This window comes from Triticum urartu, chromosome 1A, assembly GCF_056163025.1.
Source record: "Triticum urartu cultivar PI428250 chromosome 1A, HENAU_Tu73, whole genome shotgun sequence".
NCBI classification, from domain to species: domain Eukaryota; kingdom Viridiplantae; phylum Streptophyta; class Magnoliopsida; order Poales; family Poaceae; genus Triticum; species Triticum urartu.
The window spans coordinates 255,954,936-256,027,024 of record NC_141873.1 but is presented as its reverse complement, the minus strand read 5'-3'; positions in this window follow the sequence as shown (position 1 = coordinate 256,027,024).

The window sequence follows — 72,089 nt, the reverse complement described above, 5'->3', positions numbered from 1 at the left end:
GGAGTGTTGTAACACCCCGGATGTAACTTACCCAATTTGTACTCCAACTCTTGCCGTTTCCGGCGTTAAGTTATTTTATTTTCTCGGGTTCGGGTTTTTGCCTTCGTGTGTTGTTGCCGTTGTCATGCATCTCATGTCATGTCATCATGTGCATTGCATTTGCATATGTGTTCATCTCATGCATTCGAGCATTTTCCCCGTTGTCCGTTTTGCATTCCGGCGCTTCGTTCTCCTCCGGTGGTCTTTTCTACCTTTCTTTCCTGTGTGGGGATTAAACATTTCTGGATTGGACCGAGACTTGCCAAGCGGCCTTGGTTTACTACCGGTAGACCGCCTGTCAAGTTTCGTATCATTTGGACTTCGTTTGATACTCCAACGGTTAACCGAGGGACAGAAAAGGCCTCGTGTGTGTTGCAGCCCAACACCCCTCCAATTTGGCCCAGAACCCACCTAAACCCTCTCCATCATCTAGAGCGTTCGATCACGATCGCGTGGCCGAAAACCGCACCTCATTTGGACTCTCCTAGCTCCCTCTACCTATAAAATAGCATCTCCCCCGTAATTTTCGGGTCATTCCACCCCTAACCCTAGCCCCGCTCCTCTCCGCGCGGCCGGACACGTCCGCCGGCCGCCGGACACATCGTCGCCACCACTCAGGAGCTGCCACGTGGCCCCCTGCGCCGCCTCCCACTGCTCCGGCCCGGGAGGCCCAAGTCGGGCCCCTGCGAGCCCATCGTCCGCCGCCGTCCGGGTCTTCCTCCTCCTCCCGCGCGGTCGTGCGCCGCCCGAGCCGCCCTGCTACTCCGCCGCTCCGGCCGCCGCAGACACCGACGCTGGCGACCTCCGTCGCGGCCGCCCCTCGCCGGCGACCGCCGTCCTCCGCCGTTCCTTGCTCGCCGGCCACCGCGGCCTCTATCACCGGCGCCCGCCGCCCCGGCCACCGGCGCCCGCGTCCCTCCGCCGGCCTCCGCAGCTCCGGCAATCGCCGGCTGTCAAGTCCATCTCCGGTGGTGCCTCGAAGTCCGTGCTCCGGTGAACAGTATACGCGCCAGATCCAGATCCAGATTCGAGACGGTTGAGTTTTTCATCCCCGAACCCTAAATATTTGCAAACTTTGGCATGTCATAACTCTCTCATCGTAGATCCGATTTATGCGTGTAGCATATCAAAATGTTCGTCTTAGAGAGCACATCATTTCATTCCATTGCATCATTTTCATTTGAGTTCATCTTGATGCCCGAAATGCTGTTAGAAGAGGGCTACTTGAGATATTTGTCAGATCTGCTACTCCATTTAGATATTTGTCATTTTTGCCATGATTATTGTGTGCATGATATGCCCATGATCTCTACATATGTTTTGCTAAGGGTTTTGCCATCTTTCCAGAGGTGCAACCCATGTATTTTTGTGATGTGTGTGGTGACTAGCACAAGCTTGCAAAGTGAGGCACTTGGTAATGCTGATTTCAGGGACTTACCATTTCCACTAAGTCCTTGAGCTGTTTATCTCATATGGCCATATGTTCATGTTGTTTCCTAGTGATCCGTGCCTCTTTTGAGGATGATCAGTAAGGATGTTTTGTTAATCTTGTAGTGCTCTATCCATCCATGTCTTTGTTTGCAATTATGGAGCAACCTAGCTTGAGTCAATCGAGCTCTACTTTTGTCATTTTGTGAATCTGGGCAGATTGTCTACTTGTTAGCGATTTTGCCGATGATGTTGTAGTTGATCCGTGCATGCTATGCTATTGTTCTTGCCATGTCTAGCTTGCATTTTGTGTATTCTTGATGGGTGTATGCTTATATTGTCATGACTTGCTCTGTAGTGAGTGCATCGAGCTCGTAAACATGCCTACTTGATATCTGTTTTCAGCATGCTCCAGTTTTCACCAAGTCTGAGAACTGATTATGTTTTTGCCATGTTCACATGCTTGCAAATGTATTTTCTGATCCCTTTCGGCTCAAGGTCACTAAGGGACTTTTGTTAAGCTCTTTGATTAGCTCCATGGCATGCTTTACTTTGCCATGTTCAGGTCCTGTAGCATGTAGTTTTGTTGCTCCGAAGAGTGCTATCTGATCTGAGATTCCAGACAAGTGTTAATTTCACTGTCTGAAATCTGTTTGCCATATGCATTTTTGCCATGCTTGTTTGAACCTGTTAATGGATGAATTGGCCGTAGCTCAGTGCTAGACTTTTGTTAAGAATCTTGAATACATCCCTGACATGTATTTTGTTGCCATGTTTGAGTGCTGTAGCATGTTCATCTTGTTGCATTTAGTTGGCTACTTGCTGTAAATCGCAGACCGATGTCATATTTGAATTGCTTGCCATTTCCAAACCGTAACTCTGATTCCGGCGTTCTTTATATCGTTTTCAAGTGATTTCATCTCATATTTCCAGTGGCACACTTGGTTTTCCAAGTTGAGGCCAGGTTCATGCATCCCTTGTCAAATCTTGCGTATGCATCCCGCATCGCATCCCACATAGCATACCATCCTTGCATCCTATTGATTGATCTTTGCACGTGGTTGATTGTGTTCCGTTTGCTTGTTTGTCTTGTTTGGGTAGAGACGGGAGATGAGTTCGCTAACGAGGAGACTGTTGAGTTTGCTTTCGAGGATCTAGTCAACTCTGACAACTTTGCAGGCAAGATGATCATACCCTCGAAATCATTACTATCTTTGCTTTGCTAGATGCTCGCTCTTTTGCTATGCCTATGCTACGATGCCTAACACTTGCTTTCAAGCCTCCCAAATTGCCATGTCAAACCTCTAACCCACCATGTCCTAGCAAACCGTTGATTGGCTATGTTACCGCTTTGCTCAGCCCCTCTTATAGCGTTGCTAGTTGCAGGTGAAGATTGGAGACCGTTCCTTGTTGGAATATTATTTACTTGTTGGGATATCATTATATTATCTTGTTATCTTAATGCATCTATACACTTGGTAAAGGGTGGAAGGCTCGGCCTCTCGCCTAGTGTTTTGTTCCACTCTTGCCGCCCTAGTTTCCGTCATATCGGTGTTATGTTCCCGGATTTTGCATTCCTTACGCGGTTGGGTTATAATGGGAACCCCTTGATAGTTCGCCTTGATTAAAGCTTTTCCTAGCAATGCCCAACCTTGGTTTTACCATTTGCCACCTAGCCTATTTTTCCCTTGGGTTTCCGGAGCCCGAGGGTCATCTTATTTTAGCCCCCCCTGGGCCAGTGCTCCTCTGAGTGTTGGTCCGACCGAGTAGACTGTGGGGCCACCTCGGGGCAACTTGAGGGTTGGTTTTACTCGTAGGATGTCTCATCTGAGTGTGCCCTGAGAACGAGATATGTGCAGCTCCTATCAGGATTTGTCGGCACATTCGGGCGGTGTTGTTGGTCTTGTTTTAAACTGTCGAAGTGTCTTGAAGAACCGAGGTACCGAGTCTGATCGGAACGTCTCGGGAGGAGGTCTATTCCTTCGTTGACCGTGAGAGCTTGTCATGGGCTAAGTTGGGACTCCCCTGCAGGGATTTGAACTTTCGAAAGCCGTGCCCGCGGTTATGGGCAGATGGGAATTTGTTAATGTCCGGTTGTAGATAACTTGAACCTTAACTAAATTAAAATGAATCAACTGAGTGTGTTACCGTGATGGCCTCTTCTCGGCGGAGTCCGGGAAGTGGACACGGCATTGGAGTAATGTTTGCCGCAGGATTTGCCCTCTAGTTATGCGTTCGCGCTTTGCCTCCTCTTCTCGCTCTCTTTTGCGAACAGGATAGCCACCATATTTGCTAGTCACTTGCTGCAGCTCCACATATTTACCTTGCCTTACCTATAAGCTTAAATAGTCTTGATCGCGAGGGTGCGAGATTGCAGAGTCCCTGTGGCTCACAGATTACTATTACACCAGATGCAGGGCCTGATGATTCCGCTCCAGGTGACGCGCTTGAGCTCAAGTGGGAGTTCGACGAAGACTCTCAACGATACTATGTTTCCTTTCCTGATGATCAGTAGTGGTGCCCAGTTGGGGGTGATCGGGACCGTGTCGCATGTTGGGTTATCTTTTATGTTGGCGCCGTAGTCGGGCCATGAGTGTTTGAATGATGCAATGTTATTTATGTACTTGATTGGCGTGGCGAGTGTAAGCCAACTATGTTATCTCCCCTTTTATTATCTATATTACATGGGATGTTGTGAAGATTTCCTAACTTGCGATATATGCCTTCAATGCGATTATGCCTCTAAGTCGTGCCTCGACACGTGGGAGATATAGTCGCATCGAGGGTGTTACACCATCGGTCCCCACTCGCGCGATCGCGCCCTCGCGTCGCCCCGCTGCCGCCCTTGCTCCCCGTGCCGAGCCCCCGTCGCCGCGTGCCGCGTCCACTACTGCATCCGCATCGTGCACGCCGCCTGCTATGCGCGCCCGCAAGCTCCCCTGGTGTCGCGCTTGGCCACTGCCCCCTCACCTCGCAGAACCGTTCCGGCCGGCTGCGGCTGCCCTGCCGTGGCCGTCGGCCAGCCCGCGCATGCTCGGGTCCAGGCGAGCCGGCGCCCGGCGCCCAACGCCCGCCCTGCTAAGGCCTTTGGCCCAATGACGAACGGGGCCCGTGCCCAAAACGTAAAAATGAATTAAAAAGAATTAACAATAATAATAAAATTAATTAATTAATTAATTAACTTAATTAATTTTGTTTAATTAAACTAAACAACTAATTAAGCCTAACTAATTAACCTAAACCCTAATTAACCTAAACAGAGAATGACAGGTGGGTCCCAGTGGACCCACACGTCAGATTGACCACGTCAATGGTCAACATTGACTGTTGACGTCATGCTGACATCATGCTAATGTCAGCATGCACTATTCTGGATAATGTTGATTTAAATAATTAAATAAATCCTAAAAATGATTTAAATCTTCTAAAATTAATATAAAATAAACCGTAGCTCGGATGGGAAAACTTTGTACATGAAAGTTGCTCAGAAGGACGAGACGAACCCGGATACGCAACCCGTTCGTCCACCACACGTCCCTAGCATAGCAAACCTGCAATCGCCCCCCTCCGTTTCATCTGCTCGAAAATGCTAAACTTCGGGAAAACTTTCCCAGATGTTTTCTCCTTCGTCAGTATCGTATAACACTGTGTTAGAACACCCCTAGCACCGCTTATTGTCTTGTCATGCTATGTTTGCTTTATATTTATTGTTTCTTCCTCCTCTCCTCTCCGGTAGACCCCGAGACCGCTGTTGATGCCTCTGTGATCGACTACGTCGACGACTACACTTCTTCTTTTTTCAGCAGAGCTTCCAGGAAAGCAAACCCTCCTTGAGCATTCCGATATCGCCCATTTCTACCCCTCTCATGCTTGCATAAGAACTGCTACTGCTTTCTGTATGATCCTAGTCTGATGCATAGCCTGTTGTTGTTACCTGCTTTCATACGTTACCTGCTTATCCTAAACTGCTTAATATAGGTTGGTTAGTGATCCACCAGTGACCCCCACCTTGTCCCAGATGCATTGATTTATGTTCGATGACTCGATCAACGTTATCGACGTCGAGGCCCCGGCACCGCACATCACTTTCCCCCTTTTGTTGCTCGACTCTACAGAGTTACCATCGAGTGCCGTGGGTGGAACCTCTTACATCACTCGTGATGAGATCTCTGTAGTGTAGCTATACGGTCGAGGTCATCGAGGGTGATTTCCTCCTTAATCTCTTTCTGTTACGGCTCTGTCGTGCAACCCCTCAAGTGTGAACCTCGAGGGTGGATCCTCTTACGTTCACCTTGATGATAACATCGAGTGGAATTCACCGGGGGTGTTTCCTCGGGTTTTCCCCCTTGGTGTTAGACACATAGTTACTATGGTTACTATGACTTTACCCTGAGTCATGTTATTAAAGACGGGTCGGCCCTGAGGGGTACCCACGCGAGCTTAATAGTGAGTGATGTGGAGTCAGGTTGACCTGGAAGGTGTTGACACCAGATTTTGGCACGGTCAAGAACTTCATTAATATGGCCTCAAATGGAGAAGTGATCTATATAAAAAAGTTTCGTATTGTCGATATGAACATCTTTAAAGTTTGGGCCATCGCCATCCGATCTCATCTCGCAGACCGAAGTTGTGTTCGAAATACTGAGATTTTGTATTCAGAACACTATTCGGCTCATTACGCCCTCAGCACCGACTCGTATGGAAAAATGATCTACACGGATTGTCTTCGTCTCGTCGAAACGATCGATTTTGATATAAAAATCGTTCCAATCCGAGTTCGTATGCAAAAGTTAGAGCTATCGGAGTGCAGCCCTGTCATGAGGCGTGATGTGGCGCGCCCCACCAGACCTATGTGTGATGGGTAGCGCGAGGGAACAGGTGTTTTGCGTAACAGTCCGTTTTGTGCGAGCGATTTGACCTTCAAGATGACCTTTGATCAAAATATGTTCAACACAAAAGTTTTTCATCTCGTCGAAACGGTCAAGATTGCTTTTGGACTCGTTTCCATCCGAGATTGTTTACTGCCTCAAACATAACCCGCAAGGTGCAGCCAGGTTGTAAACCGAACCGTTTTGGAAAGTTTGACTCCGAGTTGGACCCAAACTAGGGTTTTGGACGTGAATCCAAGCCTTTTCCTTGCACTGGAAGTCCAGCCGCCTTTTATATACCTAAGGGGTGACGGCCGATTGAACAACAACACACAATCGCAAAACCCATCTACAAACTTTCATCTCCTACCCTAGTTTTCTGCTTCTCATTCATCGGTGTTCTTCGCTTCGGAGAGCTTCGATCTACGAAGCCCTAGGGGCGGGCGAACCGACCTAGGGCAGCCCATCACCGCCGTGCGTCCAGACGGGGTCTCTCCCGGCCGCGTGGGGTTTCGGGTTTTCAAAAGAGCTCACCGGATTGTCTTGCGTATCGTGCTTCCGGTGAGCCTCCTTCGGCGACGTGTCCTGTGTATCGCGCTCGACGCCGAGGGTACACGGTGATGTGTTCGTGTGCGAACACACTTTTTGGCGACTCCGCTGGGGACAAAGAGCAATCATCACCATCCATCATGGTTGATCTTCCCAAGCCATCTGAAGTGGATGCCGATAACATCGTCAAGCCCAATTTTGAGGAATTATCGGCAGAACATCGCCAAGCTTTTGAGGAGTACAAGAAGGCGTGTGAAGAGAAGGAGATGCAGGAGTTCCTTGCTAAGTTCAAAAAGGATCGCCAAGGCAACATCACTTCAATTGAAGAAATCAAGTTTCCTCCTCTTCACAATGAGCAGGTAGAACCGGCTGTAAGCAAAATCTTCTCTCCTGAATAGTCGGCTGAAATTACTACTCTTATTGCTCAGAATAATGATCTTATTTACCAAGCTATCATAGACAATAATACTGCTCGAAATAATACTCATCAGTCATATCATGGTAGTGGTAGTATGTCTGCTCGTGTGGAAAACTTTAGTCCAACTTTACCTATTTCATCGGCGCCGCCCGTGCCGTTGAATTCTTATCCCAGTCAGACAAACCAACTTGTTGCTCCACCCTTTAATCCTGCCATGAACGTACCAAGTTCAGTGAATCCAACTGCATTGCTAGGTTACGGTTCGGCAAGTGGATTGTTGCCGAACTATGGTACAACATACACACCACCATCTCTTCCGAGTAGCACTGTACCAACTACTAGAAATCATATTCACCATGCGCCACAACCACAACCACACGCAACGTCACTCAATACGAGTGATATTTTGGCTAATGTCAGAGAGGAAATGTCTAGTGTGTTCCGAGAGCATTGTGGAATTGAACTACCTAAACCACGAATTTCCAGGAAACCATATCTAGGAATTTTTGATGCCGTGCCATGTCCTCCCAGATATAAAGTTCCATATTTTGTTAAGTTTAGCGGAGAGGGAAAAAAGACTACATGGGAGCATGTTAGTCAATACTTGGCACAATTAGGTGAGGCAAGTTCATGAGACGAGTGGAAAGTACGTTATTTTCCTTTATCTTTAACCGGTGCTGCTTTCTCGTGGTTTTCTGCATTACCACACGGTTCTATTACTACATGGTTTCAATTGGAGCAAAAGTTTCATGATCACTTCTACAGTGGCGACAATGAGCTTAAACTATCCCATCTTACATCGGTTAAGCAAAAGCATGATGAATCGGTCTCCGATTATGTCAAAAGATTTAGAGATACAAAAAACTGGTGCTATAGTTTGGTGATAACTGAGAGAGATTTGGGTGATCTTGTGCTTAGTGGTTTGAGAACTCACATTAGAGAAAGGCTATAAGGACATGATTTTTTAAATATCAACCAAGTCTTGCAAAGGGCTTTGGCTCAGGAAAGCCGAAGCAAAGATCTTAAAGAGGTGCATAGATATAAAACTGATCATCCTAAGATGAATATGGTTGAGTATGATAGTGATCACTCGGACGATGAGGGTGATATTTATGTTGCTGAATTTGTTTGGCCATCTAAGGCCAAACCGTTTACTTGCAATGATTTAAAGCCGATTCGTAGGACTCGTGATGAAGAGATGAAATTTACTTTCAACATTGCTAAGTGTGATAAAATATTTGATGCTTTGTTGCAAGCCAAGATTATTAGAATATCTCATACTTTACCGCCGTTCGAAGAGCTGAAACGGCGTGCTTATTGCAAGTATCATAATTCTTTTTCTCATGCTACTAATGATTGTACTGTTTTTCGACGATAGATACAATCGGCCATTAATGACAGACGATTGAATTTTTCTGAGATGCAAGTTGGTAAGCAACCTTTCCCAATGAACAACATGGATTTGGAGGGGAAGAAGATGTTAATTCGGCCCAACATAGCCGAATCAGCTAATAAAAATAATATTGTCATTGGTGAGCCCAGGAAAAATAAGGAGAGCGACAAGATCTTGGGGAGACAAGTTGTGCTTGACAAGCGACCCAGTGGAAAGGAGGTAATCAAGATCACCATCAAGAATCCTACACTCGGGGGGCAACCACAAGTGCAAGAGAACACTCATGTCAAATTTGTTTAGCCCAAGAGTCCAGAGGTTGGCAAGTGGAAGACGAATGAAGCTAAAGTGCAGTGCAAGAGAATGAAGCCAACTTTTGATATGCTGTTATCCAAGTATGCCAATCAAGCGGCCGGTTCTAGCTCTGACCGGGCATTAAATTTGAAGCGCTCAAGGTCACCTCCTCGGGAAGAATTTCAGCATCACACAAGGCCATATGGATCATGGGCACCGGGACCATGGATGGCGCCACCCCCCTATGCGCCATACTACATGGGAGGCTAAAATGGAGGATGGGGCAGCCCCCAATAGCCCCTTATGCTTTTCATCCGGGTTGGGCTGAACCAAGGAGGCCCGTTCATGAGAGGCTTTTTTATCCCACACGAGGCCGTTTGAACAACTGTGTCAATCGGCCAATGCAAGATAATCATGGAAGGGTTGGCAAGCAAGTGTGGCGTGCTAAATCACCAAGTTCTGAAATTTCAGAGCCTGGCAAGCAAAAGGAGAAGAATACTAGTGCTGAAACTATTATGATAGGCACTAAAGAATTAACAATCAAAGAGCCGATTATTGGTGATAATCCGGCTGATTCTAATAAAGATGTGGCTGCTGTCCAGCAGGGTCCCATGGCTAATGATCATAAAGCTAGCACAAGCAAGGCCAAGTCGAGGGATCCAAAATATACTCAACCTAAGTGGTGTCCTTCTGGTCTGACCAAGGCGCAAAAAAGGAGATTGCAGCGCATGAGGAGTCATGAGAAGGAGGAACAAGAAGCAGAAAAGCTAAGGGATAAATTTTTCAATGAAAGTCGTCCCATGGTACCCCCAAAACAAGTGTGGGGGCCAAAGCAAAAGGAAAACATAGCAGCTTCTGCATTGATCATAGCAACACCTACACCACCAATGGAGGACGATGCGGCTACTATTACATCTTCCACTTTGCCTACTACTTCCTCTCCCCTTGAAGATATTTCGGAGTCAGTGGACATGCTTGCGGTAGAAGATGAAATTCTTGATTATGAGTCTACACCGGTTCATGAAGGTATGGATATTAATATGGTGTATTACTTACCCGCTGAATTTCGTGCTATACATGAAGAAGGGGAAGTAGCTCAGCTAGATTTGGTCCTAAAAATGCTATATTCGAGAAGCTAAAAGAACCGACGACGCACTTGAAGCCATTGTTCCTTAAAGGTCATGTTAATGGATCGCTGGTTGCTAGAATGCTTGTCGATGGTGGTGCTGTGGTTAATCTTATGCCATATTCGGTTTTCAAAAAATTGGGGCTGCGTGATGAAGAGTTAATAAAGACCAACATGGTGCTTAATGGATTTGAAGGCAAAGAGAAAACTGAAGCCAAAGGTGTAATGTATGTGGAGCTTACGGTGGGAAGCAAAACTTTGGCTACCGCCTTCTTTGTCGCCGAGGTGCAAGGTAACTACAATGTGATATTAGGCCGCGATTGGGTTCATGCAAACCAATGCGTGCCATCTACTATGCACCAGTTTTTAATTCAATGGGTTGATGATGAAGTAGAAGTCATTCATGCGGATAATTCGGCTTCTGTTGCTTTGGCCGATGCATCGGTGGATTGGCAACATCCAATGCTACTTGCCTGACGGGGCACGACTTATCAGAATATGATTTTCTTAGCGCCATGAAAAGTGATTTTGTGCTCGTTTCTTTAAAGCCGGTTGGCGGTAATCAGCTCCAAGGTATGATGTATTTAAATGGATCCTAACTCAGAGTGGTTACAGAAACGTCTTGTAGAATATCAGTCCGATGAGAATGATATGTATGAGTCCATAGAAGAGTTAGATGATATGGATAAATTAGGACAAGGTTTTACATCGGCCGATCCATTAGAAGAGATAGATATAGGAGATGGTTCAATTCCTAGGCCGACATTTGTAAACGAAAATTTAAGAGCCGATCATAAGGCTAAGTTGATCAAGCTATTAAAAGAATATGTTTGTTGCTTTGCATGGGAATATCATGAGATGCCAGGTTTAAGCCGAGAGCTAGTGGAGCATCGGTTACCTATAAAGGCCAGTTTTAGGCCATATAAGCAATCATCCAGAAAGTTTAATCCAAAAAGTATGGCCGGATCAAGGAAGAGATCGGTCGTTTGCTTAAAGCTAATGTTATTAGACCTTGCAGGTATGCCGAGTGGATTTCTAACATTGTGCCAGTAGAGAAGAAAGGCTCCGACAAGCTGAGGGTGTGCATTGATTTCAGAGATTTGAATAGAGCTACACCTAAAGATGAATATCCTATGCCAATCGCCGATATGCTTATTAATGATGCTTTTGGACATAAGGTCATTAGCTTTCTTGATGGTAATGCGGGGTATAATCAGATTTTTATGGCCGAAGAGGACATTGTCGGCGTTCTGGGAACGAGGGTCCCCAGACTTGCCTGCCTGCGGCCTGCGGCGTGGCTCAAAGGGGGCCCAGCACGGCCCATCTTCACCAACACAGACCCAAGACCCTCGCGAGGGGCCAAGCCTCGCGGGGCGGACGACGCGGAGCTTCCTCATGCACGGCCTCACCAGGCTGGCTCGCGAGGAGGCGGAGAGATCAAGGCGGGGTACCTCATGAGGTGCCTGTGACGCAAGCCATGATGACCAAGGGCGCCAGCCCGCGCAGTGTCCTCCTTTCCTCTTTGGAGCAAAGGGAGCAAGCGCAGCCGCGGAGAACTGAGGCGTCAGGCAAAGGTTGCCATTTTGGTGCAACAAGACCAAGACCAGGATGTCAGCGTTCTAGGAACGGGGGTCCCTAGACTTGCCTGCCTGCGGCCTGCGGCGTGGCTCAAAGGGGGGCCCAGCGCGGCCCATCTTCACCAACACAAACCCAAGACCCTCGCGAGGGGCCAAGCCTCGGAGAGCGGATGACGCGGAGCTTCCTCAGGCGCGACCTCGTCAGGCTGGCTCACGAGGAGGCGGAGAGATCAAGGCGGGGTACCTCACGAGGTGCCCGTGACACAAGCCATGACGACCGGGGGTTCCAGGCGGGTGCCAGCCCGTGCAGCGTCCTCCCTTCCCCTTTGGTGCAAAGGGGGCAAGCGCAGCCGCGGAGTACCGAGGCATCAGGCAAAGGTTGCCATTTCGGTGCAACGAGACCAAGACCAGGAGGACTATGAGACGGAGGTCACCGTGGAGCCCAAGACGGCATCATCACCAGAGCTTTGCGCAGGCGAAGACTACTTTTGTCAGGATAGTTGATACTAGCTGCCCCCCTTCAAATTAGCCCGCCATTGTTGGCTCCCTTCCCGCCCGATATTTGGGAAGAGGACCAGGGCCTCTATAAATAGGACCAGCCACCCACAGAGCAAGGGGGACGGACAGGACGGAGAGAGAGAGAAGATCAGAAAGAGAGAGAGAGAAAGGTGACTGAGCTCCTCCCAGTAGTTCATCACCCCAGCCAAGAATAGACCCTCGCGAGGCTGTTCTTCCTTGTATTGTTCATCAAAATCAGCCCAAGAGGCAATCCACCACACCACACACTGGAGTAGGGTATTACACCACAACGGTGGCCCGAACCAGTATAAACCTTGTGTCTCTTGCGTTGTTCTTTCCTTAGTTCAGATCCTAGCAAGGCGGGGGGGGGGGGTGCAGGTAGGTAGGAGGCGAAATCTCCGCGCGCACCCCAGTGTTCGAACCTCAAGGGTCTGCCGGAACCCGAAATCCGACATTTGGCGCGCCAGGTAGGGGTGCGCCGGGATTCGTCTTCCACCACCCGGTTCTCCTCCGACCATCACACCCATGTCTGACGCGTCGGGCCCGTGCCGAGCGCCGGGCCGCACTCGCTTCCCGCGTCGCCCAGACGGCCCCTGTCGGCGGGCGTCCTCGCCGTTCCCCGTCACCTGCCGTCAACGCTGCCACCGGCCCGGCGGGGGACGAGCAGCAAGCATCGTCCCAGCATCCGTCCGTGCGGCAAGACGGCCGCACCGCAACTCCCTCGCTCACCCCAACCGGTTCTTCGTCCCGCGCGCTCCGCGCACCCACGGAGCCCCGCAACCTCTCCCCCGCCTATCACACTGCACCAACACCCCCGGTCGTCGCGGCCCTCCTGGGCGGCTCGCAGGCACTGCCTACAAGTCACCACGTCAAGCCGTTCATCCACCGGGTCAGCGCCACTTCCATGCGGCAGGGGGCTCCCCTGGACCGGGCGGCGCCCGAGACCGGCCTGACCTTCAGCTCGGAGGACCACCCCTCCAACTCGGCCTGCTCGGGTGCGCTCCCCATGCTATGCACCCCCACCATCTGCCAGGTGGCCGTCACCAGAACCCTCATTGATGGCGGCGCGGGCCTCAGCATGCTCTCGGTCGAGGCCTTCAACCTCCTCTGCATACCCCTGGAACGGCTGCAACCCAGCCGGCCCTTCTTAGGCGTTGGGGGCAAGTTGTCCAGCTCCTTGGGACAGATCCGGCTCCCCATAACCTTCGGCACCTACGACAACTTCCGCACTGAGCTGGTCGACTTCGACATCGCCCCCATCGGCCTCCCCTACAACGCCATCCTCGGCTACCCAGCGCTGGCCCAGTTCATGGCCGCGACGCACCCGGCGTACAACCTCATGAAGATGCCCGGGAGTAGCGGTGTCCTCACTGTGCACGGGGACACCGGGGACGCGCTGCGGGTGCTCAAGCTCGCCTTCAAGACGGCGGCGTCGGCACAGCCCGCCAACTTGGAGACCCCCGGGCCCAAGGGGGCTGCACCCGCCAAGAAGAAACTGTTGTTCACCCAAGACAAGGCAGAAACCAAGCAGATACCCATCGATGAGGACGGATCCACCAACGCCACTTTCACCATAGGCGCCCACCTCAAACCCGAGCAAGAGAAGGCCTTGGTCGGGTTCCTGCGCGCAAACAAGAAGGTATTCACTTGGGAGCCTGACCAGTTGGAAGGGATCCCTAGGAGTGTAATCGAGCATCACCTCAACGTGCGCCCTGTGAAGCAGAAGGCCAGGCGGCAGTCCACAGAAAAGCAGGCCTTCATCGTCCAAGAGACCCGCAAATTAGAAGCCGCTGGGGTCATTCGCGAGGTCCGATACCCGGATTGGTTGGCCAACCCTGTCGTTGTGCCAAAGAAGGGAGGGAAGGAGCGCATGTGTGTCGACTTCACCAACCTCAACAAAGCATGCCCGCAAGATCCGTTCCCGCTCCCCCGCATCGACCAGATCGTCGATTCCACTGCGGAATGCGACCTGCTATGCTTCTTGGATGCCTTCTCTGGGTATCACCAGATCAAGATGGCGGTAGAAGATGTCGAGAAGACAGCCTTCCTAACCCCGTGTGGGGTGTACTGCTACACATGCATGTCATTCGGGCTGCATAACGCAGGGGCGACCTTCCAGCGGCTGATGCACATCACCTTGGGCCCGCAGCTCGGGAAGAATGTTGAAGCTTACGTCGATGACATAGTGGTAAAGTCTCAGGAGGCCAGGACCTTGATTCAAGACTTGGAGGAAACCTTCGCGAGCCTCAACGCAGTGAACCTACGGCTCAACCCAGAGAAGTGTGTGTTCGGAGTCCCCTCGGGCAAGCTCTTGGGTTTCCTCGTGTCCCACCGAGGCATCGAGGCTAACCCGGAGAAGGTCAAGGCAGTGGAAGACATGAGCCCGCCAAAGACCCTCAGAGAAATGCAGAAGCTCACGGGGCGCGTGACCGCGCTAGGGCGCTTCATCTCCAAGTTGGGGGAATGAGCACTGCCCTTCTTCCAGCTAATGAAGAAAAAGGGGCCCTTCGAGTGGACTGAAGAGGCCGACAAGGCGTTCCAGGATCTCAAGAGATACCTGACCAGCCCACCGGTCATGGTGGCTCCGCGCCCTCAAGAGCCCCTGGTGCTTTACCTCGCCGCCACTCCCTACTCCGGCAGCGCAGCCTTAGTGGCAGTCAGAGAGGAGCGCCGAATCAAAACCGTGGCAGCAGCCCGGGACACGGAAGGTCTACAGAAACCGCCACCGCAGCTGAGGAGGATCAGCCGCCACAGAGGGGCGCACCAGAGGCGGAAGAGGCCCCTCTTCCAGATGGCCAGCCTCAGGAGGCCTCATTGCCTCAAGAGGCGCCACGGTCTCCGAAGGGAGCCACGAGCACTGACGCACTCCACCTCGTTGAGCACCCAGTATACTTCGTCAGCACGGTGCTGCGGGATGCAAGGGCACGGTATCCCATGCCTCAGGAACTCCTCCTCGCGCAAGCTGTGGCACTATTTTCAGGGTCACCCCATCAAGGTCGTCTCGTCGTACCCCCTTGAGAGAGTACTCAGGAGCCCTAATTCAGCTGGAAGGGTCGCTGAGTGGAACATAGAACTGCAAGCGTTATAACTCGAATTCAGCACGACCAGAGTCATCAAGGGAGCAGCGTTGGCGGATTTTGTGGCAGAATGGACGAAGGCGCCAGGCCTCAAGGCTGACGAGGATCGGTCCCTGTCCCCGGGAAGCGAGGCGCCAGAAGGCTGGGTCATGTACTTCGATGGGGCGTTCTCCAGGCATGGCGCTGGGGCTGGGGCGGTGCTTATATCGCCCGCTCAGGACAAGCTCTATTACGCCGTGCAGCTCTGCTTCCAGCAAGGTGAAAAGGTCTCCAACAACTTAGCAGAGTATGAAGGTTTAATAGCAGGCTTGAAGGCCGTGGCTGCCCTGGGGGTGAAACGCCTCACCATCAAGGGCGATTCGCAGCTCCTTGTCAATTTCTCCAACAAAGTGTACGAGTCGAAGGATGAGCACATGGAAGCCTACCTAGCGGAGGTCCGCAAGATGGAGAAGCAGTTCTGGGGGTTGGAGTTGCAGCATGTGCCCCGTGGCACCAATCAGGAGGCCGACGACATCGCCAAATGGGCGTCCAGGCGGTTACCTCAGGAGCCTGGCGTTTTCGAAGAGCGGCTCTTCAAGCCATCAGCCCTGCCGTCATTATCAAACACGGCTCAGCCCCGAGAGGAGCTCCCCCAGCCACCTGCCTCAGGGGCTCCGGCCTGTGGCCCAGCCTCAGGAGCACGTCTGCTCCTGACGATGGAACCTCAGGAGGGATGCTGGATCACGGAGCTCCGGAGTTACCTAACGCAAGGGACCCTGCCGGAGAAGGAGGAGGAAGTGGAGCGAGTGGCACGCCAGGCCACGGCATACTGCATGAAGGATGGAGAGCTCTACCGGAAGCGGCCAAACGATGTATCCCTGTGCTGCATCTCCAGGGAGCAAGGGAAGGAACTGCTGGAAGATATACACGGCGGAGATTGTGGACATCATTCATCATCACGGACCCTCGTCGGCAAGGCGTTCCGCAGTGGGTTTTATTGGCCCACCGCGCTCAATGACGCCATCGAACTAGTGAAAGCTTGTGAGGCCTGCCAGTTCCATGCCAAGCAGATCCATCAGCCAGCAGGAGGCTTGCATACTATACCCCTTTCGTGACCATTCGCGGTCTGGGGGCTGGATATCTTGGGCCCGTTTCCTCGGGCACCTGGGGGCTACCGCTACCTCTACGTCGCCGTGGACAAGTTCACCAAGTGGGCTGAAGTAGAGGCTGTCCGCACCATTCCCGCGGTTCCGCGGTCAAGTTCATCAAGGGCATCATGAGCCGGTTCGGGGTGCCGAATCGCATCATCACGGACAACGGTTCGTAGTTTACCAGTAACCTCTTCAAAACATACTGTGCTAACCTTGGAATGCAGATATGCTACGCTTCGGTGGCGCACCCCCGAAGCAACGGCCAGGCTGAGCGAGCCAACGCGGAGGTCCTGAGGGGCCTCAAGACCAGGATGTTCAAGAAGAAGCTGGAGGCCTGCGGTAGAGGTTGGTACGACGAGCTTTAGTCTGTGTTGTGGTCCATCCGCACAACCGCGACCAAACCGATTGGAGAGACCCCGTTCTTCCTGGTCTACGGAGCTGAAGCGGTCCTCCCTCATGAGGTCAGACGTCGCTCCGTGCGGGTCTTGGCGTTTGACGAGGCGCAATAGGACGCCACGCGGGGGATGGACCTCGTGCTAGGGGAGGAACGTCGCCGAGAAGCCGCGCTACGAGCGGCGAGGTACCAACAAGCACTGCGGCGATATCACTGCCGCAACATCCGCCCCAGAACTCTCGAGGTAGGAGACCTCTTGCTCAGGCGGGTTCTCTCCAGGGAGGGGCTGCACAAGCTCTCTCCCATGTGGGAGGGGCCGTTCAAAGTTGTTCATGTTTCCAGGCCCGGCTCCGCGCGCTTGGAGACTGAGGAGGGGGTGCCAGTCCAGAATGCATGGAACATCCAGCACCTCCGGAGGTTCTACCCGTAAAAAGGCCTGGAGCCTGTGAAGAAGGCGAATGCCTGTGAAGCTATCGCGTTTTGGAAAAGGCCCGGAGCCTGTGAAGAAGGCGAATGCCTGTGAAGCTACCGCGTTTTGGAAAAGGCCCGGAGCCTGTGAAGAAGGCGAATGCCTGTGAAGCTATCGCGTTTTGGAAAAGGCCCGGAGCCTGTGAAGAAGGCGAATGCCTGTGAAGCTATCGCATTTTGGAAAAGGCCCGGAGCCTGTGAAGAAGGCGTATGCCTATGAAGCTATCGCGTTTTGGAAAAGTCCTGGAGCCTGTGAAGAAGGCGAATGCCTGTGAAGCTATCGCATTTTGGAAAAGGCCCAGAGCCTGTGAAGAAGGCCAACGCCTGTGAAGTTCGCCGCTCGTGACACTCTCACGTAATAATGAATTGGGGCTGTACACGCCCCGGAGTCTCAGGAGCGCCGGCCTCAGGCCCTGGGGCTCCCTCCCACGCCCAGTGGCAACACTTAGCTCCGCGCTGGTGAGAAGACATCGAAGACTAGATTAGGTGCCGGACGCGGCTTTTCATTTGCTTTCCGCAGTTGGCTTGTTCCTCCTCATTCGAAGTTTTATTGAAGTTGTTGCCGTCTTTGGCTTGTGGTTCTTCGACTTTTCACTCTCTTGCCTTGATTTCTCTTGTGCAAGGCCTCGCGAGGGGGGCAGCTGAGCGCCCTCGCGAGTGTTCCTATCCTAGTCATTCAAAGAGCTCGCGACCTGGGCCCCTTACAGGAGCACCCCTCCAGTCCGTGCCCCACGGGCACCGCGACACAAACAAAGGGCCTGGGTCGGTCGCCCCCCACGGCCGGGGCCGGGAACTATCCACGCTCGGGCACGTAGCCGGAAGGTACGGTAAGGAAAGAAAAACGATGATTAACAGCAATAACCCAAACATGCCCCCGCGGGACTCCACACTATTGTCTTTGTTACGCAGGGAAAAAGAAAGAACAAATCTGGTGCAGCTCGCCTCACACCAGCCCGCAGGGAAGGTCCGAGCTGCCTCCGGAGCTCGGGCGGACTCCCTCTCGCGCTTCACCAGGGCGCGACGGCAGGCAGACACGTTGCCACCTCCCAAGCAGATACGGCGGTGCGGAGGCTGACCGCGGCCACCGCTAGAAGAGTCGCCGCCTGAAGAAGAACCGGAGAAGCTTGAGGAACCCTGAGCGCCGCCGGCCGCGCGAGCGCTGCCCTCTCCATCATCGCTGGAGCTGGGTTCCCAGCCGCGGTCATCACCCTCGGGGCAACACCCTGCGCGGCGACCATCTTCCCCAAACACCCTCACGTAGAGGGTGGCATCGCCATCGAACTTGAAGTGTAGGGTGCACAGACGGCTCAGGCCACGCGCGCGGGCAAACGTCTGCCAACCGCGGGCCAGGAACAGGCTCCCGGCCACGGAGACCTCCAGTGAGACCCATGAGGCCCGGCTGCAGCAGCCGTCGGCCTGAAGCCAGAGGCCGCCCGGGGCGCCGGCCGGGAGCTCGCCAAGGAGGAAGCGAGGAAGCGGAAGCCGAGTGCTAGTCGGCCCCGCCGACCACACGACGAACTCCGACAGCACTTCAGCAGCCCGAAAGCGCGGCCTAGGGGGACGCGCAGCCGGAGTGCGCCCCCCGGCCGCAGCAATCCGCCCGTCGCAGCGTAGAAGATCGCCTCCACGGCCGTGGGGAGCCACCGTGGTGGCCACAGGATGTTTACGAGGGCGCCCTCGGCCGCGCTTGGGTGGTGTAGAGGCGGGCTCAACCTGGTGATCCTTCCCCTTCTCTGCGGCCGAGAACCTCCTTGACAGGGCCATGAAGAAAGGGAGAAGCAAGGAGGGATGAACTGGAGGGGCGCGCGCCGGTCCATACTTATAACTGGCGATAGCCAACCAACGGCCCCCACGATCGCAGGTAATTATGACCCGCTTTGCATGCAGGGACTTGTCCAATCCGTGCAGTTGCCGAGGCGCCATGGGGAAGTGGAGACGCCCACGTCCAATCAACCGCCACGCGGTGCCCAAGGCCGCAGGCTGTTAGGGCCCGCGGCGCTTCGCCCTTGCCCTTCCGCCTTCCTGCACGGCCAAGTCCGGGCGCGCCTTGGGCCCGGGGGCTACTGTCGGTGTTCTGGGAACGAGGGTCCCCAGACTTGCCTGCCTGCGGCCTGCGGCGTGGCTCAAAGGGGGGCCCAACGCGGCCCATCTTCACCAACACAAACCCAAGACCCTCGCGAGGGGCCAAGCCACGCGGGGCGGACGACGTGGAGCTTCCTCAGGCGCGGCCTCGTCAGGCTGGCTCACGAGGAGGCGGAGAGATCAAGGCAGGGTACCTCACGAGGTGCCCGTGACGCAAGCCATGATGACCGGGGGTTCCAGGCGGGTGCCAGCCCGCGCAGCGTCCTCCCTTCCCCTTTGGTGCAAAGGGGGCAAGCGCAGCCACGGAGTACCGAGGCATCAGGCAAAGGTTGCCATTTCGGTGCAATGAGACCAAGACCAGGAGGACTACGAGACGGAGGTCACCGTGGAGCCCAAGACAGCATCATCACCAGAGCTTTGCGCAGGCGAAGACTACTTTTGTCAGGATAGTTGATACTAGCTGTCCCCCTTCAAATTAGCCCGCCATTGTTGGCTCCCTTCCCGCTCGATATTTGGGAAGAGGACCAGGGCCTCTATAAATAGGACCAGCCACCCACAGAGCAAGGGGGACGGACAGGATGGAGAGAGAGAGAAGATCAGAAAGAGAGAGAGAGAAAGGTGACTGAGCTCCTCCCAGTAGTTCATCACCCCAGCCAAGAACAGACCCTCGCGAGGCTGTTCTTCCTTGTATTGTTCATCATCATTAGCCCAAGAGGCAATCCACCACACCACACACTGGAGTAGGGTATTACACCACAACGGTGGCCCGAACCAGTATAAACCCTGTGTCTCTTGCGTTGTTCTTTCCTTAGTTCAGATCCTAGCAAGGCGGGGGGGGGGGTGCAGGTAGGTAGGAGGCAAAATCTCCGCGCGCACCCCAGTGTTCGAACCTCAAGGGTCTGCCGGAACCCGAAATCCGACATAGGAGGACTACAAGACGGAGGTCATCGTGGAGCCCAAGACGGCGTCACCACCAGAGCTTTGTGCAGGCGAAGACTACTTTTGTCAGGATAGCTAGTACTAGCTGTCCCCCTTCAAATTAGCCCGCCATTGTTGGCTCCCTTCCCGCTCGATATTTGGGAAGAGGACCAGGGCCTCTATAAATAGGACCAGCCCCCCACAGCAGAGGGGAGATCAGAATCAGCATCAACAATCGGAGAGAGAGAGAGAAGGGTGACTGAACTCCTCCCAGCAGTTCATCGTCCCAGCCAAGAACAGACCCTCGCGAGGCTGTTATTCCTTGTATTGTTCATCATCATCAGCCCAAGAGGCAATCCACCACGCCACACACTGGAGTAGGGTATTACACCACAACGGTGGCCTGAACCAGTATAAACCCTGTGTCTCTTGTGTTGTTCTTTCCATAGCTTAGATCTTAGCGAGGCGGAGGGGTGCAGGTAGGTAGGAGGCGAAATCTCCGCGCGCACCCCAGTGTTCGAACCTCAAGGGTCTGCCGGAACCCGAAATCCGACATTTGGCGCGCCAGGTAGGGGTGCGCTGGAATTCGTCTTCCACCACCCTGTTCTCCTCCGACCATCGCACCCATGTCTGATGCTCGTCGGGCCCGCGCCGAGCGCCGGGCCGCTCTCGCTTCCCGCGTCGCCCAGACGGCTCCTGTCGGCGGGCGTCCTCGCCGTTCCCGGTCACTTGCCGTCAACGCCGCCACCGGCCCGACGGGGGACGAGCAGCAAGCATCGTCTCAGCATCCGTCCGTGCGGCAAGACGGCCGCACCGCTACTCCCTCGCTCACCCCAGCTGGTTCTTCGTCCCGCGCGCTCTGCGCACCCATGGAGGCTTGAGCTGCGCTCATCGCGGCAAATGAGCTCCTACGCTACCGTCCCATCGATGACGTCTACGAAGAATGGCTCGACCGCGTCGCCGAGCTCGTCCGTGCCGCAGGGGGCTCTCCTGCGCCGTCCGTTCCGCTGCACCGCACCCCGCCCCACGCGGGCGACGAAGCTCCGGCGATGCCCCGGCCGCCTCCTCCTCAAGAAGGCGCCATGGTCCAAGGCGCGTGGCCCCTGGGAGGAACCCGCTCCGTCAGGTGCCAGCGCGGCAAGAGCAGAGCTGCCAGGAAGTCCCTCGCCCGCAAGAAGCTGCCCGGGCGCTCCCTGCTCCAGCACGTCGCGACCATGCTCCTGCCCCAGCACGTCAAGACCCCGCGCTGCTCCCAGCTGCAGCGCGGTGGGACATGCAAGACCAAGCTCTCCGTCACCCAAGGCCTCCCGTGGCCACAGCAGGCTGCCGTGCCTTCACCACCGAGCTACGGAGCGTCGCGTGGCCCAGCAAGTTCAAGCCAGACCTGCCTCCTCGTTACGATGGCACGGCTGACCCTGCGGAATTCCTCTAGCTCTACGAGCTAGGCATCGAAGCTGCCAACGGAGACGAAAAGGTCATGGCGAACTGGTTTCCCATGGCACTCAAGGATGGGGCCCGCACCTGGCTCCTGAACCTGGCTCCAGGCACGATCTCCTCCTGGGACGAGATGCACACTCGCTTCATCGCCAACTTCCAAGGTACTCGCGACCGGCCGCCCGCCGTGAGCGACATGCGCCACATCAAGCAACAACCCGGGGAGACCCTGCAGAAGTACATCCAGCGCTTCAACAATGCACGCCTCAAGATTCCCAAGGTGACTAAGGAGGCCATCATCTCAGCCTTCTCCGACGACGTGCACAATGTTAAGATGAAGGAGGAGCTGGCGATGCATGAAGACCTGTGCACTTCCTTGGAGCTGTTCAACTTGGCAACCAAGTGCGCCAGGGCTGAGGAAGGGCGTCTCTCCCTCCTCGAGCTGCCTGCCGCAGACCCAGAAGAGAAGAAGCCCAAGGCCAAGGATATGAAGCGCAAGGGGGCTGCCGTGCTCGCGGCAGAACCAGACACCAAGCAGGGCAGAGATCAGCCCGAACCTTCCAAGGGCAGCCGGTACTGTGTGTACCACGACCTCCACACCCACAACACCAACGAATGTCAAGAGCTCCGAGCCGTGCGAGAAGGAAGGATCGGTCGTCGCCCCGACCGCGGTGACCGGGGCTACGGTCGAGGAGGAGGAAGGAACGCAGGACGCTGGGAAGACCGTGGCCCGCGCCAAGGGTGGCGCGATCAACCTCGCGAGGATCGCTGGCGAGGCCCGCCTCGCGAGGAAGACTGGAGGGATCAGCCTCGCGAGGATCGCCCGCAAGGCAACGTAGGCCTCCCTCCGTTGCCACCGCAGCCAAGGAGAAACGAGGACCGCCACCAAGACGAGGGGGCTGGGGGCTTCCAGGAGCCGCGCGCGATCACCTGCATCCTGGGCGGGGCTCAGGCCCCAGCCTCTCAACACATCTTCAAGTAGTTCACCCACGAAGTGAATGCAGTCCTCCCCAGGCTTGAAGCCACGCGCCCTCTCAGGTGGTCGGCATGCGCCATCACGTTCAGCTCAGCAGATCAGCTCAAGTGTGCAGCTACAGCCAGAGTCCTCCTGATGCTTTGTTCCCCAATCATTAGCAACGTGGTGGTCACCAGGACCCTCATCAATGGCAGGGCAGGGCTCAACGTCCTGTCCATGGAAACATTCAACAATCTCCAAGTGCCCTACAGCCAGCTTCAGCCAACCAAGCCCTTCTCCAGAATCACCGACGGCTCCACGGTCCTGATTGGGAGGTCCGCCTCCCTGTCACCTTCGGGGCATGTGACAACTACCGCACCGAGCTCATCGACTTCGACGTCGCTCACATTCGCCTGTCGTACAATGCCATCCTTGGGTACCCAGCGCTGGCCAAGTTCATGGTCGTAACTCACCACGGCTACAACGTCCTCAAGATGCCAGGAAGTGGCGGAGTCATCACGGTGCCCTGTGAAGAGAAGGACGCGGTGTGTTCCCTGGAACGAGCCTTTCAGGCCGCATCACTGGAAGACCCAGATCGCGGAAGCAGGAGGCTTCCCGAGACCGCCCCCAAGAAGAAGAAGACATTGTCCGGCCCGGCCCCTCAGGAGGCAGGCCCCTCTAGGCCCGTGCCTAACCAGGGGGAACCTCCTTCCATCGCATAGGAAAGCGCGCCCGGCGCCCTCCTCATGCAGGGCTCGGGGGCTCTCCCCTGGAGGGCCACCGACCTAGCTAGGGTCATGAGGGAGGCGCTTGGGCACCACATGGAGGCGTGTTTCGAAGCACGTTTCCCTCAAGAAGGAGTAAGGCAAGGAGAGCCAGACCCTCAGGAGTTCGTCAGCAAGGCCATTCAGGAGCTACAGGAGTCAAGGGTCATGAAAGGCGGCCGCTGTCTACCAGCAGTGGCTCCCCATCCAGGCGAGGATGGTGGGCTGCGCGTCTGCATCGACATACCAGGGCTCAACCGAGTCGCCTCTCTGGAGCGCCTCTGGCCCTCGCGAGTGGGGTGCTGCGGAGGTCCACCCCACATCTACGTTTGCATGCCTTACGGCTTGCCGAACGCGGCTGCCACGTACCAGCGCCTCATGAGAGACATCATGGAGGCACAAGAGGCCAGGCGTTCCGCAGCCTCGGCGGAGATGGAGATGGTCCGCGGGGAGCCGCCAGCACCTCCGGAGCCTCCCGAGGCCCCTGGGCCTGGGGGCTCGTGAGGATCGGCTCCCGCAGCCCACCGAGTCTGCTACACCAACACCCCTTCGTCCTCAACGTCATCAGGTGACATCTTTCAAGTTTTCACTTCCAGCTAGGAGCGCCCCCCAGGGCTGCATTATTCCCAGGCCGCGTGGGTCCTTCCCTGCGGCGTGTATCCCTTTTATTTCATGTTGTTAGCTTACCTTGTTGGGGGCGCCCCTCGGGCCGCATGATCCCCAAGTCGCTCGGACCTGACCCAGTTATGTCCGCCTTCCCAGCATCTATTTGAATGAATCCACTCCTTCGCGGCTAATGTGTTTGACCTAGCTGCCCGCTCAACTGACGCCAACTGATGGAACTGCTCTCAAACGGCACGACGCTTGCGCATGGGTCCGTCCCTGCAACGCCGACAAACCTGAATGGCTGAGCTCTGGCCGCGGCAGCCCCGCATGGCGCCACCTCGTCAAGCCTTCAGTGCCTCGTACCCCTCGGAAGCAACCAACGGCTGACTGTCAATTGTCGTGGCAACCCCTCGTTCTTTCTCTGATGGGTCTACAGGATCTCTTAAAGGAGCTGCATCAGGCGAGGCCCTTGCGGTGTCTCCTTCACTCTCATCCGCGTGAACCGCTTGCACGTTAAAGGGGGGGTGCCTGAGCATCGCGACTCAGGGGTCCTGCTGGCTCTCCAGCCCTCACCCTCTGGCCTTGTCCACGGCATCGCGACCTGGCATACCAGCGACGGCTGAGACTCGCTCGAGGGCCGGGACCCGAGGACGTAGAGCAGAAAGGGGAGCAAAGGCGAGAGGGGAGGGACACGCGAGGACCTCGCCGAGCAACCTCGTGCCTGCCGATGCACGGACCCGGAGACACACCAGAGTGCGGCCCCTGATTCTCGAGATAAGTCACGACCCGGAAGCGCCAGCTACCGTGGCACCACCCCCGCACCTAATGCAATCCCGTGTTAGAGACGCCGCTCTCCTTTCTCACCGAACGACGGCTGCTTGAGCGCCAAAGGGGACCTCCTGAGCATCGCGACTCAGGGGCTCTTACCAGACTCCGGGTCACTCACCTCCTGGCCTTGACCACGGTATCGCGACCTGGCATACCAGCGACGGCTGAAGCCGCCTTGGGACTGGGACCTGTCGACGCAGAGCACCAAGCCCTCGTGAGGTTCGAAAGGGAGGACTGAGCTAAGACGGAATGAGAAACTCGCACAATTCTACAACAAGGGTTGTATTAACAAAACAGGATCACAGGCACCTTACAAGCCCCCACGGGACGCGTCTTTGATTCCTCAAAGGGAACAGATCCTAAAGGGACACTAACTACGCGCGCCCCTGCAGAAGACGCCATCATCAACAGTGGGCCGTCAAGCACCGGCGCCAACCCCATCCAGATCAGAGTCGGCGGCGGCCTGACGAGCCCGCCCTGCTCCAGGAGCGGCGCCGGCTCGGGGGCTCGTAGCTGTCGTCGCTCATCTCCGGAGTCGCGAAGAGCTCGCCGGAGTCGCTGGAACCTCCGACGCCTCCACCGCCTGAGGAGCCGCCAAGGGAGCGGTCGGCGGGCCCAATCCTCACCGTAGCAGGGTCCCGGCCACCTCTCCCGGGGCAGCACTCTAGTCGGCGCCCATTCGCATCGAAGACCTTGAAGAACATCACCGAAGCACCGTCGTACTCCAAGTGGATCGCGAAGGCGCCTCTTGTCCTGCACACCCGGGCGATTTCACTCCAGCCTCAAGTCATGAAGACCTCGCCCGGGGCAACGACCGCGACCTCTGCCTCGGTCGCGAGGGTGCTGCAGCCGGCGTGCTGCAGCCAAAGTTCCAGGGGCTCTCCCTGCGGGACGATGGAGGCGAAGAAGGGAGGAAGGCGAATCCAAGACTGAGGAGGCATGGCGACGTGGAGCACGAGCTCTCGGGAGGAGCCCTCGGTGTGGACCCCAGGGGGGACGGCCCACACCTTCGTGACCCGTCGGCGCCGATGGTGGCACCGCCCGTGGCGATCGGCATCGGCTCCTTCAGGGCCCTCGATGTGGGCATACAAGGGAAGCGGGAACCCCGGCGGTGCCCGCTCGCACCAAGGCCTCGACACCACCTGATGAGCCCCCTCGTCCGGGCCGCGGAGGACGAGCCGTTTCTTCGGCGGGAGCGGGTCTGGTTCCTCTCGGGGAGCCTTTCCCTTCTCTGCCGTCGAGAACCGGCGGATCGGGGCCATCGCAGCAAGACGGAGCAAAGATCGGGAAGAAGGAGAAGCAAGAAGGGATGGACTGGAAGGGCGCGCACCGTTCCGTACTTATAGCCAGCGAAGGCCAACCGCCGACCTCCACGATCGCAGGTAATCATGACCCGCTTTGCATGTAGGGACTTGTCCAATCCGTGCAGTTGCCGAGGCGCCATGAGGAAGTGGAGACGCCCACGTCCAATCAACTGCCACGCGGCGCCCAAGGCCGCAGGCTGTTAGGGCCCGCGGCGCTTCGCTCTTGCCCTTCCGCCTCCCTACACGGCCAAGTCCGGGCGCGCCTTGGGCCCGGGGGCTACTGTCGGCATTCTGGGAACGGGGGTCCCCAGACTTGCCTGCCTGCAGCCTGCGGCGTGGCTCAAAGGGGGGTGTAGGATCGAAAGTATGTCTAGAGGGGGGGTGATTAGACTACTTGACCTAATAAAAACTTAACCTTTTCCCAATTTTAGTTCTTGGCAGATTTTAGCTATTTTAGGACAAATCAAGCAATCATCACACAATTCAAGCAAGCATGCAAAGAGTATATTGGCAGCGGAAAGTAAAGCATGCAACTTGCAATAATATAAGGGGAAGGGTTTGGAGAATTCAAACGCTATTGGAGACACAGATGTTTTTCCCATGGTTCGGATAGGTGGTGCTATCCTACATCCACGTTGATGGAGACTTCAACCCACGAAGGGTAATGGTTGCGCGAGTCCACACAGGGCTCCACCCAAGGGCAACGGTTGCGCGAGTCCACGAAGGGCTCCACCCACGAAGGGTCCACGAAGAAGCAACCACCCACAAAGGGTCCACGAAGAAGCAACCTTGTCTATCCCACCATGGCCATCGCCCATGAAGGACTTGCCTCACTAGCGGTAGATCTTCACGAAGTAGGCAATCTCCTTGCCCTTACAAACTCCTTGGTTCAACTCCACAATCTTGTCGGAGGCTCCCAAGTGACACCTAGCCAATCTAGGAGACACCACTCTCCAAGAAGTAACAAATGGTGTGTAGGTAATGAACTCCTTGCTCTTGTGCTTCAAATGATAGTCTCCCCAACACTCAACTCTCTCTCATAGGATTTGGATTTGGTGGAAAGAAGATTTGAGTGGAAAGCAACTTGGGAAGGCTAGAGATCAAGATTCATATGGTAGGAATGGAATGTCTTGGTCTCAACACATGAGTAGGTGGTTCTCTCTCAGAACATATGAGTTGGAATGATGTGTGTGTTCTGATGGCTCTCTCACTGAATGAGAAAGAGGTGGAGGGGTATATATAGCCTCCACACAAAATCCAACCGTTACACAGTTTTCCAATCTCAGTGGGACCGAATCAATAAACTCGATCTGACCGAAATAGTAAACCTAGTGACCGTTAGGAGTTTCGGTGGGACTGACATGCAACTCGGTAGGACCGATTCGGTTAGGGTTTGGGCATAACGTAATCTCGGTGAGACCGATTACACAAACTCGGTGAGACCGAATTTGGTAATTAGCTAACCAGAGAGTTGGTCAGGAAAACTCGGTGGGACCGATTTGCTCTTTCGGTGAGACCGAGTGGAACTCGGTGAGACCGAAAAGTTACAAAGGGGAAACACTGAGTTTACATTGCAATCTCGGTGGGACCGATTCGCTCTTTCGGTGGGACCGAAAAGTTACGAAAGGGAAACAAAGAGTTTGCAACCCCATCTCGGTGGGACCGAGATCCTTATCGGTAGAACCGAATTGCTAGGGTTTGGCAGTGGCTAATGACAAGTGAAACTCGGTGGCGCCGGATAGGAAGAATCGGTAGGACCGAGTTTGGCTTAGGGTTTAGGTCATATGTGGATATGGGAAAGTAGTTGAGGGTTTTGGAGCATATCACTAAGCACATGAAGCAAGAGGCTCATTAAGCAACACCTCATCCCTCCTTAATAGTATTGGCTTTTCCTATGGACTCAATGTGATCTTGGATCACTAAAATATAAAATGAAGAGTCTTGAGCTTTTGAGCTTGAGCCAATCCATTTTCCTTAGCATTTTGAGGGTTCCACTTTCACATCCATGCCATGCCAATCATTGAGCTTTCCCGAAATAATTATCTTGGAATAGTATTAGCTCAATGAGCTATATGTTGTTATGAATTACCAAAACCACCTAGGGATAGTTGCACTTTCAATCTCCCCCTTTTTGGTAATTGATGACAACATATAGATCAAAGCTTCGACAAATGATAATAAGCATGAAATATATCGTCGCTTTGAGAGGTATTTGATAAGTAAGATCTCCCCCTAAATTTGTGCATATTTAAAATTTTCTTTGGACTGCAAATGCACAAAGAGTTAGAATCATGGGTTACTCTTCCATGTCACATACATCTTGGTGGAGCGCTCAAAAAATGATAAGATTGAAATACATGCACTCATCACCAAGAATAGTGAATGATCACAAACGATAGATAGAATGATAATATTTAAGCAAGCATTAAGCAAACATTAAGTGTAGCTTATGATCAAACACATGATCATCGATGTCTCACAGGCATAAGGACGTAGTATCTCACACACAAGCAAACAAAGTTCAAAAAAATACCAAATAAAGCAAGAGAGAAAAGCAACACTCTCTCTCTCTCTCTCTCGAAGCCTATGATCTATACATCTTCTCCCCCTTTGGCAACAAGTTACCAAAAAGTTCCTAGAAAATGCATAGCACTAGATCGACGCTCAGGCTTGATCTTCAGGTGGTGGTGGAGTCCGGATCACTCCAAGGACAAAGCCTTCGGTAGACGTGGTCGGAGTGGAAGCTGAAGTGGATGCTGGAGCTGGTGGAACTGAGGCTGTGGCTGGTGCAGATGTTGTAGCTCTGGTGTCAGCAACTGGCAGTGTAGACGACCTCGGACCTCGTGGCACCCTCGCAAACGCATGAGTCGTGGTCCTGCCTCTCCTCTCATTCATGTCCTCCTGGAGCTGCTCCACTGCAGACTGAACTTCTGTTACCTTGATGTCCAAGTCATAGAACCTCTGTTCCATGATCCTCTCTAAACTCGCCTGGTTCTGAGTCAGGGTGGCTATACTCTGCTCAATCCGCAGGGTGGACGCAATCAAGTAACTGAGCTGCTCTTGTTTGGTCTTCAAGAAATAGTCAGATGCCTCCGCTTGAGTAGGCATCGTGGCAGCTTTCTCCTTCTTCGCCTTCTCCTTCTGAGCTTGTGCATGGGCAGATGATGGTTCATTCTCTGTCATCACAACTTCATTGTTCTCAAAATCTGGACGGATGGGCAGGTGTTCCTTATCCAACAAATATACGCCCGTGCCCATCTTGGAGTTGATGAGCTCCTGAGTCTGAGGGGCATATCCACAGCTCCTCTTCTGATCTGCCGCAGTCCTTTTGAGTGTTTCCACTATAAGGCTCATGACTTTGAACTTTTGAGGCACGTCAAAAACATAAAGAAAATTGATCGCATGACCTCTGATCATCTTGTGATCTCCAGACTTGGGCAGAAGGGTGTGCCTAAGGATCCAATTGATCGTAGGCAATCCTGAGAGCAGATAATGCACTGAGCCAAACTTGAACGTGTCATGTGCTTCATTCGGAATCTCCTTGTACATGTTGGACATGGAGTTGTGGTCCATCTTTTTCTTGGCATAAATGTCCAAGTCATCTGCTTGCTCCTCTGGGGCATTGATCAGCTTCGCCCATTCCTCAACAGTAGAGTGGTACCTCGTACCCTCAGACATCCATGTAATCCTCCCATCTGGATAAAAATGAGCTGTGGAGTAGAACTGCATGATGAGTTCCTCGTTCCACTTTGTGAGCTTTTGCCCAACAAAGTCCTCTACTCCACACGCCTTAAAGCTGTCCTGAACTCCTGGGTAGTACTCTTCATTATCCTTGATATAGGTCCAGTCGACCCATCTCATGTCACATACAATTGGCTTCTTGTCAAGTAGCACTGTCTCATAGAAATCCTGTTGCTCCTTTGTATGAAACCTGTAGTCCACTGCAGTCCTTCTCCTAGAAGCATATGGATATGCTTCTCTCCATTTACTGAGCCCTGAGTCTCTCCTTAGCTTCATATCCTCAGCCACAGGATGAGCATCGTTGTGGTCTGGGATCTTGGGCTTGAGCTTCCGAAGGACACTCTCTTCTTCTTCCTCTGCAACAGTCTCAGGCACTGGGGCCTTGTTCTTCTCAGTGGCTGGGATGCTTCTTGTGTTTCTCTTTGGTGCACTCTTAGGCTTAGATGCAGCCTTAGGTGCTTCCTTGGGCTTGGATGCAGCTCCCCCTGACCTTATGGCATCTCCCATAAGTTTGGCTGCCTTGGGCGCTGGTGCAGCTGCCTCTTCTTCCTCCTCCTCTTCTACCATGATGGAGGCCTTCCCAAGCACTCTAGCCACAGTCTTCTTCACTCTCTCTTTCCTTTTCTTGCCCTCAGCTGCAACAGGCTCAATGGGAGCAGGCTTCTCAGTTGAGGCTCTAGCCTTTGACATGGGTTGCCTGCCTGCTGGCCTCTTGATTTTCAGGCCTGACTTTGAGCCTTGAGCTGGCTCAACTCTCTTGGAGGTGGCCTCTTCCTCTGCCACATAGTCCTCATCTTCAGAATCTGAGGTTTTCTTCTTCCTTTGTCTCATGGCAGCTTTAGGCAGGTTGCTGGGTGTGCTCCTGCTGCCATCATCTGAGGAACTTGAGGGGCTAGTGCCCTCACTCAACTGCACTTGCTGCTCTGACAAGTTTTGGCTGTCACTCTGGTCTGACATGTTGCAAACTGACTGCTGACCCTGTGAATAGATTATAGAGGAGATAGAGTGGATGAGCATCACAAAATGCAGAGATTTTTGCAAAAATAATGATTCAAAAACTTAGTTTTAGTTTCCCACTGAAATCATCTCGGATCTACCGATTTTCAAACTCGGTGATACTGAAGCAGTTTGGGAACCTAAACTAGTGAACTCGGTCAGACCGAGTCACAGTTCGGTGGCACCGAGACTGCTAGGGTTTCACTGGGTTCAAAAATCGGTCACACCGATAGTAATTCTCGGTCAGACCGAGTCTCACTTGTGCAATGGCATAAGCCAAATCGGTGGGACCGAGTTTTTCAACTCGGTGGGTCCGAGATGGTTTCGGCGGAAACCTAAACCTAGAATTTTTGAATCAAACCTAATCTATGAGCATTTTGACTGGATAGAAGTTTATCAAACGTGGCCAGAAACAATGTGATCACAATGTGCTAGGAATCAGATTGAGGAATAGCACAAAGATCAAGTCCATACCCTAGTTCGGCGGGGACTTGCTACGGCGGCAACGGCGGGGCAGAAATCCCGTTGACGGCGACGGAGACCAGCGACTGGAGGCTGCTGGCGGCGAGAAGACGATCCGGAGACCTCGGGGGAAGAGCAGGCTATCGCGCGGGCGAAGGGGTTCGGAGAAATTTCCAAATTTTGCCCGTGACTATATATAGCCCGACCCTGTCGGTGTGACCGAGTTGAACAACTCGGTGGCACCGAGATTCATAACTGCGTGCAGTTACTGAAACTCGGTGAGACCGAAAGGTTCAAATCGGTTGCACCGAGATTGAAAACTTAGATCAACTTAATGATCTCGGTAGGACCGAAAGTGGAGTATAGGTCAGACCGAGAATCATAAAGAGGTTTTGGAAGTTTAAGTCTATGACGAATCGGGGACTCCAAGCGCTCCTCACACAGAGTGGTTCGAATCTGACTTGATCAAATTTTGTGATGCAGCATGAATAGAGTTTGAGACGAGAAAAGCATAGATAGCTAGAGGAGGTTCTTAGGCATTCTTGTCCATCCACTTGGCAAAAAGAAATAAAACCGAACAATCAAAGCAACAAGTGGATGTCCTCGAATGAGTAAAATATGCAATCAGCATGCTCACACAATAAGATGGCAAATGAAATATGTGGCAAGGCATGCACAACCAATTCTAGCATCTATCAAGCAATTTGCGATGACTAGGTCATCTATATATGAGTATATTGACTTAGGAGTCAAGTGAGAACACTTGATCGTAGGTCATACTCATCGTTTAAGCTCAAGTGGGGTTACCACTTTTACATAAAGCATTGTTTTGTTCACATCTTTAGAGTTGCTTTAGCTCAGTCTTAGAGTAAAGCTCCCCCTAGATGTGATATCCCCCCTAAGAGGGATGAACTAACCTTGGGTTTTGTCGATGATGACTTCATGTAGACATTGAAGATGTGGATGCTCAATGTTGATGTAGATCTCTTGGAGCTATCCATTTGAGTGAATTGCACTTTCAATACCTACATGGGTTAGTCCCACAAGGAACAAACAAGGATATCCATAGACATAGAGTGATGCACACAAAAGATGATGTCCATGAAAACTTTTAGGTTACCTTGTCCCTTGTCTTACCAACAAGAGGGTTTGTGACTCCTTGAACTAGTGCAAGATGTGGAAGTTGATTGCACTTGTTCTTGCCAAAATGATAAGAGTGAAGTATGTTGGCGGAGTCACCCTCAAGAACTCTCTAGTTCTTCTTCTTTTGGATCCACATCATCTTGATGGGAATCCTTGGAGTTGTAGTCGTACTTGATGAGGTGGAACTTGAAGAAGTCTTGGGAATCCACTTGACTAAGGTCTTAGGAGCTTCTTCAAATGCATCAATTTCCTCTTGAAGCTTGTCCTTGCCTTTTTGCTCGTAGTCTTGTGGTGGAAGATCATCTTGAGCTTGTGTCCCCTTGAAAGAAGTATAATTCTCTTGTTGAGGGACAAACTTTGTCTTGGGGTATTGATCTTCTTCCCATTCAACTCCATTGGCATTGAACTTTCGTTCAAAACCAACACCTTGATTCTTCCGGTGCATTCCTTGCTTGCGCACAATTTCCTCGAATTGCTTACTCCCGGCAAGGCTTTTGTACACTCCTTTCTCTATAATTCCCTTCAATAAGCTATTTTCTTGCTCAAGTGTAACTTGGCTAAGAGAATCATTAGTGGAATCAAGAGAACTACTAGAAGCAACAATATTGAATTTAGCATGATCATTGTTACAACTAGAGGAAGGATCTTTCTTGTTAGACTTGACTTGAGGCATGTAAGTGGATAAGAGTAAACGCTTGGCAATGTAAGAAGAACTTTTCTTGCGGAGATCATCATTGATTGCCTTTAAGAACTCATGCTCTTGCTCAAGATTGAGCTTTTCAAAGCGTAGTTTCTCATGAGCTCTTAAAAGTTCTCGATGATCTTCGAAGATAGTGTCATGAGCCAACTTAAGAGTTTTTAGTTCTTTAGTTAGAGCCTCAATCTTCTCCTTATCATTGTCACTCGTTTTAACTTGATTAGCATGATTAATTGGTCTTTCATCATAGTATTCACCACTAGAGTTGTCACCAAGCAAATCATCACCTAACAAGTCATCTTCATCACTATTGAAATCAACATACTTGGGGTGTGTTACCTTAGGACCTTTGGCCATGAAGCATCTCCCAATTCCTTCATTTGGTGAGTCAAATATGTCGTAGGAGTTGGTTGACACAAGTGCTAGACCGGCAACACCTTCATCTTGAGTATCTTCGGAGTCGGAGTGATAACTTCTCTCGGAGTGGCTGTCAGAGTCGGAGCCGGATACCCATTCACCAACATGAGCTTGATGTCTTCGTCTTGTGTAGCTCCTTGATGATTTTTCCTTCCTTTCCGAATCATTGCTTCTCCGTGAGTATCTTCGTTCATAACGATCATCTCTACTCCTTCTCTCTCTTGGTGGTGATCCTTTGCTTCTTCTTTTTGGAGAATCTTCTCTTCTCTTGTAGGGAGCCATACCTCGTTGGAATAGTGTCCGGGTCTTCCACAATTGTAACAGTTTCTCTCTCGACTAGAAGATCTTTTGTCATTGTAGGACCTTGACTTGGAGCTTCTATCTTTGCTTCTACTCTTGTAGAACTTGTTGAAGTTCTTCACCATTAAGCTCAATTCTTCATTGAAGTCTTGTTTCTCACTTGATGATGTAGGGGCTTCACATGAGGCTTTATAGGCACCACTTGACTTGTTGTGAAGTTCCTCTTTATCCTTAAGTGACATCTCATGAGCAACAATTCTTCCAATCACTTCCGTTGGCTTGAGATCTTTGTAATTGGGCATCATTTGGATCAATGTGCACACGGTATCATATTTTCCATCCAAGGCTCTTAGGATCTTCTTGATGATGAATCTATCGGTCATCTCTTCACTTCCTAAGCCGGCAATCTCATTTGTGATGAGAGCAAGCCTAGAGTACATTTCAGCGACACCTTCACCATCCTTCATCTTGAACTTGTCAAGTTGGCTTTGAAGCACATCCAACTTGGATTCCTTGACGGAGTCGGTACCTTCGTGCATATCAATCAAAGTGTCCCAAATTTCCTTTGCATTCTCAAGGCGGCTGATTTTGTTGAATTCTTCGGGGCACAATCCGTTGAAGAGAATATCACAAGCTTGAGCATTGTATTGCAACATCTTCAACTCATCAGCGGTAGCTTCACGGTTTGGTTCTCTCCCATCAAAGAAGTCACCTTGCAAACCAACACACACAATAGCCCAAACAGCGGGGTTATGTCCAAGAATATGCATTTTCATTTTATGCTTCCAACTAGCAAAATTAGTACCATCAAAGTAAGGACCTCTACGGTGATAATTTCCCTCGCTAGACGCCATACTTCTCCTAGGTTGTGAAACCAAGGCTATGACCACCAAAAGCTATGGAGATCAAGCAAATGGAGACCAAAGCTCTGATACCACTTGTAGGATCGAAAGTATGTCTAGAGGGGGGATGATTAGACTACTTGACCTAATAAAAACTTAACCTTTTCCCAATTTTAGTTCTTGGCAGATTTTAGCTATTTTAGGACAAGTCAAGCAATCATCACACAATTCAAGCAAGCATGCAAAGAGTATATTGGCAGCAGAAAGAAAAGCATGCAACTTGCAAGAATATAAAGGGAAGGGTTTGGAGAATTCAAACGCTATTGGAGACACGGATGTTTTTCCCGTGGTTCGAATAGGTGGTGCTATCCTACATCCACGTTGATGGAGACTTCAACCCACGAAGGGTAATGGTTGCGCGAGTCCACACAGGGCTCCACCCAAGGGCAACGGTTGCGCGAGTCCACGAAGGGCTCCACCCACGAAGGGTCCACGAAGAAGCAACCACCCACAAAGGGTCCACGAAGAAGCAACCTTGTCTATCCCACCATGGCCATCGCCCACGAAGGACTTGCCTCACTAGCGGTAGATCTTCACGAAGTAGGCAATCTCCTTGCCCTTACAAACTCCTTGGTTCAACTCCACAATCTTGTCGGAGGCTCCCAAGTGACACCTAGCCAATCTAGGAGACACCACTCTCCAAGAAGTAACAAATGGTGTGTAGGTAATGAACTCCTTGCTCTTGTGCTTCAAATGATAGTCTCCCCAACACTCAACTCTCTCTCATAGGATTTGGATTTGGTGGAAAGAAGATTTGAGTGGAAAGCAACTTGGGAAGGCTAGAGATCAAGATTCATATGGTAGGAATGGAATGTCTTGGTCTCAACACATGAGTAGGTGGTTCTCTCTCAGAACATATGAGTTGGAATGATGTGTGTGTTCTGATGGCTCTCTCACTGAATGAGAAAGAGGTGGAGGGGTATATATAGCCTCCACACAAAATCCAACCGTTACACAGTTTTCCAATCTCGGTGGGACCGAATCAATAAACTCGGTCTGACCGAAATAGTAAACCTAGTGACCGTTAGGAGTTTCGGTGGGACTGACATGCAACTCGGTAGGACCGATTCGGTTAGGGTTTGGGCATAACGTAATCTCGGTGAGACCGATTACACAAACTCGGTGAGACCGAATTTGGTAATTAGCTAACCAGAGAATTGGTTAGGCAAACTCGGTGGGACCGATTTGCTCTTTAGGTGAGACCGAGTGGAACTCGGTGAGACCGAAAAGTTACAAAGGGGAAACATTGAGTTTACATTGCAATCTCGGTGGGACCAATTCGCTCTTTCGGTGGGACCAAAAAGTTACGAAAGGGAAACAGAGAGTTTGCAACCCCATCTCGGTGGGACCGAGATCCTTATCGGTAGAACCGAATTGCTAGGGTTTGGCAGTGGCTAATGACAAGTGAAACTCGGTGGCGCCGGATAGGAAGAATTGGTAGGACCGAGTTTGGCTTAGGGTTTAGGTCATATGTGGATATGGGAAAGTAGTTGAGGGTTTTGGAGCATATCACTAAGCACATGAAGCAAGAGGCTCATTTAAGCAACACCTCGTCCCTCCTTAATAGTATTGGCTTTTCCTATGGACTCAATGTGATCTTGGATCACTAAAATATAAAATGAAGAGTCTTGAGCTTTTGAGCTTGAGCCAATCCATTTTCCTTAGCATTTTGAGGGTTCCACTTTCACATCCATGCCATGCCAATCATTGAGCTTTCCTGAAATAATTATCTTGGAATAGTATTAGCTCAATGAGCTATATGTTGTTATGAATTACCAAAACCACCTAGGGATAGTTGCACTTTCAGGGGGCCCAACACGGCCCATCTTCACCAACATAGACCCAAGACCCTCGCGAGGGGCCAAGCCTTGCGGGGTGGATGACGCGGAGCTTCCTCAGGCACGGCCTCACCAGGCTGGCTCGCGAGGAGGCGGAGAGATCAAGGCGGGGTACCTCATGAGGTGCCCGTGACGCAAGCCATGACGACCAAGGGCGCCAGGTGGGCGCCAGCCCGCGCAGTGTCCTCCTTTCCTCTTTGGTGCAAAGGGAGCAAGCGCAGCCGCGGAGTACCGAGGCGTCAGGCACAGGTTGCCATTTCGGTGCAACAAGACCAAGACCAGGAGGACTGCAAGACGGAGGTCATCGTGGAGCCCAAGACGGCGTCACCACCAGAGCTTTGTGCAGGCGAAGACTACTTTTGTCAGGATAGCTAGTACTAGCTGTCCCCCTTCAAATTAGCCCGCCATTGTTGGCTCCCTTCCCGCTCGATATTTGGGAAGAGGACCAGGGCCTCTATAAATAGGACCAGCCCCCCACAGGAGAGGGGAGATCAGAATCAGCATCAACAATCGGAGAGAGAGAGAAGGGTGACTGAACTCCTCCCAGCAGTTCATCGCCCCAGCCAAGAACAGACCCTCGCGAGGCTGTTCTTCCTAGTATTGTTCATCATCATCAGCCCAAGAGGCAATCCACCAAGCCACACACTGGAGTAGGGTATTACACCACAACGGTGGCCCGAACCAGTATAAACCCTGTGTCTCTTGTGTTGTTCTTTCCATAGCTTAGATCTTAGTGAGGCGGAGGGGTGTAGGTAGGTAGGAGGCGAAATCTCCGCGCGCACCCCAGTGTTCGAACCTCAAGGGTCTGCCGGAACCCGAAATTCGACAGACATGTCCAAAACGGCTTTTCGATGTCCTGGTTTCCTTGGTTTATTTGAGTGGACAATAATGACCTTTGGATTAAAAAATGTCGGTGCCACGTATCAAAGGGCTATGAATTTAATTTTTCATGATTTACTTGGTGTTGTACTTGAGGTTTATATTGATGATATTGTTGTCAAATTGGATGCTTTTGAATCTCATCTAGCCGATTTGCGCTTAGCTTTTGAAAGAATGAAGAAATATGGGCTGAAAATGAATCCTTTGAAGTGTGCCTTTAGTGTATCGGCTGGGAAGTTTCTGGGTTTCATTATTCATGAAGATGGCATGGAAATTGATCCCAAAAAGATAGAAGCTATACAAAAAGTAGAGGCTCCAACATGCAAGAGAGATATGAAAAAATTCCTTGGCAAGGTCAATTATTTGAGGAGGTTCATAGCCAATCTATCAGGGAAGGTTGATGCATTTACTCCTATCCTTTGGTTAAAGAATGATGTTGATTTTACTTGGGGGGCAAAACAGCAAGAGGCATTTGATATAATTAAGAAATATTTATGCACTCCTCTGGTTATGAAAGCGCCCAGGCAGAGGGAGCCATTTAGACTTTACATTGCAGTGGAAGAAGGTGTTATTGGTGCTGTTTTAACTCAAGAGACCGAAGGAAAGGAGCATGTTATTACTTATTTAAGCTGGCGCTTATTGGATGCCGAGACAAGGTATACATTTATTGATAAATTATGCTTATGCTTATATTATGCTTGTACAAAATTGAGACATTACCTAGTGCCTAGTACTTGCATTATAGCTTGTCAAACCGATGTCATAAAGTACATGTTGCATAGGCCAATTCTTAGTGGTAGAATTGGCAAGTGGGCTTATGCTTTAATAGAATATGATTTGGCTTATGAATCTCTGAAATCCATGAAAGGCCAAATCGTTGCTAATTTTATTGTTGAGCATCGGATTGATGACAAGCATGATATCGATATAAACCTTGTCTCGTTAGTATCATGGAGATTATATTTTGATGGTTCGGTTTGTAGCAATGGCCAAGGTGTTGGTATTGTTTTTATATCTCCTCATGGTGCTATTTTTGAAGCCTCACGCCACTTAGAATATTTTTGCACAAATAATCAAGCCGAACATGAAGCATTGTTATTCGGCTTAGAGATGTTGCTTGCCATAGGTGCTACACATATTGAGGCTTTTGGTGATTCGTTATTAGCAGTGCAGCAAATATCCAAAGTTTTTCAGTGTTTTGACGAATCACTTAATGTTTATCTTGATAAGTGTCTAGATATAATTTCAACTTTGGATTATTTTAGCATTGCTCATATATCTAGACATGACAACTGGAAAGCAAATGGGTTGGCACAACAAGCATCCGGCTATCATGTGGATCATGGCATGTTTCATATTTCTCAAAGGTTGATGTCTAGTCTTGCCAACAGAGGGGAGGCCGAACCATAGCCCACCGTTTCGGCCACTAGTGAAATATCCAATGCAGGAGAAAATCAAGACTAGAGGAAACCCATTGTTGATTATTTGCATGATCCTAGTAGAAGGGTGGACGGGGCTGTTCGGCGTATGGCTTTTAAATACACAATGAGAGATGATGGTCTCTATCGCCGAACGGTTAATGATGTTCTTCTAAAGTGCTTGGACGAGGACCAAGCGAGAGTTGCTATGGGGGAGGTCCATGAAGGTATTTGTGGCACTCATCAGTCGGCTCCCAAGATGAAATGGTTGCTATGACGTGCTGGATTTTATTGGCCGACTATGATTAATGATTGCTTCAGATATTACAAAGGGTGTGAAGCTTGTCAAAAATTTGGTGATATTCAGTTGGCTCCTGCTGCTATGTCACATCCCATTATCAAGCCGTGGCCTTTCAAAGGATGGGGTTTAGACTTTATTGGACAAATTCATCCGTCTTCCTCGAAGGGGCATCGGTTCATATTGGTGGCAACCGATTGTTTCACTAAATGGTCTGAAGCAGTACCTCAAAAGAACATGACACATGTGGAGCTAATTAAATTCATAACCGAGCACATTATTCATAGATTCGGCATTCCTCAAACGTTGACTACAGATCAAGGCTCATCTTTTATGTCACACCAAGTCAGAGAATTTGCCGAATCTTATAACATAAAGTTGCTCAATTCCTCTCCATATTATGCCCAAGCCAATGGACAAGCTGAGTCTAGCAATAAAATTTTAATCAAACTCATCAAGAAGAAGATTGAGGATAATCCAAGGAGATGGCATGAACTACTGTCCGAAGCTTTGTGGGCGCACAAAATCTCAAGGCATGGTGCTACAAAGGTAACTCCATATGAGCTCGTATATGGTCAAGAGGCCGTTTTACCAGTGGAAGTGAATTTGAATGCTTTGAGAATAGCCAAACAAAATGATTTATCGGCGATGGACTTCTATAACTTGATGATGGACAATATTGATGAAGTCGCCGATATACGTTTGTCTGCTTTGAATGCCATAGAGAGAGATAAGTTGAGGGTGGCAAGAGCTTACAATAAGAAGGTCAAGTTAAAGAATTTTCAAGTTGGCGATCTTGTGTGGAAGGTGATTCTACCAATTAGTTCAAAAGATAGAAAATTCAGGAAGTGGTCTCCAAGTTGGGAAGGAAAATATTTGGTGGAATCTGTATAAGGCACATTATTACCTCGAGCTCTTAATGGCAAATATTTAAAGAAATATCACCCAAGTGTGTGGCAAGAAGCCTAGATAGGCAATGGCCGATATATCACTATCGTCCTAAGCAAAGACATGGCCGGTAAATAGCTATCGCCCTTAGCATAAACATGGCCGATATATAATTATCGCCCTAAGAAACTATAAATGGCCGATGGAGTGTTGACATCTTCCTTAGAACAAACAAGGTACAAGTTATTTTTTGGCACGCTAGCTTTGCCGATAAACAGGGGGGCATGTGTTGACACCAGATTTTGGCACAGTCAAGAACTTAATTAATATGGCCTCAAATGGAGAAGTGATCTATATAAAGAAGTTTCATATTGTCGATATGAACATCTTTGAAGTTTGGGCCATCGCCATCCGATCTCATCTCGCAGGCCGAAGTTGTGTTCGAAATACTGAGATTTTGTATTCAAAACACTATTTGGCTCATTACTCCCTCAAGACCAACTCGTATGAAAAAATGATCTACACGGATTGTCTTCGTCTCGTCGAAAAGATCGATTTTGATATAAAAATCATTCCAATCCGAGTTCGTATGCAAAAGTTAGAGCTATCGGAGTGCAGCCGTGTCATGAGGCGTGATGTGGCGCGCCCCACCAGACCTATGTGTGATGGGTAGCGTGAGGGAACGGGTATTTTGCGTAACAGTCCGTTTTGTGCGAGCGATTTGACCTTCAATATGACCTCTGATCAAAAAATGTTCAAACACAAAAGTTTTTCGTCTCGTCGAAACGGTCAAGATTGCTTTTGGACCCGTTTCCATCCGAGGGCGTTTGCTGCCTCAAACATGACCCGCAAGGTGCAGCCAGGTTGTATACCGAACCGTTTTGGAAAGTTTGACTCTGAGTTGGACCCAAACTAGGGTTTTGAACGTGAATCCAAGCATTTTCCTTGCACGGGAAGTCCAGCCGCCTCTTATGTACCTAAGGGGTGACGGCCGATTGAACAACAACACACAATCGCAAAACCCATCTACAAACTTTCATCTCCTACCCTAGTTTTCTGCTTCTCGTTCATTGGTGTTCTTCGCTTCGGAGAGCTTCGATCTACGAAGCCCTAGGGGCGGGCGAACTGACCAAGGGCAGCCCATCACCGTCGTGCGTCCAGACGGGGTCTCTCCCGGCCGCGTGGGGTTTTGGGTCTTCAAAAGAGCTCGCCGGATTGTCTTGCGTATCGCGCTTCCGGTGAGCCTCCTCCGGCGATGTGTCCTGCATATCGCGCTCGACGCCGAGGGTACACGGTGACGTGTTCGCGTGCGAACAGAAGGTGCCCGTGAGATACTTACGAGGCGTGGCCGGGCATTCTTAGCCCTTGCCGCAAGTACTCGAGACAGGGCGACGGGGTCACATATTTCGTGAGTCTCTGCTTGTTACCGCGTGTTCCTAATCCACTACGATTTGGATATTTGATCCGAGGGGCCTCTGGCCTGATAGCACTAACCATCACGTGAGCATAGTATGGGCGTTCTGCGTCGTATACATCAGTCGAAGCTTAATAGACGTCAGCGACTGAGCGGCGCGCGCCGGGTTGGACTGCGTAAGCGCCTGCCTTTTTGAAGGAGGTAGCTAGGTCTGCCCATCGGCCGCCCACGCAACGTGCAGGAGTTCCCGGGGAGATGGCCCATGACCCCTAGGGGCATAAGTTTAGTCATGCGTGCTGGCCTCTCTATTAAGCCTAGGTCGGGTTGCGGCGTATTGTTTGGCCGAGGCTGGGCATGACCCAGGAAAGTGTGCCCGGCCGGAGTTAATCGAGCGTGGTGGGTAAGTTGGTGCACCCCTGTAGGGAAGAAAACATCTATCGATAGCCTGTCCTACGGTAATGGATACTTGGAGTTGTATCCCGATCGATACAACTAGAACTAGATACTTGTGATGAGAAATGGATATAAGAAATGGATAGTATGGCTCCGGGATTGCTTTCTCGCAGGGAGTCGAGAAAGGATCTCTGGCCGAGGTTGATAACACTACTACTTTACATTATGTTGATCGGTACTCTTCTATATGCTGCAAGATGCTTGAAGATGCTAGTCTTCAATAGGCTAGGCTTTCCCCTTCTTTCTGGCATTCTGCAGTTTAGTCCACAGACACAACCCATTCCTTTGATACAGATGCATACTTAGTTTAGATCTGATGTAAGTCTTGCGAGTACTTTGGATGAGTACTCACGGTTGCTTTGCTACCTCTTTTCCCCCATACCCGATTGTTGCGACTAGATGACAGATCCCAGGAGCCAGACAACACCACTGATGACTACTGCTACCCCGGGGATGCCTACTACTACGTGACGACCGCTGACGACTTGGAGTAGTTAGGAGGCTCCCAGGCAGGAGGCCTTGCCTTTTTGATCGATGTTGTTTTTTGTGCTAGCCTTCTTAAGGCAAACTTGTTTAACTCATGTCTGTACTCAGATAATGTTGCTTCCGCTGACTCTTGTGTATTCGAGCCTATGTATTCGAGCCCTCGAGGCCCCTGGCTTGTAATATAAAGCTTGTATTATTTTAATTTGTGTCTAGAGTTGTGTTGTGATATCTTCCCGCGAGTCCTTGATCTTCATCATACACATTTGCGTGTATGATTAGTGTACGGTCAAATCGGGGGCGTCACAAATTGCCTCCACTCTGAGGATTGAGAAGGGATTGGCCACCCTGACTCAAAACCAGGAGAGCTTGGAGAGGATCATGGAGTAGAAGTTTTATGATTTAGATGTGAAGGTCACTGAGATACAGTCAGTTGTTGAGCAACTTCAGGATGAAGTGCAGGAGAAGAAGGGCAAGTCTACCACTGATGCTTTTGCTAGAGTGCCCAGAGGACATAGATCTGCTGCAGTGCCAGTTACAGAAACCAGAGCAACTTCATCTGCACCAGCTACAGCTTCAGTGCCACCAGCTCCATCTACATCAACTAATGCCTTCGTCCATGGAGTTTTATCTACACCACCACATGAAGACCAAGCCTGCGAGTCGATCTAGCACTATGCATTTTTATGAACTTTTTGGTAACTTGGTGCCAAAGGGGGAGAAAGTGTATAGATCATAGGCTTCGAGAGAGAGAGTGTTGCTCTTTGTTCTCTCTTATTTTTTTTGGTAGTTGAACTTTGTTATTTGCTTCTTTGAGATACTTTATGCTTTTGTGTGATACTTGGATGATCATGTGTTTGATCATATGCTACCTTAATGCTTGTTGGATGATATTATCCTTTTATATCCCCATATGATCATTCACTTTGCTTGGTGATGAGTGCATGTATTTAATTATTATAATTTTGAGTGCTCCACCAAGATGTATGTGACATGGAAGAGTAACCCATGATCCTAACTCATTGTGCATTTGCAGTCCAAAGCAAATCTTAAACTATGCACAAATTTAGGGGGAGCTCTTGCTTTTCACATACTTCTCAAAGCGACAATGTTTTTCACTCTTATTATCATTTGTGGAAGCTTTGATCTATATGTTGTCATCAATTATCAAAAAGGGGGAGATTGAAAGTGCAACTATCCCTAGGTGGTTTTGGTAATTCCTAACAACATATAGCTCATTGAGCTAATGCTATTTCAAGATTAATATTTCAGGAAAGCTCAATGATTGGCATGGCATTGATGAGAAAAGTGGACCCCTAAAAATGCTAAGGACAAAAGGATTGGCTCAAGCTCAAAGCTCAAGACTCTACATTTTCTATTTTAGTGATCCAAGATCACATTGAGTCTATAGGAAAAGCCAATACTATCAAGGAGGGATGATGTGTTGCTTAATGAGGCTCTTGCTCAAAATGCTTAGTGATATGCTCCAAAGCCCTCAACTACTTTCTCACATCCACATATGACCTAAACCAAAAGTCAAACTCGGCCCCACCGATTCTTTCTATCCGGCGCCACTGAGTTCAGATGTCATAGCCACTGCCACAAACCCTAGGCAACTCGGTCTCACCGAGAGGGGATTGTAATCTCTCTGTTTCCCTTCGTAACGTTTCGGTCCCACCGAGATTGCAATGTAAACTCTCTGTTTCCCTTTCATAACATTTCGGTCTCACCGAAACGAGCGAATAGGTCCCACCGAGTTTACCTGACCAAATCTCTGGTTAGCTTATTACCAAAATCGGTCTCACCGAGTTTGTGTAATCGGTCTCACCGAGATTACGTTATGCCCTAACCCTAATCATATCGGTCCTACCGAGTTGCACGTCGGTCCCACCGAAAATCTTAACGGTCACTAGATTTGCTGAATCGGTCCGACTGAGTTTATCAATTCGGTCCCACCGAGATTGGCAAGTTGTGTGTAAAGGTTAGATTTTGTGTGGAGGCTATATATACCCCTCCACCTCCTCTTCATTCGTGGAGAGAGCCATCAGAACGAACCTACACTTCCAACTTACCTTTTCTGAGAGAGAACCACCTACACTTCTGTTGAGGCCAAGGTATTCCATTCTTACCATATGAATCTTGATCTCTAGCCTTCCCAAGTTGCTTTCCACTCAAATCTTCTTTCCACCAAATCCATATCCTGTGAGAGAGAGTTGAGTGTTGGGGAGACTATCATTTGAAGCACAAGAGCAAGGAGTTCATCATCAACACACCATTTGTTACTTCTTGGAGAGTGGTGTCTCCTAGATTGGCTAGGTGTCACTTGGGAGCCTCCGACAAGATTGTGGAGTTGAACCAAGGAGTTTGTAAGGGCAAGGAGATCGCCTACTTTGTGAAGATCTACCACTAGTGAGGCAAGTCCTTCGTGGGCGACGGCCATGGTGGGATAGACAAGGTTGCTTCTTCGTGGACCCTTCGTGGGTGGAGCCCTCCGTGGACTCGTGCAACCGTTACCCTTCGTTGCTTGAAGTCTCTATCAACGTGGATGTATGATAGAACCACCTATCGGAACCACGACAAAAACATCCATGTCTCGTATTGCGTTTGAATCCTCCATACCCTTCCCTTTACATTCTTGCAAGTTGCATGCTTTACTTTCCGCTGCTCATATACTCTTTGCATGCTTGCTTGAATTGTGTTAAGATTGCTTGACTTGTCCAAAGTTGCTAAAATCTTCCAAGAACTAAAATTGAGAAAAGGATAACTTTTATTTGGTCAAGTAGTCTAATCACCCCCCTCTGGACATACTTTCGATCCTACAAGTGTTCCTCTCGTATTCGGGAGTTGCATAATCTCATAGTCAGAGGAACATGTATAAGTCAGGAAGAAAACAGTAGTAACAAACTAAACGATCATCGTGCTAAGCTAACGGAATGGGTCAAGTCAATCACATCAGTCTCTAATGATGTAATCCCGTTATTCAAATGACAACTCATGTCTATGCCTAGGAAACTTAACCATCTTTGATTCAACAAGCTAGTCAAGCTAGTGAAGGAGAGAGAAGGAAGGAAAGGGGGGCCGGCCCCTCACCCAATTCGGATTGGGCTTGGGGGGGGCCTCCACCTGGACGCCTCCTCCTCTATCCCACTAAGGCCCAATAAGGCCCATTGACTCCCCGGGGGTTCCGATAACCTCCCGGTACTCCGGTAAATGCTCGAACTCATCCGGAACCATTCCGATGTCCAAACATAGCCTTCCAATATATCGATCTTTATGTCTCGACCACTTCGAGACTCCTCACCATGTCCGTGATCACATCCGGGACTCCGAACTACCTTCGGTACATCAAAACACATAAACTCATAATACCGACCGTCATCGAATGTTAAGCGTGAGGACCCTATGGGTTCGAGAACTATGTAGACATGACCGAGACTCACTTCCGGTCAATAACCAATAGCGAAACCTGGATGCTCATATTGGTTCCTACATATTCTACGAAGATCTTTATCGGTCAAACCGCATAACAACATATGTTGTTACCTTTGTCATCGGTATGTTATTTTCCCGAGATTCGATCGTCGGTATCTCAATACCTAGTTCAATCTCGTTACCGACAAGTCTCTTTACTCGTACCATAATGCAACATCCCATAACTAACTCATTAGTCACATTGCTTGCAAGTCTTATAGTGATGTGCATTATGGAGAGGTCCCGGAGATACCTCTCCGATACACGGAGTGACAAATCCTAATCTCGATCTATGCCAACTCAACAAACACCATTGGAGACACCTGTAGATCATCTTTGTAGTCACCCAGTTACGTTGTGACCTTTGATCGCACACTAAGTGTTGCTCCGGTATTCGGGAGTTGCATAATCTCATAGTCATAGGAACATGCATAAGTCATGAAGAAAGCAATAGCAATAAACTAAACGATCATAGTGCTAAGCTAACAGATGGGTCAATTCAATCACATCATTCTCTAATGATGTGATCCCGTTCATAAAATGATAACTCATGTCTATGGTTAGGAAACTTAACCATCTTTGATTAACGAGCTATTCAAGTAGAGGCATACTAGTGACACTCTGTTTGTCTATGTATTCACACATGTACTAAGTTTCCGGTTAATACAATTCTAGCATGAATAATAAACATTTATCATGATATAAGGAAATAAATAATAACTTTATTATTTCCTCTAGGGCATATTTCCTTCAGTCTCCCACTTGCACTAGTGTCAATAATCTAGTTCACATCTTTATGTGATTAGTTCACATCTCCATGTGACTAATACCCAAAGGGTTTACTAGAGTCAATAATCTAGTTCACATCGCTATGTGATTAACACCCAAAGAGTGATCATGTTTTGCTTGTGAGAGAAGTTTAGTCTACGGGTCTGCAACATTCAGATCCGTATGTATTTTGCAAATTTCTATGTCAACAATGCTCTACACGGAGCTACTCTAGCTAATTGCTCCCACTTTCAATATGTATCCAGATTGAGACTTAGAGTCATCTGGATCAGTTTCAAAACTTGCATCGACGTAACCCTTTACGATGAACCTTTTGTCACCTCCATAACCGAGAAACATGTCCTTATTCCACTAAGGATAATTTTGACCGCTGTCTAGTGATCCACTCCTGGATCACTATTGAACCCTCTTGCCATACTCATGGCGAGGTACACAATAGGTCTGGTACACAGCATAGCATATTTTATATAACCTATGACTGAGGCATAGGGAATGACTTTTCATTCTCTTTCTATTTTCTGCCGTGTTCGGGTTTTGAGTCTTTACTCAACTTCACACCTTGCAACACAGGAAAGAACTCCTTCGACTGTTCCATTTTGAACTACTTCAAAATCTTGTCAAGGTATGTACTCATTGAAAATATATCAAGCGTCTTGATCTATCTCTATAGATCTTGGTGCTCAATATGTAAGCAGCTTCATCGAGGTCTTTCTTTGAAAAACTCTTTTCAAACACTCCTTTATGCTTTTCAGAAAATTCTACATTATTTCCGATCAAAAATATGTCATTCGCATATACTTATTAGAAAAGCTATAGTGCTCCCACTCACTTTCTTGTAAATACAGGCTTCACCACAAGTATGTATAAAACCATATGCTTTGATCACTTTATCAAAGCATATATTCCAACTATGAGATGCTTGCACCAGTCCATAGATGGATCGCTGGAGCTTGCTCACTTTGTTAGCACCTTTAGGATCGACAAAACCTTCTGGTTGCATCATATACAACTCTTCTTTAAGAAATCCATTAAGGAATGCAGTCTTGACATCCATTTGCCAGATTTTATAAAATGCGGCAACTGCTAACATGATTCAGATAGACTTTTAAACATCAATACGAGTGAGAAAATCTCATCATAGTCAACACCTTGAACTTGTCGAAAACATTTTGCGACAATTCGAGCTTTGTAGATAGTAACACTACTATCAGCGTCCGTCTTCCTCTTGAAGATCCATTTATTCTTAATGACTCCGATCATCGGGCAAGTCAATCAAAGTCCATACTTTGTTCTCATACATGGATTCCATCTTAGATTTCATGGCCTCAAGCCATTTTGCGGAATCTGGGCTCATCATCACTTCCTCATATTTCATACATTCGTCATGGTCTAGTAACATGACTTCCAGAAAGGATTACCGTAAAAATCTGGTGCGGACCATACTCTAGTTGTCCTACGAGGTTCGGTAGTAACTTGATCTGAAGTTTCATGATCACCATCATTAGCTTCCTCACTAATTGGTGTAGAGATCACTAGAACTGATTTATGTGATGAACTACCTTCCAATTCGGGAGAAGGTACAATTACCTCATCAAGTTCTACATTCCTCCCACTCACTTCTTTCGAGAGAAACTTCTTCTCTAGAAAGGATCCACTCTTAGCAAAAAAGATATTGCCTTTTGGATCTGTGATAGAAGGTGTACCCAACAGTTTCTTTTGGGTATCCTATGAATACACACTTTCGATTTAGGTTTGTGCTTATCGGGCTGAAACTTTTTCACATAAGCATCACAACCCCCAAACTTTAAGAAACGACAACTTAGGTTTCTAGCCAAACCATAGTTCATATGGTGTCATCTCAATGGATTAGACGGTGCCCTATTTAATGTGAATGTAGTTTTATCTAATGCATAACCCCAAAACAATAGTGGCAAATTGGTAAGAGACATCATAGATTGCACTATATCCAATAAAGTACGGTTATGACGTTCGGACACACCATTATGCTGTGGTGTTCCAGGTGGCATGAATTTGTGAAACTATTCCACATTGTTTTAGTTGAAGACCAAACTCATAGCTCAAATATTCTCCTCCATGATCAGATCGCAGAAACTTTTTATTTTCTTATTACGATGATTTTCTACTTCTTTGAACTTTTCAAATGTTTCAGACTTATGTTTCATCAAGCAGATATACCCATATCTGCTCAAATCATCTGTGAAGGTCAGAAAATAACGATACACGCCGCGAGCCTCAACACTCATCGGATTGCATACATTAGTATGTATTATTTCCAATAAGTCAGTTGCTTGCTCCATTGTTCTGGAGAATGGAGATTTAGTCATCTTGCCCATGAGGCATGGTTCGCAAGCATCAAGTGATTCATAATCAAGTGATTCCAAAAGTCCATCAGCATGGAGTTTCTTCATGCACTTTACACCAATATGACCTAAACGGCAGTGCCAAAAATAGGTTGCACTATCATTATTAATGTTGCATCTTTTGGCTTCAACATTATGAATATGTGTATCACTACGATCGAGATTCAATAAACCATTCACCTTGGGTGTATGGCCATAGAAGGTTTTATTCATGTAAATAGAATAACAATTATTCTTTGTTTTAAATGAATAACTGTATTGCAAGAAACATGATCCAATCATATTATACTCAACGCAAACACCAAATAACATCTATTTTAGGTTCAACACTAATCCCGAAGGTAAGGGAGTGCCCGATGGTGTTCTTATCAACCTTGGAATCACTTCCAACTCACATCATCACTTCTCCCTTAACCAGTCTCTGTTTATTTTGCAATTCCCGTTTCGAGTTACTACTCTTAGCAACTGAACTAGTATCAAATACTGAGGGGTTGCTATAAACACTAGTAAAGTACACATCAATAACATGTATCAAATATACCTTTGTTCACTTTGCCATCCTTCTTATCCACCAAGTATCTAGGGCAGTTCCACTTTCAGTGACCATTTCCTTTGCAGTAGAAGCACTCAGTTTCAAGCTTGGGTCTAGCTTTGGGCTTCTTCATGGGAGTGGCAACTTACTTGCCATTCTTATTGAAGTTACCTTTCTTTCCCTTGCCCTTTTACTCGAAACTAGTGGTCTTGTCAACCATCAACACTTGATGCTTTTCTTGATTTCTACCTTCGCTGATTTCAGCATCACAAAGAGCTCGGGAATCGTTTTCATCATCCCTTACATATTATAGTTCATCACGAAGTTCCAGTAACTTGGCGATAGTGACTAGAGAACTCTTTCAATCACTATCTTATCTGGAAGATTAACTCCCACTTGATTCAAGCGATTGTAGTACTCAGACATTCTGAGCGCATGCTCACTGGTTGAGCTATTCTCATCCATCTTGTAGGCAAAGTACTTGTCAGAGGTCTCATACCTCTCTACTCGGGCATGAGTCTGAAATACGAATTCAGCTCTTGGAACATCTTATATGCTCCGTGGCGTTCAAAACGTTTTTGAAGTCCCGGTTCTAAGCCGTAAAGCATGGTGCACTAAAATATCAAGTAGTCATCATACCGAGCTTTGCCAAACGTTCATAACGTCTACATCTGCTCCTGCAATAGGTCCGTCACCTAGTGGTGCATCAAGGGCCTAATTCTTCTGTGTAGCAATGAGGATAATCTCCGGATCATGGACCCAGTCCGCATCATTGCTACTATCATCTTTCAACTTCTTTTTCTCTAGGAACATATCAAAATTAAACGGGGAGCTACATCGCGAGCTATTGATTTACAACATAGTTATGCAAATACTATCAGGACTAAGTTCATGATAAATTAAAGTTCAATTAGTCATATTACTTAAGAACTTCCACTTAGATAGACATCCCTCTAGTCATCTAAATGATCACGTGATCCAAATCAACTAAACCATGTCCAATCATCACGTGAGATGGAGTACTTTTCAATGGTGAACATCACTATGTTGATCATATATACTATATGATTCACGCTCGACCTTTCGATCTCCAGTGTTCTGAGGCCATATCTGCATATGCTAGGCTCGTCAAGTTTAACCCGAGTATTCCGCGTGTGCAAAACTGGCTTGCACCCATTGTATGTGAACGTAGAGCTTATCACACCCGATCATCACGTGGTGTCTCGGCACGACGAACTTTCGCAACGGTGCATACTCAGGGAGAACACTTATACCTTGAAATTTAGTGAGAGATCATCTTATAATGCTACCGTCGATCTAAGCAAAATAAGATGCATAAAAGATAAACATCACATGCAATCAATATAAGTGATATGATATGGCCATCATCATCTTGTGCCTGTGATCTCCATCTCCAAAGCACCGTCATGATCACCATCGTCACCGGCTTGACACCTTGATATCCATCGAGCATCGTTGTCATCACGCCAACTATTGGCTCCACGACTATCGCTACCGCTTAGTGATAAAGTAAAGCAATTTACATGGCGATTGCATTTCATAAGATAAAGCGACAACCATATGGCTCCTGCCAGTTGCCGATAACTATGTTACAAAACATGATCATCTCATACAATAAAATTTAGCATCATGTCTTGACCATATCACATCACAACATGCCCTACAAAAACAAGTTAGACGTCCTCTACTTTGTTGTTGCAAGTTTTACGTGGCTGCTACGTGCTGAGCAAGAACCGTTCTTACCTACGCATCAAAAACCACAACACGGTATAGTGATTGCTTTTTGATCTCCAGAAAGAACCCTGTTCATTGAATCTGATTCAACTAAAGCTGGAGAAACAGACACCCACTAGCCACCTGTGTGTGAAGCACGTCGGTAGAACTAGTCTCGCATAAGCGTACGGGTAATGTCGGTCTGGGCCGCTTCATCCAACAATGCCGCTGAATCAAGAATCAACTAGTTACGGCAAGCAATATGTATATACCCACGCCCACAACTCCTTTGTGTTCTACTCGTGCATATAACATCTACACATAAACCTGGCTCGGATTCCACTGTTGGGTTATGTAGTAATTTCAAAATTTTCCTACGCACACACAAGATCATGGTGATGCATAGCAATGAGAGGGGAGAGTGTCGTCCATGTACCCTCGTAGACCGTAAAAGGTAGTGTTATGAGAACGTGGTTGATGTAGTCGTATGTCTTCACGATCCGACCGATCCAAGTACCGAACGTACAGCACCTCTGAGTTCAGCACATGTTCAGCTCGGTGACGTCCTACGAACTCCGATCCAGCAGAGCTTCGAGGGAGAGTTCCATCAGCACGACGGCGTGATGACGGTGATGATGATTCTACCGACGCAGGGCTTCGCCTAAGCACCGCTATGATATGACTGAGGTGGATTATGGTGGAGGGGGGCACCGCACACGGCTAAAAGATCAACTGATCAACTTGTGTGTCCATGGGGTGCCCCCTCCCCCGTATATAAAGGACTGGAGGAGGGGGATGGCCGGCCCTCTACTATGGCGCGCCCTGGGGAGTCCTACTCCCACCGAGAGTAGGATTTCCCCCTTCCAAGTATTAGGACTAGGTGAAAAGGAAGGCGGGGAAGAGAGAAGAGAAGGAAGGAGGGGGCGCCGCCCCTCCCCCTAGTCCAATTCACACTAGGCCTTAGAGGGCGCGCGACCTGACCTAAGCAGCCCCTCTCTCTCCCCCCTAAAGCTCAATAAGGCCCATATACTCCCTGGCGAATTCCCGTAACTCTCTAGTACTCCGATAAATACTCGAACCACTCAGAACCTTTCCGATGTCCGAATATAGCCTTCCAATATATTGATCTTTACGTCTCGAACATTTCGAGACTCCTCGTCATGTCACTTATCTCATCCGGAACTCCGAACAACCTTCGGTACATCAAAACACATAAACTCATAATACCGATCGTTACTGAACGTTAAGCGTGTGGACCCTACGAGTTTAAGAACTATGTAGACATGACCAAGACTCGTTTCCGGTCAATAACCAATAGCGGAACCCGGATGCTCATATTGGCTCCTACATATTCTACGAAGATCTTTATCGGTCAAACTGCATAACAACATACGTTGTTCCCTTTGTCATCGGTATGTTACTTGCCCGAGATTCGATCGTCGGTATCTCAATACCTAGTTCAATCTCGTTACCGGCAAGTCACTTTACTCGTTCCATAATGCATCATCCTGCAACTAACTCATTAGTCACATTGCTTGCAAGGCTTATAGTGATGTGCATTACCGAGAGGCCCAGAGATACCTATCCAACAATCTGAGTGACAAATCCTAATCTCGATCTATGCCAACTCAACAAGTACCATTGGAGACACCTATAGAGCACCTTTATAATCACCCAGTTACGTTGTGATGTTTGGTAGCACACAAAGTGTTACTCCGGTATTTGGGAGTTGCATAATCTCATAGTCAGAGGAACATGTATAAGTCATGAAGAAAGCAGTAGCAACAAACTAAGTGATCATCGTGCTAAGCTAACGGAATGGGTCAAGTTAATCACATCTTTCTCTAATGATGTGATCCCGTTAATCAAATGACAACTCATGTCTATGGCTAGGAAACTTAACCATCTTTGATTCAACGAGCTAGTCAAGTAGAGGCATACTAGTGACACTCTGTTTGTCTATGTATTCACACATGTACTAAGTTTCCAGTTAATACAATTCTAGCATGAATAATAAACATTTATCATGATATAAGGAAATAAATAATAACTTTATTTTTGCCTCTAGGGCATATTTCCTTCCTGATGCATTACGGAACGAGTAAAGAGACTTGCCGGTAATGAGATTGAACTAGGTATGATGATACCAACGATCGAATCTCGGGCAAGTAACATACCGATGACAAAGGGAACAACGTATGTTGTTATGTGGTTTGACCAATAAAGATCTTTGTAGAATATGTAGGAGCCAATATGAGCATCCAGGTTTAGCTATTATTTATTGACTAGAGATGTGTCTTGGTCATGTCTACATAGTTCTCGAACCCGTAGGGTCCGCACGCTTAATGTTCTATGACGATTTGTATTATGAGTTATGTGATTTGATGACCGAAGATTGTTCAGAGTCCCGGATGAGATCACGGACATGACGAGGAGTCTCGAAATGGTTGAGAGGTAAATATTCATATATTGGAAGGTTGCATTCGAACATCGGAATGGTTCTGAGTGATTCGGGCATTTTTCTAGAGTACCGGGAGGTTACCGGAACCCCCGAGGGGAAGATTGGGCATACATGGGCCATAGGGAAGAGGGGAGGCAGCCCACAAGGGGCAGCCGTGCCCCTCCCTATAGGGAGTCCGAATTGGACTAGGGAGGGGGGCGCCCCCCTTTCCTTCTCCTCTTCCTCTCCCTTGCCTCTTTCCCCTTCTCCGGAAAGAGAAAGGGAGTCCAACTAGGATTGGGAGTCCTAGTTGGACTCCCCTCTATGGCGCGCCTCCTAGGCCGGCCGCCTCCTCCTCCCCTCCTTTATATACGGGGGAGGGGGGCACCCCATTTACACACAAGTTGATCTTTTAGCCGTGTGCGGTGCCCCCTCCACAATTTTACACCTCGGTCATATCGTCGTAGTGCTTAAGCGAAGCCCTGCGCTAGTAACTTCATCATCACCATCACGACCCCGTCGTGCTAACGAAACTCTCCCTTGGCCTCAACTGGATCAAGAGTTAGAGGGACGTCACTGAGCTGAACGTGTGAAGATAATGGAGGTGCGGTGCATTCGGTACTTGGATCGGTTGGATGGCGAAGACGTTCGACTACATCAACCACGTTACTAAACGCTTCCTCTTTCGGTCTACGAGGGTACGTGGACACACTCTCCCCGCTCGTTGCTATGCTTCTCCTAGATAGATCTTGCGTGATCATATGATTTTTTTTTGAAATACTACGTTCCCCAACAGAACTACGCGTGCGCGCGGGGGGGGGGGGGAGGGGGTGTGTAGTTTGTGAGGTATTGGCCCTCTCTAAAGCCAATAACCCCAAGCTTGTCTTTCTTTGTGAAACTAGACAAGCTTTAGATAAAGTTGAGAAGTTAAGATTGAGACTAAGTGTGAAAGGTTTCCATGCAGTGAGTAGTGACGAAAGAAGTGGAGGTTTGGCACTTTTCTAGGATGAGTATTTATTAGTGATTGTACTTGATGCATGCAACAGGTACACTGATGTTAATATTTGTGTATGGGGAACCAAGAGTTGAAAACAGATGGCATATGTGCACTACTACAGGATGCTACTAACACGGCACTACAATTAGAGACCCTTCGACGAAACTATGTGTGATGCATTATTAATCACAAAAGGTGGTGTAAAAACCCGTCAAAAATGATACAAACTATTTTTGATGGTGGAGACATAAAAAACGATTCAGATTAGAGTTACGTGTGTGATACATGGCATACAGCTCATCCATATGAACCGTTTGCTATGAGCATAACAATAGAAGCGGTCAGCCAAATGAAGGTGCGTGCAATATACGGCATACAGTTTACTCGGATAAACTATTTGTGATTAGGAAACACAACTGAAACGGTCAGCCAGATTAAGGTGTGTGCGATAGACGGCATACAATTCACTCGGATGAACTGTTTGTGATGAGCCAAGACAACAGAAACAGTTCAACTTAACAAGATGCGTGTGATACTGATAACCCACAAGTATAGGGGATCAATTGTAGCATTTCTCGATAAGTAAGAGTGTCAAACCCAACGAGGAGCTAAAGGTAGGATTTGTATTCTCTCAAGTTCTATCGACCCCCAATACAACTCTATGCACATTTAATGTTCACTTTACCTAGAAAAATAAGAAAACTAAAAGTACTTTGTAGGTGTAGTGGGATAGGTTTGCAAGAATAAAACTAGATGTACTTAGCAAGAATAAAACTACGAGTAAATTGCAAGATAATAAAGTTAGTTGTTTAGTAGAGAGCTTTTTGTCACAAGAAAGTTATTTGTCCCTAGGCAATCGATAACTAGATCGGTAATCATTATTGCAATTTTATATGAGGGAGAGGCATGAGCTAACATACTTTCTCTACTTGGATCATATGCACTTATGATTGGAACTCTAGCAAGCATCCGCAACTACTAAAGATCATTAAGGTAAAACCCAACCATAGCATTAAAGTATCAAGTCCTCTTTACTACCATACACAAGAACCCACTTACTCGAGTGTAAGTTTCACTCTAGCCACCCACCATAAGAGAATCATTAACTATTGCAACACCCTACAGCGGGAATCCCTCACGCTTGTGCAACACGGGGAGCACCATAGGACATCACCAAATAAAACATACAACTCAAACCAATCATGATCATCAATTAACCCATAGGACAAAATGGATCTACTCAAACATCAGAGGATAGCCACATATCATTGGATAATACTATATAGCGTTGAGCACCATGTTTAAGTAGATATTACAGCAAGGAGAAGATGTGTTACACCACTGCATACAGGCGAAGGCTGGCAATTTAAGATTGGGAAGCGGCCAGCTAGAGAGCAACAATGATCATAACCAGGCACTATGCATAAGTAACATTGGACACTAGCATGAGTAGGATATGAACACCATGAACATAAATATTATAGAGGCTATGTTGGGTTTGATTCAACTACATGCATGAACATGTACCAACTCAAGCCACTCGAACATTCAAAGGAGGATACCATATCATCATACTACATCACAATCATTTTAATGCTATGTTGATATCTAAGATAAATCATTATTAACTCCCAGCTACTTATACATGGCATGAGAAGCTATAGTCTCTAATTGTCATTGCAAACATGTTTAATCATAACAGGCTAAATCATGGGCACTAGGTTAAACATATTTACACAAACAAGACAAGTCGAGTTCATACCAGTTTCTCTTTGCCACCACCAGTTCATCGGATGTCGTCATTATTGCCTTTCACTTGCACGACCAAATGATATGAAAATAATAATAGTGCAAGAGTGCCATGGACTAAGATGGAATCTGCAAACATTTTATTCGATGGGAGAAGACAAGGTAAAATGGGCTCTTATTAGTTCAACAGTTATTCATATGAGAGCCACTCAACATTTTCATCGTGGTCTTCTCCTCGGTAAGACTCGAATAAAAGAAAGAAATTCAGAGAAACACACTGAAATATTTTTGGAGTTTTTGGTTTTCTTCAACAAGCAAAATAAGAAACAAAAACGAGAAAAACTATTTACATGAGAAAGCTCCCGACAAGCAAAAGAAGAACAAGGAAATCTTTTTTGGGTTTTCTTTTTAGTGCTACTACTAAGCATGCATAGAAAGTAAATTAACTACAACTATTTTTTTTTGTTTTTTCTAAAGTTTTTCAAACACACAAGAAGAAAGCAAGAAAATAAATCTAAGCATAGATGATACAATGAGAAAGTGTGAACACCAACAGATAGAATGACATGTGAACATGAATATAATGTCGGTGAGAAACACGTACTCCCCCAAGCTTAGGCTTTTGGCCTAACTTGATAGTGAATCAGTAGCCTGGAGGGTAGTAGTCAGCGTGGTAGCTCATGGAGGCTCTCGGTGTGGAGGCCTCAGCATGCCGTGCCACCAACACTACTGCGTTGTGAGCTCAGGCCTCGCTCTCAAGAACAAAATATCTTTCCTTGTTGTGATAATCAAAGAGAGCAGGCGCAGGCAAATATGTGCCCACAACATGTGATTGGTTAAACAAGAAATTATAAGTGAAGTTATCAGCCCTTCCCTTGAGAATCTTATGCTCCTTTAAGGCATCAAAATCTAAATATCGAGTGGATAGGATAGGGTCAAAGGGCAAAGGTGAAACACCCAGTCCTCGTGCTAAATGTGTGGCATAAATTCCACCATAGAACTAGCCACTTTTGGCGTTATGCTGAAGCCTACGTGCAACAATTTCTCCAAGGTTATAATTCCTTTCACAAGTGAGAGTGGTGTGAATGAGGCTCAAATCTGGCGAACAAAGTATGCTACAGTCTTGCTTGCCTACTATGCATTTCCCATTAAATAATGCAAGGTACTGAATTACGGGAAAGTGAATGCTCTTTATTCTTCCTTGCCTTACTCTCCTATTTCCACCGTAACAAAGGCTAGTCAAGGAAGAGGTAAGTGAATGCTCTTTATTCTTCCTTGCCTTACTCTCATACTCAGCCTTTGCTGGCTCATCAAGCGAACCCCAAAATGGAAGTTTGCAATAGTAAGCAAATATTTCTAGATGAATAGTAAATGATTCATCATAAAGCATAAACGACACTCTAGACTCATGTGGAAAATATTTAAATCCTTTGACAAATGATTCAATGAGAAGATGGCGCTGTTCACACTTATATGAGAGGTAGGGTCCGAGACCGGCATTGTGAACATATTGCTCAAATTCCTCCTTGATGCCCACCTGCATCATATACTCATCGCAAGGCCATAAGAATGTTTTGGTGGCTGTATCTCGCGTGGAACTTTCACTTGGTTCAACGTAAGACCGGCGGGCAGAACTGTCACTAGAAGATGCCCCTGAGGATCGTCTCCTCGAAGAACTCCTTCCAAATAGGTTCATCATGTCTGTGTACAATTTTCTGAAAATAAAAATTTTGGAGTGACAAAAATTTGTCAACAAAACTTTGTAAGATTGATAGCAACTACTCATAGGGATACATAGAGGCCATAGCAAGCATTCAAACAACTTCGAACACTAATAATTCAACATGCAAGAACATCTACAGCAGCACCAAGAGTAGGTAATTATTCAAATTATAAGCCACTAAAACAAAAAATAATTGGAAAAATGATGGAGTCACATACCAAGGAACAATCTCCCAAAACAGTTCCGGAAATGGAGCTTCGAGCAAAGAGATCGAAAATGGCAGCAAAATGAGCAAGAACACGGGAGAGAGAGCAAGAGTGATTTTTTTCTGGAGGTAGGTGACAATGTGGGATGAAGAGGTAAGTGAAGGGGGCCCACGTGGGGACCAGGTGGGTTGTGCCCACCTAGTGCACCTCCCTCTAGTTATTTTTGCACCAAAAATTCTTAAATATTTAGGAAAAACATATAAAATTTTCAGGGCATTCTGATAACTTCTATTTTTGGGTCATTTTTTATTGCACGGGAAAATTAGAAAACAGACAAAACATGACATTTATTTTACTTAACTAATAAAAACAAAGAATAAAAAAAGTAGGGACAGAAAGTAGTGCTTAAAAATTCATCAACTTCATACCGTTCAAAAATGACTCATTAATAAGGTTGATCAAGTCTTATTAACAACCACTCGATATTAGCATGAAACCAAAGAACTTTCGTAAATCACTAAGTTATCTCAATGGGGATATGCATTTCCCCAACAATAAGCATTTCATATTTCTTTTTGACAGTTGGTAGAGGTATTTGAAAACTTACAATAGTGATTGTCGGAGATTTTTCAATAACATTAATACCATTCACTTGGAATTTTTCTTTGGAAAGTGCACCGTATGCTCATTAACATTGATATGAAAAGTGACCTTGCTTTTGTTGCAATCAATAACAGCCCCTGCAGTATTCAAGAAGGGTCTACCAAGAATAATCGACATGTTGTCGTCCTCGGGCATCTCAAGTATAACAAAGTCAGTCAAAATAGTAACATTAGCAACAACAACGGGCACATCCTCACATATACTGATAGGTATGGCAGTTGTTTTGTTAGCCATCTGCAAAGATATTTCAGTATGTGTGAGTTTATTCAAGTCAAGTCTTTTATATAAAGAGAAAGGCATAACACTAACACCAACTCCTAAATCACACAAAGCAGTTTTCACATAATTCTTTTTGATAGAGCAAGGTATAGTTGGTATTCCTGGATCTCCAAGTATTTTAGGTACTCAATCTTTGAAAGTATAATTAGCAAGCATAGTGGAGATTTCAGCTTCCGGTATTTTTCTCTTATTTGTGATGATGTCTTTCATGTACTTTGCATAAGGAGGCATTTTCAAGATATCAGTCAAGTGAGTACGCAAAAAGACTGGCCTCAACATTTCAGCAAAGCGTTCAAATTCTTCATCATCATTCTTTTTAGTTGAGTTAGGTGGAAAAGGCATAGGTTTTTGAACCCACGGTTCTCTTTCTTTACCGTGTTTCCTAGCAACAAAGTCTCTTTTATCATACCTTTTATTCTTAGGTTGTGGGTTATCAAGATCGATAGGTGGTTCTATCTCAACATCATTATCTAGTTCTTTATCATTTGTTGGTTGAGAGTCTTCATGAACCTCATCATTATCTTTTTCAGTATCATTAGGTGGGTGTTCATTACCAGACTGAGTTTCAGCATCAGAGATAGAAGTTTCATCTTCATTGTCAGGAGGTTCTCTATTTCAGGTTCACTAGAAGTGTGCAAAGTCCTATCATTTTTCTTTTTCTTTTTCTTTCTAGAAGGACTAGGTGCACTAGTGTTGTTTCTTTGTGAATCTTGTTCAATTCTTTTTGGGTGTCCCTCGAGATAAAGTGGTTCCTGAGTCATTTTACCTCCTCTAGTTGCAACTCTAACAGCAAAGTCATGCATATTGTGATTCATTTCATTAAGTAATTCTCTTTGTGATTTAGCAACTTGTTCTAACTGAGTTTGAACCATAGAAGCATGTTTTCCAACACCTCTAACATCATTTGAAATTCTAAATAACAAGTCACTCAAGCAAGCAATCATATTAGAGTTATATTTCAACTATTTCATAACATTTGCATTGAAGTGATCTTGTCTTCTAATGTAGTTTTCAAAATCATAAAGGCATTGACTAGGATGCATATTGTGAGGATTATCATTATCATTAAAATTCATAAGAGAATTTACCTCTACCACCTTAGGAAGTGGTGGTGTATTAAGCCCATGTATTTCTTCAATAGGAGGTAAATTTTTAACATCCTCGGCTTTAATACCTTTTTCCTTCATAGATTTCTTTGCCTCTTGCATATCTTCAGGACTGAGATATAATATACCCCTCTTCTTCGGAGTGGGTTTAGGTGGTGGTTCGGGAATAGTCCAATCATCATAGTTTTTCAATATGTTATTCAATAATTCTTCAGCTTGAGCAATAGTTCATTCCCTGAAAACACAACCAGCACAACTATCTAGGAAGTCCCTAGAAGCATCGGTTAGTCCATTATAGAAGATATCAAGTATTTCATTTTTCTTAAGAGGATGATCAGGCAAAGCATTAAGTAACTGGCAAAACCTCCCCCAAGCATGTGGGAGACTCTCTTCTTTAGTTTGCACAAAGTTAAATATTTCCCGTAAGACAGCTTGTTTCATATGAGCGGGAAAATATTTTCCACAGAAGTAATAAACCATATCCTGGGGACTACGCACACAACCAGGAGAAAGAGTATTGTACCAAGATTTAGCATCACCCTTTAATGAGAAAGGAAATAATTTGAGAATAAAGTAATAACGAGATTTCTCATCATGTGTAAAAAGGGTGGCTATGTCATTCAACTTAGTAAGATGTGCCACAACAGTTTCAGTTTCATAACCATGGAAAGGATCAGATTCAACCAAAGTAATTAACTCTGGGTTGATAGAGAATTCATAATCCTTATCAGCAATACAGATAGGTGAAGTAGCAAACTTAGGATCACATTTCATTCTAGCATTCAAAGATTTTTCTTTATACTTGCATAATAATTTCTCTAGATCATCTCTATCTCTGCAAGCAAGAATATCTCTAGTTGCTTCTTCACTCATAACATAACCTTCCGGTACCTTAGGCAATTCATATCTAGGAAGGCTAGTTCTAGTAGGTGTTTCGGGAATTTCAGTTTCAAGCTCATCATCAAATTCAACAACATCATGTTGTATTACCCTAGCAATTTGTTTATCAAGAAATTCACAAAGTGGCACATCATCTTTATCAAGCATGGTACTAGCATCATCGTAAGCATCATTCATAGTAGAAGTAGCATCATCAATAACTTGCGACATATCAGAATTAATAGCATGTGGTGGTGTTGCAAGTTTACTCATAACAGATGGTGAATCTAAAGCAAAACTGGATGGCAGTTCCTTACCTCCCCTCGTCTTGAGGGAAATATCTTAGTCTTTGGATCCTTCAGATTCTTCATAGTGATAGTATGATAATAATCCCAAGTGACTCAACAAATGTAGCTATGTTCCCCGGCAACGGCGCCAGAAAAAGGTCTTGATAACTCACAAGTATAGGGGATCGCAATAGTTTTCGAGGGTAGAGTATTCAACCCAAATTTATAGATTCGGCACAAGGGGGACCAAAGAATATTTGAAGGTATTAGCAGCTGAGTTGTCAATTCAACCACACATGGAGATTAATTATCTGCAGCAAGTAACCAGTAGCATAGTAATATGATAGTTTTGATAGTAGTGACAACAACAATGGTAACAGTAACAGTGATATCAGTAGTTTGTAGCAAGTGTAACAGTGATGATAGCAATAGTAATGCAGCAAGATCAATAAGGATAAATTCGTAGGCATTGGATCGACGACTTGTTGGATGATATTCCTCATGTGACAGTTATAACCTAGCGCGATACAACACTGGCTCCAGTTCATCGATATAATGTAGGCATGTATTCCATAAATAGTCATACGTCTTTATTAAAAGAACTTGCATGACATCTTTTGTCCTACCCTCCCGTGGCAGCGGGGTCCATATTGGAAACTAAGGGATATTAAGGCCTCCTTTTAATAGAGAACCTGAACAACGCATTAACACATAGTGAATACATGAACTCCTCAAATTACGGTCATCACCGGGAGTGCCCCGGTTGTTGTCACCCCGGGGTTGTCGGATCATAACCGTAGTAGGTGACTATAACTTGCAAGATCAGATCTAAAACATGGATATAATGATGAATTCATAAACGGTTCAAATCTGAAATCATGGCACCTGGGCCCAAAGTGACAAGCATTAAGCATGGCAAAGTCATAGCAACATCAATCTAAGAACATAGTGGATACTAGGGATCAGGCCCTAACAAAACTAACTCGATTACATGATGAATCTCATCCAACTCCTCACTGACCAGCGAGCCTACAAAGGAATTACTCACTCCCAGTGGGGAGCATCATGGAATTGGCGATGGATATAGGTTGGTGTTGACGAAGATAGAATATCCCCCTCTCCGGAGCCCAAACAGACTCCAGATCTGCCCTCCCAAGGAAGAACAGGGCCTGGCAGCGGCTCTGTCTCGTGGATCGTGATAATTCTTTCTCCCTAATTTTTTTCTGCAAATATGTGAATTTATAGTATCAGGGGGGTCGTCAGTGGGGCCACCAGGTGGGTACAACCCACCTGGGCACGCCAGGAGAGGGGGCGCGCCCTGGTGGGTTGTGCCCACCTAGGTGCCCCTCTCCGGCAGGTCTTGGCTCCAGAAATTCTCTTTTTTGATATAAAAAATCCTCAAAAAGTTTCTTTCCATTCCGAGAACTTTTATTTCTGCACAAAAACAACACCATGGTAGTTCTGCTGAAAACGGCGTCAGTCCGGGGTTAGTTTCATTCAAATCATGCAAATTAGAGTCCAAAACAAGAGAAAAACCGTGAGAAAAAGTAGATACGTTGGAGACGTATCACACCATCTCGGATGGGGTTCACCACCTCCATTGGTGCCTCTCCGATGATGCGTGAGTAGTTCCTTGTAGACCTTTGGGTCCGTAGTTAGTAGCTAGATGGCTTTCTCTCTCTCGCTGAATTCTCAGTACAATGGTCTCTTGGAGATCCACATGATGTAACTCTTTGTGCGGTGTGTTTATTGGGATTTGATGAACTTTGAGTTTATGATCAGTCATATCTTTTTATATCCATGAAAGTTATTTGAGTTTCTTTGATCTCTTATATGCATGATCTCTTATAGCCTCGTATTTCTTCTCTGATATTTGGGTTTTGTTTGGCCAACTTGATCTATTTATCTTGCAATGGGAAGAGGTGCCCGGTAGTGTGTTCGATCTTACGGTGCTTGATCCCAGTGACAGAAAGGGAACCGACACGTATGTATCATTGCTACTAAGGATGAAAAGACGAGATCTATATCTACCGCCATATAGATAAACGGATCTTGTCTACATCATGTGATCATTCTTATTGCAGTACTCCGTTTTCCATGAACTTAATACACTAGATGCATGCTGGATAGCGGTCGATGTGTGGAGTAATAGTAGTAGATGCAGGCAGGAGTCGGTCTACTAATCTTCGACGTGATGCCTATGTAATGATCATTGTCTGGATATCGTCATAATTATTTGAGGTTCTATCAATTGCCCAACAGTAATTTGTTTACCCACTGTTTGCTATTTTTTCGAGAGAAGCCACTAGTGAAACCTACGACTCCGGGGTCACTTTCTCATATTATTTGCCTTTGTGATCTACTTTTATTTGCTTTTATTTTTGGATCTATTAAACCAAAAATAAAAAAGATACTTTGCTGCATTTTATTTTATTTGTGATCTATTATTTCAATCTATTACAACTTTCTCCCGTCCATGCACTGTTTCTAGCGCCATACCCCGAAAGGGATTGACAACCCCTTTAACACGTCGGGTTGCGAGGTGTTGTTATTTGTGTGCAGGGGCTGTTTACGTTGTGTTGCTTGGTTCTCCTACGGGTTTGATAACCTTGGTCTCATTTCTGAGGGAAATACCTACCGCCACTGTGCCGCATCATCCGTTCCTCTTTGGGGGAATACTGACGTAGCTTCAAGCGACATCAAAAGGAATTTCTGGCGCCGTTGCCAGGGAGGATCTTCAACATATACCAGGTTCCTAATCACAAATCTCATCTCCTCGCAAGCCATTTGCCTCTCATTTTCCTCTCCCCCACTTCACAAAAATTTGTCATTTTATCCGCCTGTCTTTTTCCTTTGCCGTTTTCTCGTCATATCTATCCTTTGCTTGCAATCATGGGTGATTTCGGTATGGCACCAACAGATGATGGCCCTACTCCTAAGATTGGACATACAGGCAATCTGGATGCTAAAAATTTGATCTTGGGGAAAGGGAACATTATGGGAAAAGAACGTATCCAAGAATTCTTCAATTGTGTGGGAAATCTGAGTCTTGATGATGCTCCTGTACTTAAAACTACTAGATCTTATGAGGATGCTATTTCAGCACTAGTTCTGAAACTTGAAAGTAAATTTATTTGTACCCATCCTACTTTGCAAAGATTGTTTTTTGAGCTTCCCGACATAAAGAATCCTAGGGCCAAAAAGTTGGCCACTCTCGTTCTTATGAATGAGTTTGACTACATAATACGAGAAGCTAGGGAAATCTTTGACTTTTATGGTATGAATCATGAAAAACCCGTGATAGATGAAATTATTTTATAATAGTGATTATGCACTAAGGCATTTGCTTGGGGATAATAAGGTCTTTGATGAGAATCTTAAAAAGTAAGTCCCCGTTCTAGATATAATCCAACAAGTTTTCAATAATGTTAATCAACACTACTCTTGGATTGTTGCGAGAAATCAAGGGGGCTATGATGAAAACCAACTAAGGAATGCTAAAGTTTCCATGGATAATATGTTTTATGTTGTGTTCACAAAACCCCATGATGAAAATACCTCAAAGAAAATTAGGAACAAGAAGGATGACAAAACTTAGATCCTTGCTTTATGCCTAGCTAAGGGTGTAAAACTATAGCGCTTGTTGGGAGGCAACCCAATGAATAAATTTTCTTTTTTATTTTTGCTTGTTGTTCTTATGTGTTTACACAATTATGTTATGATTGTGTTTTTTGTGTTTTAATTAGTGTTTGTGCCAAGTAAATCCTTTAGGATCTTCTTGGGCAATAGTTGTTTGATCTTGCTGAAAAAATAGGAAGTTTTGCGCTCACGAAAATATTTATCATATTTTACCAGAGATAAATAAAATACCCACTCCAATTGCAGTAGATCAATATACAAATTTTTCAGGTCATCCTCATTTTATAGAATTCTTGGAGTTACCGAAGTATTCGAAATATTCAGATTGCTACAGACTGTTCTATTTTGACACATTCTGTTTTCTTTGTATTGTGTGCTTATTTTGATGGCTCTATGGTTTTCTTTGATGAGTTTTTGACATAGAAAATTTAGAATATAGTAGATATAATACAAAAACAAAATATGAATTGGTTTGATACAACACTTATAGTTGTGATTTATTATTCTTATACTAACGGATCTCACGAAGGTTTTGCTGAGTTTTGTGTGATTGAAGTTTTCAAGTTTTGAGTTATCTTACGATGGATGAAGGAAGGATGCAAGAGCCTAAGCTTGGGGATGCCCCGGCATCCCAAGCTATTATCCAAAAATGAGCAACAAACTAAGCTTGGGGATGCCCCCCGAGTGACATCCCCGATTTCTTCCAACAACTATCGGTAGTTTACTCGAGGCTATATTTTTTTCGTCACATGATATGTGTTTTGCTTGGAGCGTCTTGTATGATATGTGTCTTTGCTTGTTTTATTTTGTGTTTTAAGTCATCAATCCTTGATGGACACACCTATTTGAGAGAGCCAAAATTATATCATGACTTGTTAGAATTGCTCTCTGTGCTTCACTTAAATCCTTTATGAGCTAGGACTTGCTCTAGTGCTTCACTTATATCTTTTTGAGCATGGTGTGCTTTGTTATTTTTGAAGAAATGCTATCTTGCTTCAATTAGATTTATTTGAGAGTTAGTAAAATTTTGTATAAATTCTATCTTGCTTCACTTAAATTATTTTGAGAGAAATAAAATTTATTATGCTCATGATCTTCACTTATATTTGGTTGAGCTTATGAAAAGAAACACATGAAAATTAGTCCCAAAGTGATAGATATCCAAGAAGGATAAAGTAAAAAATGTCATGAAGAACATTGGACAAAATAAACTTGATTCTTAGTAATAGTTTTGAGATATGATGATGTGATATGTGAGTCATCTTGATGAGTAATTATGCTTTAGTAAGAATATTGGTGTTAAGGTTTGTGATTCCCTATGCATGCATGAAAGTCAATAATCATGCAATGAAAATTATATCCTACTTATGGTGCATTATTCGGTGTTAATTATGCTTAATGCTTGCTTATGAGATTATTCGTTTCTTGGTTGGTCACTTCCCAGTCTTTTGCTAGCCTTCATTTTGCACCAAGTATGATCTCTACTTGTGCATCGAAAATCCTTTAAACCAGTTTTGCCACATGAGTCCACTATATCTACCTATATGCGGTATTCTTTTGCCGTTCTAAGAAAATTTGCATGTTCCATCTCTAATTTTCAAAATAAACTTCTCTTTTGTGTGTTTTTTTCGCTCGTAGAACGGTAACGGGTAGCTAATATTTTCCATTCTGGATGTGTTATTCTCAAGATGAGTGTTTATTAATTTGTCATTGCACGATAGTAAGGAAAAGGTCTTAGGGATGCCCAGTCCTGAAATGAAAAAATGAATTTACTTTATGTTGTCAAATAATAAATTCCTTGCAAAGTGTTGGTATGGAGGGCACCCGTGGATACGGTTAGCCATGGAAAGTGAAAGAATGGTGGAAAAAAGTAATAAACTTTATTTTCTGTTTGGGAACCGCCTATGGCATATCTAGCATGGAAAGTGTTCGGAACTCTAAGTCGTTTTCGTTGGTGGGATGGATACACCTCCCAAAATGTTTATTTTCTCTCAATTTTTCCGCTTTGAGCTCTGGCACCTCTACAAATCCCTACTTCCCTCTGCGAAGGGCCTTTCTTTTAGGTTATGCAATTTTTTATTTTGAGTCTCCATCTTCTATCATAAAAAGCACCAACTAGGAGGCAATATGACCGTACTTAAGTATTGGGTGTAGCTAATATTCGAGTGTGTTTCATGAATGAATCAATGTTTGAGCATGATGGGCTAGGGATAATTGTTTTAGCATTGATATTTTGAAAGACATGGTTGCTTGTTGATATGCTTGAGTATCTAAATTATTATGTCAAAACTAGACTATTGCTTTGAATCACATAAAAGTCCAAATGTCCAGTCTATAAAGAAAAGAATATGTTATGACATGATGAACATCACTCCACATCAAAAATTCTGTTTTTATCACTTACCTACTCGAGGACGAGTAGGAGTTAAGCTTGGGGTGCTGATACGTCTCCAACATATCTATAATTTTTGAGTGTTCCATGCTGTTTTATTATCAATATTGGATGTTTTATAATCATTTTATAGTCATTTCATATCATGTTTTGGTACTAACCTATTGACATAGTGCCAAGTGTCAGTTGATGTTTCTTCCATGTTTTTTACATCGCAGGAAATCAATATCAAACGGAGTCCAAATGCCATGAAACTTTACGATGATTTTTTATGGACCAAAAGGAAGAAGTTGGGCCTTGGTTGCACCTAGGGGAGTCCCGAGGAGGGGACAACCCACCAGGGCGCGCTAGGAGGCCCAGGCGCGCCCTCGTGGGTTGTGCCCACCTCGGGTGCCCCCCGGACTGCCTCTTTGCTCTATAAATACCCCAAAAATCCCAGAACCCTAGGGGAGTCGACAAAATATTCATCCAGCCGCCACAGAGTCCAGAACCACCAGATCCAATCTAGACACCATCTCGGATGGGGTTCACCACCTCCATTGGTGCCTCTCCGATTATACGTGAGTAGTTCCTTGTAGACCTTCGGGTCCGTAGTTAGTAGCTAGAAGGCATTCTCTCTCTCACTGAATTCTCAATACAATGGTCTCTTTGAGATTCATATGATGTAACTCTTTTTGCTGTGTGTTTGTTGGGATCTGATGAATTTTGAGTTTATGATCAGTCATATCTTTTTATATCCATGAAAGTTATTTGAGTTTCTTTGATCTCTTATACGCATGATCTCTTATAGCCTCGTATTTCTTCTCCGATATTTTGGTTTTGTTTGGCCAACTTGATCTATTTATCTTGCAATGGGAAGAGGTGCCCGGTAGTGTGTTCGATCTTACGGTGCTTGATCCCAGTGACAGAAAGGGAACCGACACGTATGTATCATTGCTACTAAGGATAAAAAGACGAGATCTATATCTACCGCCATATAGATAAACGGATCTTGTCTACATCATGTCATCGTTCTTATTGCAGTACTCCGTTTTCCATGAACTTAATACACTAGATGCATGCTGGATAGCGGTCGATGTGTGGAGTAATAGTAGTAGATGCAGGCAGGAGTCGGTCTACTAATCTTCGACGTGATGCCTATGTAATGATCATTGTCTGGATATCTTCATAATTATTTGAGGTTCTATCAATTGCCCAACAGTAATTTGTTTACCCACCGTTTGCTATTTTTCTCGAGAGAAGCCACTAGTGAAACCTACGGCCCCCGGGTCTCTTTCTCATATTACTTGCCTTTGTGATATACTTTTATTTGCTTTTATTTTTAGATCTATTGAACCAAAAATACAACAATACTTTGTTGTACTTTATTTTATTTGCGATCTATTACAACTTTCTCCCGTCCATGCACCATTTCTTGCGCCGTACTATTGGGGAATGCAGTAACAAAAAATTCCTACGATCACGCAAGATTTATCTAGGAGATGCATAGCAGCGAGAGGAGAAGTGTGTCTACGTACCCTCGTAGAACGAAAGCAGAAGCGTTAAGTAACGCGGTTGATGTAGTTGAATGTCTTCATGATCCAACCGATCAAGTACGAAACGCACGACACCTCCGCGATCTGCACACGTTCATCTCGGTGACGTCCCTCGTACTCTTGATCCAGTTGAGGCCGAGGGAGAGTTTCGTCAGCATGATGGCGTGATGACGGTGATGATGAAGTTACTGACGTAGGGCTTCGCCTAAGCACTACAACGATATAACTGAGGTGGAAATCTGTGGAGGGAGACACCGCACACGGCTCAGACAACTATCAACTTGTGTGTCTATGGGGTGCCCCCCTCCCCGTATATAAAGGAGTGGAGGAGGGGAGGGCTGTCGGTGTCAAAACCGGCGGATCTTGGGTAGGGGGTCCTAAACTATGCGTCTAGGCGGATGGTAACAGGAGGCAGGGAACACAATGTTTTACCCAGGTTCGGGCCCTCTTGATGGAGGTAAAACCCTACGTCCTGCTTGATTAATATTGATGATATGGGTAGTACAAGAGTAGATTTACCACGAGATCAAGGAGGCTAAACCCTAGAAGCTAGCCTATGGTATGATTGTTGTTCGTCCTACGGACTAAAACCCTCCGGTTTATATAGACACCGGAGAGGGCTAGGGTTACACAGAGTCGGTTACAATGGTAGGAGATCTACATATCCGTATCGCCAAGCTTGCCTTCCACGCCAAGGAAAGTCCCTTCCGGACACGGGACGAAGTCTTCAATCTTGTATATTCATAGTCCAGGAGTCCGGCCGAAGGTATAGTCCGGCTATCCGGACACCCCCTAATCCAGGACTCCCTCAGTAGCCCCTGAACCAGGCTTCAATGACGACGAGTCCGGCGCGCAGATTGTCTTCGGCATTGCAAGGCGGGTTCCTCCTCCAAGTACTTCATAGAAGATTTTGAACACAAAGGTAGTGTCCGGCTCTACAAAATAAGTTTCCACATATTGCCATAGAGAGAATAATATTTACACAAATCTAATCTGCTGACGTATTCCATAGCGTGACATCACACCACGGCCAAGTCTTTATTCGAATCGTTTTACTGTTCCACCTCAGCGCGTTTAGCGAGGCGGTTTCCTTGGCACGTCTTGTCAAAGCAGACATCGTGTCCCCTTATTCCAGGATTCTCATCAATACGGGCGTGGGTAACCCAACCGCGCCATTGATTACGGCGCTTGGGAGATAAGCGAGTTTTACCAGGCTGGTGGGGACGCATAGTCGCGTCCGCCCATATAAGGGGATAAGGATCCACCTTTTCATCCACGCCTTCTTCCTCCTTTGCCTATCCATTTCCGCGCACTCGAGCTCCAGCGCCCAAGTCCGCACACCCCACCTCAACCTTCTCCAGCCATGTCTGGAGCAGGAGGCAAGTGGATGGTCTCCTCCATTACGGAGGGACACATCAAAAGACTGAGGAAGGCCGGATACTTGTCTAACGACATTGCGCACCGGCTTCCCGAAGAGGGGCAGCTCATCCCCACCCCTAGGCCCCATGAGAGGGTGGTGTTCCTCCCTCATTTCCTCCACGGACTGGGCTTCCCTCTCCACCCATTTGTCCCGGGGCTCATGTTCTACTATGGCCTGGATTTCCACGATCTGGCCCCGAACTTTGTCCTCAACATCTCGGCGTTCATCGTCGTGTGCGAGGCTTTCTTCCGCATCCGCCCCCATTTCGGCCTATGGCTCAAGACTTTCAATGTCAAGCCGAAGGTGGTGCGCGACACCCAGGCGGAGTGCGGAGGCGCCATGGTGGGCAAGATGCCCAACGTCCTATGGCTCGAGGGCTCCTTCGTGGAGTCCCTAAAGGGGTGGCAATCGGGGTGGTTTTACATCACTGAGCTGCGCGACCCTGAATGGGTCGCAGCCCCCGAGTTCCGATCCGGACCCCCTACGCGGCTCGCCTCCTGGAAAGAGAAGGGCCTGCCGTGGGGTAAAAAAGGAGAGCTGACCGGACTCCAAACATGCGTCCAAACCCTGGTGGACAAGAAGCTCAAACTTGTCAACGTAGTACAGGTTATGCTCATCCGCCGGATCCTCCCGTGTCAACAACGGGCTTTCAACCTGTGGGAGTTCGACCCGGCGCGGCACCGAACTCTGAGCAGGCTCTTCGACACAACGTACGAACATGCCTGGAAGGTGCTTTTCAAGGGCGCCGAGGCCCCCGCATCCGCTACCGAGGATCGCGGATTCAGCACGCAGCGTCACGCTCGTGTGGTAAGCTGTTTTTACCCTTTACAGGGTATTAGTTTTTCATGGTTTGACTCCATGCGGGATCTAAGCTCCCTTACCTTTGACAGGATTGGCAGGAGACGTTCGGATAGAACAACTGTCCGGCTCCTTTGCTCGAAGGCCCAGCGGACGCTCGCTTGGTGAAGCTGCTGGTTCCGGCACCCTATGTGGTGCCGGAGAAGAAGGCCAAGAATAAGGCCACGGGGACTCGAAAGAGTACCCGGCGCCAGGAGGTGTCGGATTCATCATCCGATGACTCCAAGGCGCACTCCTCCCATGAAGATGAGGAGGAGGAAGAAGAGACCTCTCCCCCTCCAGCGGGGGGAGGGAATAAAAGGAAGGCCGCCCCAACTGGGGAGGCCGAAGGGTCCAAGAAGGGGAAGACCCCTCCTTCGGACTACTCCAACAACGCCGACGACAGCGAAGAGGAGTGGCCGCACAGCGCCAAGCCCCTGGCGAGATTGTAAGTTCCGGATACCAGAGTGATTCATAGTATTCCCCCATTGCACAGCTTTTCCTTACGTCGAACATGTCTATGCAGTCCACCC